This window comes from Macaca nemestrina, assembly GCF_043159975.1.
Source record: "Macaca nemestrina isolate mMacNem1 chromosome 4 unlocalized genomic scaffold, mMacNem.hap1 SUPER_4_unloc_10, whole genome shotgun sequence".
NCBI classification, from domain to species: Eukaryota; Metazoa; Chordata; class Mammalia; order Primates; family Cercopithecidae; genus Macaca; species Macaca nemestrina.
Window position 1 is genome coordinate 72,371 of NW_027257555.1, and position 71,131 is coordinate 143,501.

At 49.5% G+C, this 71,131-nt stretch overlaps 1 long non-coding RNA gene across 1 annotated transcript; it reads left to right on the forward strand.

The window, feature by feature from the left end:
* Positions 1–16,099: 16,099 nt before the first annotated feature.
* Positions 16,100–43,403, forward strand: LOC139361035 (uncharacterized). The gene is made up of 3 exons (XR_011618612.1): positions 16,100–16,697; positions 41,509–41,758; positions 43,126–43,403. It is a non-coding gene; the product is annotated as an uncharacterized lncRNA (long non-coding RNA).
* Positions 43,404–71,131: the final 27,728 nt, after the last annotated feature.

The following is a 71,131-nucleotide window of genomic DNA, read 5'->3' on the forward strand; positions in this document are numbered from 1 at the left end:
TGTGTCACCGTCATGGGTCTTCATGTTGCCCCGACGGGAAACGGCGGGGGTGGAGGGCTACACAGAGGCTGCGGCCCTGATAATGAAGGGCTTGTTGCCTCTTGGGACAGTGAGTTCAAACTCTTTGTAATTGTCAGCACAAAGAGTGACCCGCTGAGGACACGGCTGTAATACAGGGTGGCATGGTTGATTGTCATAGCTGATATCAGGTACCTGCCTCTAAAATGACGGTACCCGTAGTGTGGCTCCAGGAGGGCAGCTCCTGCCAAACACACGTGCTCCTGGGCCCTTGCAGACAAGGTCGTGTTGCCAGCCAGGCCTGCAGCTGTGAGTGCAGAGGAGTCTACAGGGCACCGAGTGCCTCCCTCGTTTGCTTGTGGGGCCCAGCCCTCCGTCCCTCCCGGTCCCCAGTGCGGCTTCTCCCAGGATTCTCCCAGCCCTGTGGACACCTCCGTCTTCACAGCTTCTGTAGTTTTCTCGTGGGCGCCCCAGGTGGGCGCCTGGGCAGGGTTCGTGTGTTAGTTGAGTTCTCTCTAGCCAACCCTGGCTCATGGCTCAGCAGGTCCCTTCAAATGAGTCAGGCAGCTGTGTGCCCGCATGTTCAGGATACTTGTCAGGGGCCTTCCTCAGAGCAAGACCGACGCTCACCTCATCCTTGGGACTTTGGAGCCCGCCCTGGAGAGACTCTAGCCAGTCCAAAGGGGCCGTCCGGGTCCCGCAGGCTGGTGGGAGTGACTTCTGAGCCACTCGAGACCCCACTTTGTGTTCCTACACACCACAAAGCCACTTAAAGTGCCATGTTCTGGTGCCGTGTGCCTCTCCAGTGTGCCACACAAGCCCGGACGGGGATCTGAGCGGGCGCTGCCTTCCTCAGGCTATGCTTGAGTTTTGGGGCAACTGGAGCACTCGTGGCTGTGATGATCACCGCTGTCTGGGCTCCCCTAGAAGGTCTCACCCGCAGCCTGAGGGCCACTTCGGCAGCCACCGAGGAGCCGCCAGGTGCGGCGTTGGTCCCACTCAGTTCTTTTCGACTTTGGTGACAAGAGGAGACAGCAAAACTTCAGCTGGGAGCCCCAGGCCTTCTCTGCTTGGGGCCCTGGGACTGAGATAGCACAGATCCTGCCATCCACGTGCTGGGGGCCCCGCCGTGCGGCTCCCTCCTCTGATCAGGGGCCACGCCCTTGGGCTGGGCAGCTCCGGGTTCTCGCACTCAGGGGCCCAGGGAGAGTCCTGGATGCAGAGAGAAGGAGAAGGGTGGCGGTTTGAGCCCAACTGTGTTGGCTTCATCTTCTGCCTCCTGTCCCTAAATACATTTGCAAAGTTTTCCAGATGAAAACTCAGAAGGGATTTTTAATGACTGGAATCTGTGAATTCCATGGGAGCCAAGTGTGTCCACCTCTTTCACCCACCTCATTTCTCCCCGTTGGGGCTGATTTTGGCAGCGTTCAGAGGGGCATGGACTCAAGTGGTGGTGGCCAGCCCTCGGCCCTGTGTCCCTCTCCTCCTCCCCTCAGCGCCACAGCATTTCGGTGTCATCCCCTTCCCTGCGCGCGTCCTCATGAAAACCAAGTGCGGCTGGAGGGAGATGCCTGTGCCCACTCCCGTGACCTTCCCGGCCAGCCTGGCTGCAGCAGCCTCTCAGCAGGCATCTTTCTGGTGCTGCCTCCGTGCCCCTCCCATCACTTGACGCTCGTGCTCCTGAATCTTCACGCGTGTACTCTGTGCATCCACCTCACGGGCTCCCTGGGAACGGAGACCGTGTCTCACACCGGTCAGAATGCTCTTCTCTGTCCACTGAATAGTCCAACACAGAATCATTCCTCTGTGATTATTTATGCCTTGTTATGTAGAACTGGAATAAAGAAAAAGTGAATTTAGACATTACAGCCATCAGGTTGAAGCTAGGTAATTGCATTAGGGAATTAAATGAGAGCATTTGAGCTTCTTGAGTTCTAATTCCACATCTTCATATCCCCGTCACCCCATACCCAGTGTCTAACACAGCCTTTGGTCTAGGAGTTTCTTGATAAATGCTTACTGAATTGAACTGGACTGAGCTTAACATTTCCACGTCATAATTCCTAGTCAATATCGGGTATTTAGTCAAATAGAGTCAAGTAGAGAGAGGCATTGGCCCATCTGGAAAAAGGGCAAGGCATGGTGCTTTAGGCCCAGGTCCCCAATATCAACTATGAAAATAAAACGTTGTCATCTCCAATTGCAGCCCTGTCCTCAGCTCGTCACTGTTTATGCTAACAATTATAAACAGCTTGAACTTGCTGTCCTGAGAAGCAACACATCCTCCATTCTCTCTGCAGTGCAGCTGCCTTGGTGGATGGAACATGCCCCTCCTCCCTCCCTCCCCCTCCTCTCTCCTTCTCCCCCCTCTCTCCCTCTCTCCCCCCTCCTCTCTCCCTCTCTCGCCCCTCGTCTCTCCCTCCCTCCCCCCTCCTCTCTCCCTCTCTCCCCCCTCTTGTCTCCCTCCCTCTCCCCTCCTCTCTCCCTCACTCCCCCCTCCTTCTTCCTGTCTTCTCTCACCTTTCTCCTCCCACCTTCTCTCCTGGGCTAGGGGCAGAAGAGAAGAGACCTCCGGAATCTTCTGCTTCATTCAAGCAGCTTGGGGGCAGCATCAAGTGCTACAATTTGGCTGCCCCAGCAGGTGCCTCAGGGCAGCCTTTCTAATGGGAATCCTGGAATCATGTCTTTCCTTAATGTGTCCTAAAGGCTGGAGGACATGAAGTGAAACAATGCTCCATGCTCAGTCCTGTGATTTTGTGTATTTATTGGACTTAATTTGAAATTAAAATAAATAATACCCAAGGTAGAGCATGAAAAAAAAGAAAAAACAGGCTATGGTGTTTGAAAAACAAACAAAACCGTTTGGTTTGTTGGTTTGTTCTTAGACCTTCAGAGGCTCCTAGGTCACACGTTTCAGTTTCTCAGCGAGTGACATTCTCGTGTCAGCCTCTTGTTTGATGATGTCAGCCACAGCAGAAAGAAGCACTCCGTAGGCCCCGTGCTCAGCACATTGGCGTGAGCTTCTGCCGTCTTCTGTTCATGCTCATCACAGCTCTGTGCAGTGGGCGTCCTCCTGATCCATGTGGGAGAATGGAGGATGGAGGCGGAAGGGTGAGTGACGGCAGGATCACATGAGGGGTCTCTCCCGAGGTAGGGAGGGGAACGGGCCCAGGACCTCGGTGCCCATCGCGTCCTTCCTCCTCCTCCTCTGCCTCTCTGTGACTGTTTGACTCAGGCTGCAGGGACAGACATGAGTATGTGCAGAGCGTGTGTGCACCCCTGGGGGTGTGTGCTCATATTGGCAGAGAGGGATGTGAGCGTGTACAGAGCGTGTGTGCACACCTTGGGGATGTGTGCTGGCATTGGCAGGGACAGATGTGAGTGCATACAGAATATGTGCTGGCATTGGTGGGACAGATGTGTACAGAGCATGTGTGCACACCTCGGGGTTGTGTGTTGGTGTTGGCACGGACAGATGTGAGCATGTACAGAGCGTGTGTGCACACCTGGGGCTGTGTGCTGGTGTTGGTATGGGCAGACGTGAGCGTGTACAGAGCGTGTGTGCACAACTAGGGGTGCGTGCTTATGTTGTTTTGTAAGCGGCAAATACGTGGCCCGTTGCCTCGGGCGGCCCTGTGCCCGTGCTGAGTCCGTCAGTGGCCCTCGGTTTGGGGTCTCCATCTCCCCAGACAGCACTCGAATGGCTTGAGGTTTCAGATTCTTCCTCTCCGGGTACTTGGACCTCCTCAGGACCAAACATCAGAACCAGCCAACTGCAAACTACAAGAACGTTCAAATGCATCTTCAGTAGGAAAAAAAGGCAATTGGAATAATTTCCCAACATGACCCCGTGGGTAAGCCGTTAGATACTCCAGCCAACAGATTGAGTCACTTTAAAATTTACACCAATTAAAATAGTTGTGAGAGTTACAGAGCTTTACCGCTAAACCTTGAAATAATTGAAGCATTCTGCTCCACTTGCTTACAAACGGTTTGGGGATAACTTTCAGTCCAAAGCAGCAACCTTCTAAATCCAGCTTAGATGCGAGGCTCCCACTGACACAGGAAGAGACAGTGACCCTTGATTATTCTCCTGTGTTCAGATACTTTGTCATTTTTTTTTGTATCCTGATCAGCACTTCTGCTTTTCCAATTCAAACTAAAGGGAGTTTAGTTCTGTTTTGGAGAAGCTGTGGTTAGTGGTTTCTTTTCATGGTTTACTTAATCTCTTAAGTCTGGCACTTACATTTACCCAAATGGACTTTTCTTTAGTACGACGGTGCCATAGCCCAGGGCTTCTCCCTCCATATCTGCTCCCCAAGAGGCCCCCTAGGAATGGGCGCTGGAGATCCAGCCCCTCTCCGTGTGCCCTTTTCTTTGAGTCCAATGTAGGTTTGGCTCAGAGAAGAAAACAGGCCTCCAGGTTAGGTGCCTCTGACTGCTTGCTTGTGAAATGTTTAATGAGAAGGCGTCTTCCAAACTAATTTTACACATTAATAGTTGTAGCTTAAAGTATCACTGCAGTCATAAGAACAAGAAACACTCCCATAAAGTAGATAAGCAGAAAAAAGCCGTAAAAGTTTAATAAAGCGCAAATAAAATGGTGTTGTAAGAATGTACAGTGGGAAATGTTCTCAGTCCAGCCAGATCGGCTGTGGCATCCTCCTGTAAATACATTCAGCCATGTGTGGCCCTGATCGCAATCACTACTGTGAATTGTGATCCAGAATGTTCTTGGGGGCCGATACCTGGACTGTGCCAGCAGCTGAGTCTCATTGGAGGTCACGGCGGTGATGTGCTTAGAGGGGCCATCTGGGCTGAGGGGTGGTCACCCGTTCACTCACCACGTGCAGCCGTTATTCTTGTGATGGAGTTGCACAGGGCCCGGCTTGTCCACCTTGGCTACTTAAAGTACCGGGAACCCAACCGCTGGTGAGTGCGTCCCGACATGGGAGCTGTCTTTTTTATCCAGGGTCCTCTGGTGCTGCAGACCCTGAGTCCACGGGGAGGCACCGGAGGGCTCTACTGGGCCATGGAGGTCCCCGAGCAGGTGGTCACTCATTGTGAAGTGGTCCATGGCCTGTGAGGTTATTCCCGGGGTCTGTGTGAGCGAGGTTAACCAGTTCACAGCTGGGCACTTACCCCTTACGCAGGTGACACTACTTAAAGTGGAATCTCTATTAGCTCGCACGGGCGTGTGTGAGGAGCTGGGAGGGTGCGGAGGCTTGGCCCTAGCACTGGAGCCCGGGCTCCTGACATTCTGCGTCTTCCTGCTGAGGGGCCGTCAGGGCTGCTGTGGGTCCTGAAGACAGTAGGTGCCATATGGACCAGGGGATGCGGAAGCCTCTAGAGGCTGCGGGAGGCGAGGAGACGGTCGCTTCCCCAGAGCCAGCCCTGTCGACACCTCGACGTTAGCTGGTGGGACCTGTTTTGGACTCCAGCTTTCAGAAATGGGAGAAAATAAGTCAGTGTTCAGGGCGCTAACTTTGGGGTGATTTAGTGGAGAAATAGAAAACCAGCCCACGAAGGTGCGCGCATTGAAATGTGCTCTGTCCAGGTGTTCACAGTGGCGTGAGGGGGATGGCATCAGGGTTCGGGGAACTGTGCAGCTTTACTGAAGGAAGGGGGCTCGCCACGCCTTTCCTCATGTAACTGAAGGTATGTATGCCTGCCACACCGCCCAGGAGACAGGGACTAGAAATCTGACTTTATTTCTTATGGGAACCACGGTGAGGGCCGAGACGAGCTTCCTACAGCCTGACCTGGGAAGAGGAATCGCAAGTAGTTTGTGGTTTTCTACACAGACCTGTCCTTTCAGGTTTTGTTAAGTTCTGGAAAAAGGGAGAAGCCAGGCACACCTCGGCGACGGACAGTGTTTCTGGAGGTGGTGCGGCTTCAGCCTTAATGTGGCCGTGTGGTTGGGAGGCTCAGAAACTGCCCTCCAAGAGCACTCATCTGTTCCTTATTGCACTAATACCTCATTTACAGAAATTACAGAGCAGTGCGGGAGGCCTCTGGTCTGGATGGGTTTGTGTGGACCGAGGTCACGGGGTGTTGTCCCAAGTGCTTATCCTGATCTGGCAGAGGCTCTGTTCCCAAGTAATTATTCCACAGTTTCAGAGCCTATATCTGAGTGATAGTCTTTTAACTTTGTTGCATAAAAGTAAACAAAGTATGTCTTGAGGGTCTAAAAATTCATGTAGTAATCATGGCTGTAAACTCATACATGGGGCTTTTGGGATGGAGTGAAAACCACCGTCACCTGGCGTGGACGCTGCGTGGTATTTTTAGTGTGGTGGCCTGCTCGTGCCTTGAACTCTATCTGCAGTGTGAGCAACAGCTGTGTATTTGAGAAATGTGGGCAGGTCAGCTTGCTCCTCCAGGGGCCTGCGGGCGTCCGGGTGAGGGGCCTGGGATGCGGCCATGTCAGTGGGAAGGAGCTTGGTTGTGTCAGCAGATATGTCTGCCTCTACAGGCCTGCAAGCCAACCAGAATCCAGTTTTCCTTTGGCCATCTAATGCCAGAAAAAAATCTGTTTCTTAGAGACTTTCATAATTTATATTAATGAACCGTTTGACCATACATAAAATGTTATAAATGTATGAGGCTTTACAACTTGGCAGATGTGTAACTCACATGTTATGATTGAATCCAACTGTTGAAGATGGATTCTGTTGAAGATGTGCAAACCAAATGCCAGTAGCATTTTGAAAGAGTATTTTGGAATTTTAAACACAGAGTGGGACAGTGCTGGGTCTCTGGGATGCTGGTGAGGTGGACGTGACCTCAAGCTCTTGGAGCTTGCAAGCAGGATTCCTAAATTGTCACACTTGCAGTGCTGGAAGTCAAAGTGGACTTCTGTAAATGAGGTATTAGTGCAATAAGGAACCGATGAGTGCCCTTGGAGGGCAGTTTCTGAGCCTCCCAGACACCGCCGGAGGAAGTGGGGGAGGGGGGCAGTAACCCACCAGAACCTGGACGGTGGAGCAGGGTTTGCTGGTGGCCCTGCGTGGCTGGTCATTACGTGCAATAAGGAACAGGTGAGCGCCCTTGAGGGCGGTTTCTCCCTGCTTCGGAACTGCAAGTGGAAGATGCCTCAAAGTGGGGGGAGGTTGGTGGTGGTCGGTTATCCAGTGGGGCCGGATTTGCTGGTGGCCGCTGCGTGGCAGGTCACGGGGTGGAGCGATAGGTGAGTGAAGTGGGAATAGAGGATGCACCCTCCACAGCTACTGCTGGGAGTTGGCTCTGGTAGCAGAGGGGGCATAGAGGGATTCCCACCAAGGGCAACACGGCTGGGGTCCCACGTGTGCTGGACGCTGATGTGTGGCTATGTGATCTCAGTCTCCACAGCCATCCTGGGAAGTGGGTTCAGTTACCTTCCCATCTCACATTTGAGAAATCTCGGGCTCACATCACAGCTGGGTGGGTTGGAACTAATGTCTCAGGCAGGACGTTGGCCCCAGACCCCAGCTCTTACCACCACCCCCCGCCATTTTCAGTCCACCAAGCTTGTAGAGAGGGGTGTGTGGTGGTGGGGGGCGGCTGAGAAACCAACACAGTAGAAGGGGGGAAGGAAATAAACCAGGCAGGAGACACAGGCAGTACTTGGGAGGTCTACACGGGGTCTGGGTGTGGGGGGCACCTCTGGGCCTGTGAATCCCGTTCAGTGCTCCCGGCTTACCCAACCTTGGCCCTCAGCCACATGCTGTGCGTTTTAGGTGAAATCTCAGTCCCTCGCATGGTGCGAGCATCTTTTCTCCATGGCTTTGCCTCTCCTTAAATCACAGAGTCTCAGTGGGGATGGCGGGGTGGTTGGTGGTCCATGGAATTTGCCCTCCACTTTCCCATCCTTGTCCTGTCCTGTCTGGCCTGTTACCTGAATCTGTGTCTCTTCAGAGCCTGCAAATGAGTGGAGGCCACAGCAGCCCCTCGCTGACCGGCCTCTCAAACTTTTTTATTCATCAGAATCGTGTTAAATGCTGATTCCTAGGCACCCCATTAGACTCTCTATGCCTGCCTGGCATGGGTACTTTGAGGACGGTACAGAGGGTTGCTGGGCTATTCCAGGAGGGAATTTGCATTTGTAGAATGTCCACTGTGGTCTTTCCACCACTCTACTTTCCATGCACACGTGACATTAAACCTGGAAGACCTCTGGGTGCTGTGCTGGTGAGGAAGCCCCGGCTGGACGAGGGGCTGTTGGGGATCGGACTTGATTCCTGGGCTGGGGGCTGTGGGCTTATTCTCTTCAGTGGGCCTGCTGATGGGATGCCCTGAGAAGTTCTGCTGTGCACTCAGGGGAAGGTGCAGAGACCGGCTCAGGAAAGACAGACCATGGATTTAAAAATTCCTACTGGAAAATCTTTTATGAGCAAAGAAATTTGCATCTAACTGAAGACAATCATTGCTTGAATAATTGGTTTGTTTACAAAATTGGTCCTATGAACAGATTAAAGTTTTCATTCATGCCTTGTCTATAACGTAAATAGGAGCTGTTACCGCAACCTAAATTAGCCTTAAATTTTGTATCAGATTGCAGTCCAGATTACAAACTGCTGCTTGATAATCTAATTGATAAAACGGAGGAATTTAGTGCTTGGAACCCAGCGTGAAGAGAACAGAATTGCTTTGGCTTCTCAAAAGCGTGTGACTGAGGGGTGACCTGGGGTGAAGAGAAGTGGCTGGAGTCATTATACTCGAGGAGATGATCTGCTGGAGCCTCTCTCAGCTGTCTTCTGGATAAAACAAAAGGGCAAAAAATGGAAAAATTCAGCACTGAGTTCTTCTATGCCCTGAGCTTCTCATACGGTCATTAATGTGACCGGGCTGTATCTGTGAAGCCTCCATACAGGCACAAAGGAATTAGGCTAGAGTAAGGTGGCCGGCGACCTCTGGCGTCTGGACCGCGTGTCATTTCCTAAAGCCCTTTTGGGTGAAATGACAATCGCAATGTCTGTTCGGAGAAGTGTAATCTCACGTATGAGATACAGATTTTAAATGATGCAGATTTTAAACACCAAAAGTCAGGAAGCTTGGTGGGAGTGGCTGTCTTCCAAGTGGTTTTCTGTGCTGCCATGGACGAGGCGTGGATGTGTCATCTGTTGGTGAGATCCACTGGTGAAAGGGCTAAGCAAACCCTGGAGCTGGGGCGGTGTGAAGCTACATCTCTTCCGGCATCCCAAGTAAATACATTTTGTAAATCTTGTGAATTTGACCCTGACCCTAACCCTGAGTGTTGAAGTCTGGTGCAGTGTCTTGAGCCCTCTTCTGCACTGAGGGTGAGTGACTGTAAGTGAGTGATTCCTCAGTGATGAAAGTTCAAATTTGGCTTCCCTGAGGAAGCCAGACCTCAGTCACCCGTATCTCCATTGTAAGCACTGCGGCCTCTAGGCGGGTGGCTGGAAGTTTCCAGGCCCGCCTTGGAGACACAGCCGTGCGGTGCTTGATGATTTGATAACATCGGCCACCTTCTGTCTAATCACGGTACAAATGATTCTCCTACAAGGAAACGGATCTGGTTTCTTCCCTGATCGTTGGAAGAAGCAGCCCACCTAGGAACTGCACCGTCCTCTGCACTTTCACAGCGAAGCCTGTGTCTGTCTCCCAGGAGTGTCATGTGTGTTGTGGGAATCGCGGGAATTGCCTCTTTAATTCTTCCTGCTTTTGAGGGCTCGGGCAGCTCTGCCTGTTTCACCCGGGACAAGCAGGGGGTGGTCTCTGGCTGCTGTGGGACTAGGGCTTGTGTTTCACCTGGGATGAGCAGCGGGTGGTCTCTGGCTGCTGTGGGACAAGGGCTTGGGGTGCATCATCACATCCGGTGACCTGTCCAGGTGGGCATCATTGTCTTTTGCCTGTTGGCTGAGGCAGCTGTGATGCCATGGGGGTCATGCTTGTGTCACGGCCAACCCAGTTCTTCCTGTGCACCCCTCTCCTGCTGGAGTGCCTTTCCTTATGATGACGTGTTGAATTAGGGCGGAGAATGCAGAGAGGCTCTGGGCATCTCCTTCCCATTCTTATTCCCTGGAGCTGTGATGCCCGACAAGGGAGCCCATAGCCAGAGGCTCCTTTAAATTGAATTAGAATAAAGATTTGATTACATAGCCAAACACATTTGAAAAGAACTTCACAGATTAAATTCCGGATTCAGCCCTTCAGGCCCAGTGGCCACGTTTCGGGGCTCAGCAGCTGTAGGTGGCTGTTGTCCTTGTGTGTTGGCTGAGCAGATTGAGACGTTTCCAGTTCAGCTGGCAGTTCTCTTGAATGGCTCTGCCTGTGGTGAGGGCACCTTGGCTGGAGAGCCTCGTGGGGATCCTTTAGGCCTCTGGCTACAGCCAGGCTGCACGGTTCCTGTGCCTCGGGTCCTCTGGAGGCCCAGATGGATCCCACCACAGAGCCAGCACTGCTAGACTTGGGTACTGTGTGCACACAGCAGAGGGGCACATCTGGGCCTTGCAGGGGCTAGGGTGACTGGCCTCCTTGGCCAGGATCCCGTCTCCAAGTTTTCAGAGGAAATGCATCCACCGTCCACACCGTGCACTAGAGGAAAACTGCAGGCTTCTCTGTGGATGGTGAATTGAGATCATGCAGAGTGACTAGGTTTGGGCTCCTGACCAGCGTGAAACTTGATACCTTTAGGTGGAACCTGACATGCCTCCATATGTACATGGCAAAGAGAATGCAGCGTTGTCAGCTTGAATCCAGATGTGCTCCCGTTTTGAGGTGGAAGGTTCTGGGAGTATTGGCCGTTGGTGATTGTCCTGCCATGGAGGACTTTGAATGCAGACACTGGTTTAGGATAACCCTGGTTTCCTGGTCCTGTATGTGGGCATCGCTGAGTCTCCCGGGCTGGAGGAAAGCAGGGCAGATGGGAGGGTGACAAGAGGTCAGGTGTTTCCAGCTCTGGGGAGTGGTGCCATCAGACGGCTGAGATCAGGTGGCCGGGGAACAAAGCAGGGGTGCATGGAAATGTCATGTTTCCTGGGGCATGGGGAGGACCTGTTGAACTCTATTCCTGGGCAACAGTTCTTCCATTCTCAGGAATCTGTGCCATTGTAATTGAGTAGCAAATTCTAGAATTGCTCTAATTACTTACTGTTAAGTCCCCATCCAAATTACCATGAATTAGCAACAGTGATAACAGTTTGCCTGGTCAAGCCTTGCTAAGAAAAACCAGTGGAACTAGTTTTAGTTGCCTCGAGTTCCCTCCAAATCGGATTCTTTAGCGGCTTATGTCCCCACAAGGCACATTCCAGGCATTCACATCTCAGCTCAGATGCAGGCGTGCATATTATAGAAAATCGCACTGCGCTGTGATTGGCTTGAGCTGACATTCTCTAGGTGAGAGGCGGAGGCCGCGTACCTGTGAGGGACTGTCTGAGTGTCCTCTCATTGACTTGGAGCAGGTGCACATCTGTTCTTCAAAAATTCTAATGGGATGAAATTAGAAATATGAATTTTTAAAATTCACGTGTTACGAACTCTGTTCAGTGATTTCCTCTGAAATGAGAGACTATTTGCAGACGAGGCATTCAGACTGCAGCTCTCCTTAGAACCGTCCTAGACCTCGATGCCGTCCTTTGGCCTCTTCCTGGGTGTGGGGTGTTCTGCTTGAAGCAAAACCACGTGGTCTGTGCATCACTACTGCAACCAGCTCAACGTACACACCCACTGGGAGGGGGGCCGGATCACTTAACATTTTAAATGCATTTAACATTAAACCAGCAAGTCAGCCAGTGCTTTCTGTAACCAAGCTGCCTGGCTCATGGGAACCTGACACTTGACTTTTCGGAAGAGAATACTTGCTTCTGTGGAGTGTCAATATTTGTCTCATTTCTTGAGACTCTGTTCAAAGTGATGAACGTGTGTAAATTAGGACCTTTTTGTGTAAATTGGGCCACAGAGCTCTCTAAGCACAGTCAGGGGAGTAAACGGCTTTGAAAGATGCCGCCTGATGTGAGCCGTGACCAGGCACTTTGGAACCTGGGATCCCATCTCCAGTCTTTCAAAGGACATAGAGGAATATAAAATGCAGATGGGAGAGTTCATATTTTGGGCATCTCTGTTCTTTTGAAATCAAAGTGCAAAGAAAAAGTTTTGCCTTGAGGTCTTACCCCATACTTGTTTTTCTCCTGAGGTTTTAGCATTTTCTTAACTGCTTTTTTCTCCCCTGATCCTTGGGGAACTTCTATCTTCATATCTTCTTAAAAGATATGGTTAAATTCAACACTGAAATTTAAAAACATGCATTCATATTATTTTTCTTCAAACTGATGTATCTGACATTGGTGAAGAACTAACTGGGCGTATTGGTGTATTTTTATTTTTTTGAGACAGTTTTGTTGTGTTGCCCAGGCTGGAATGCAGTGGCACGATCTTGGCTCACTGCAGCCTCACCTCCTGGTTCATGCCATTCTCCTGCCTCAGCCTCCTGAGTAGCTGGGATTATAAGTGCCTGCCACCATGGCTGGTTCATTTTTGTATTAGTAGAGATGGGGTTTCAACATGTTGGCCAGGCTGGTCTTGAACTCCTGATCTCATTTGATTCGCTCACCTTGGCCTCCCAAAGTGCTGGGATTACAGTCATGAGCCACCACACTCGGCCTGGGATATTCTTGATTGTAACTGTAATAGATCCCTTTAATAAAAACAAAACAGAACAACAACAACAACAACAAAAACAGCTGTCTGAAAAGTCCCAAAATTAAAGAGCTCACTTGGACAGGGATTTGGACACCAGTTGAATGGCCCAGCACAAACCATAGTTACATGGGCCACTCGGCCTGTTAGAGCCTTAGGGTATTTGAAGTCATGTGGATATTTGCATTTCTGCTTCTGGATATCGTGTCAGTATGAATTCGGCTAGTGTTTGAGGGCCAGACTCAGATCCGGGAAAGCAAGAGCCCCTGCCCTCACGGCACTTCTCTTCCGTGTGTGTGTTAGGAAAATAGAAAGCATAAGATTTTTTTTCAATGAGCTGGGAAGATGGAAAAATAAGCTTAAGATGTTTACTTGTTTAGAAGAAGGGAAGTGCAAGGAATACTCAGCTTTGCTGCTGCTGAAGGAGGCCCCTGGCGGAGGATGTTTCAGAGGTGGGGTTTGTCTGAGAAAGGTGGTAAGAGGCAAATAGGATGCCCCATCTGGTTAGCCAGAGATGGGGAAAGTCCGTATCCCCAAAACAGCCTCAGCATTCTGGCAAAGGCTTTGGAAAACAAGTTAGTGTGTGGGACCTTGTTGGCTGCTGGGTAGAAGGAAAACACTGCTGGTCCTGAGGACTGTACTGTTCTTACACTGCTATAAAGAATTACCTGAGGCTGGGTAATAAGGAAAAAAAAAAAAGGTTTAATCAGCATACGGTTCTGTGGGCTGTACAGGTTTCTACATCTGGGGAAACTTAGAGTGGAAGGGGAAGGGGAGGTAGGCATGTCTTCACATGGCTGGAAGGGGAGAGAGAGTGAAGGGGAAGGTGCCATGCACCTCCAAACAACCAGATCTCAGAACTATCATGAGGACAGCACTTGGGGGATTGTGCTAAACCATTAGAAACCACCCCCATGAGTCAGTCACCTCCCACCAGGGCTCACTTCCAACGAAGGTTTCGAGTTCAGCATGAGATTTGGGTGGGGACACACAGCCACACCATGTCAGGCTTCCCATTCTTCTCCTGCACATGCTTCGCAAATGGTTCTGTCATTGGTTTTTGTTTTTGTTGATACATAATATGTGTACATGTTTTCAGAGTGCATGTGATATCTTGATTCATCCCTGTATTGATGAAATCTGTGTACTTGGGATGTCTTTCACTTTAAATATTTTCTTTTCCTTATGCTGTTAATGTTCAAGATATTCTCTCCTAGCTGTTTTGAAATACACAGCAGATGACCCACTGCCATCCCCCTGCTGATTTATCAATGGTAGGGCTTGTGCTGCCATTAGGCTGTGTGTTTCTGCCCGTTACGAGCCTCTGCCCATCCTGCTTATGAGTGGGCTCTGCTGGGCCGTGTTGACCACCTACTCTTGGCCTCCATGAGATCTGCTCTCAGCTCCTGCTTATGAGTGAGAACATGCTCCATTTCTTTGCTTGGCTCGTTTGCTTAACGTAATGTCCTCCAGCTCCATCCATCCTGTCGCGGATGACAGGGATCTCAGCTGTGTGGTGGAGTATTGCTCCTGTGTATGTTCGGGCCACGTTCCCTTCATCCCCTGTTGACGGGCTCTCAGGTGATTCCAGACCTTGGCTGCTGTGGATGGTGCTGCATTGAAGCTGAGAGCATTCACTGGCTTTATACTCTGGGAACGTGAGCCACTTTGATGTTCTCAAGCAGCCATTCCCCAAAGTCCTCCGTGGAATGCCGCATTCCTTTGTGCCCATGGCTTCCACTAGGATGAAGAGCTGGGAAGGGGCTTTGAGTGAACCCTTGGGTTTCTGTCTTTAATTGGTACCCAGCTGCACTGACCAAATGGGGGTCCCAGTGACCCTGGACACTACCTCACATAAGGTGCAAAGATGCAGTTAGGTTCTTTTTTTAACTTAAAAAAAAAAAAAAAAAACCCTTTTGACCTGGTTAAGCTATAGCATTATCAGTTAGTGTTTTTCATATTGGAAAGGTGTATATTTTATTTTCTAAGAAGGAAAAGAAATCCTGTTAAATACTCTAACCACAGATTAAATCATGTCAAGGAAAGAGGTACTATTTTGGGGGAAAATTATCCCTTCATGTCAATGATCAAGGAGATGACTTACATTGTTTAATTGAGTTAATTATGAAATCTTAAATGGTTTTGAGAAGATGAGCTGTGGATACTGCAAGACATGAGACTGATGCTGATTTAATGTTAGTCAGCCCTGACAGAATGTGGCTAATATTTAAAGCTTTCTCCAGTATTGCTTGATAGATTGTAAGTTAATGTAAAGATCTGTTTGATGCTTTTATTTTACAAAATATTAGTGAGAAAAACAGCCAAGGAACCACCTTCAACCAATTTCTTCCTAATTTCTATCACTAGAAAAATTTGTCCTGTTAATTCCAGAATTTACTTTTGGGAAGTTCCTGTAAGGAGAGCAGAGGTATTGGTGGTTGAATGGTGACTTGAATTTAGGTGAAGATCATTAAATATTTCATAGTCATGTTTGTCTTGGTGGTTTTAGCAATTTTATATTAAATTTAGAACTGTGAGTCAAACCAAATGTGTTCTTTCGCTTTTGTGATACTCCTTTGTATGACTATACTGGTAAAGAATGATAAAATGTGTATCGGGTATTTTTTCTGTGTAGATATTAGGATTTTGAGGGGAACAAATTAATCATTCTTCTAATAGACATTGTGCTGTGTGTTGGGTCCTTTGTATTTTAGTTGAATCACTCTAATGAGGACCCTTGAAAGTCTGTTTCTATACAAGATCTTTTATATGCTGACTTGTGTTATGCAAAATCCTTCATCCTCAAAGAAGACTAAGCAATGGGTTGGAGGAGAGGTTTAATCCCCCATTAGGTCTATTCCAAATGCCCAGAATTGAATGCAAGTACGAATTATGTTTTTGAAGTGGTGTGTGTGTGTGGGGGGGGGGGTGGACTCCTTTTTAGGTCATGGGAGGGAGGTAAAGCAAAGATCAGATTTGCTGATAAACATTTGTGCATATGCTAGTGGAGAAGTCAAATGACTTGACTGCACCTGCATACTCTGATTTTGGTTTTGTTAGTGTCCGTAGCTACAAGCCTCACCCGCCTCTGGGACTCACCCTGAGGGGCTGTGGTGAGGGTGATTACAGAGTCGTGTGTCTTAGCGAATGGCACAAACGGTCTTGTGGGCCTACTTTGGCTTTGTTTGAATCTGTAGATTGTTAAACTAAGTTTAATATTTTGAGGATTATAAATTGTGATTCTTGTCTAAGAAGAGGTTTCTGTTGTCTCTGAAGACAGGAGCCACAATACAGATGGTCCCTGGCTCACAATGGTTACATCTGTGATTTTTTTTTTCAACCTTGTGATGGTGTGAACTAGTCACACTCAGTGCATTGTTCGGCCCGAGATGGGCTGCCTCTGGATGAACCCATTGTAAGTTGAAACTGTGATGTCAAATGCACTTTCTATTTAGGATATTTTCAGCTTACGCTGGGTTTATTGGAACAGTTTCATCCCATGGTAAGTCAGGGAGCATATATGCTCATAAAAGTAGAGAGGATCTCATAGATACCATGAGATATAATGTCTCTGATGTTATAAAGATACGATGAAAACAATCAAGTGGGACTTGGAAGCCTTGGAGGGACTCACAAGGGCGGCTCCTGGAATGCAAACGTGAGCACCACTGGCTTCTGGATGTGACATCTGTGCCTTCTGCTTAGCCCAGTGGGTTATTGGCTGCTCCCGAGGGCAGAGAGGTCCAGCGTTCCTGTGTTTAGGTGTTTGAGCTGCCTTAAGAGGCTAGGTCAATTCTCACTGGTGTCTTCAGGGCTTTAGGTCTTCTGAACAAGCAGGAGGAAGGACGACTTTGTAGAGCTTTGGAAATCTCAACGGACTTCAGGGCCATCCCCCTTGGTAGGAGAGAGCCCCACTGGAGGCGAGCAGGGTGCCATGCTTGCCTGTGCTGGGCCCAGACGTGTACGGACGTTGTGAGGGCCACAGGACACAGATCGGTCTTGGTGCACAACTGGTGTCAATGGCCACGCAGCATTTCTGCCAGGTACATGAGTGCGGGGACTTGGGTTTTGGGGTGTGCGTCCTGGTTGCCTAGTTGCTTGGAAGACCCCTATTCAGACCCCAGCCTGAGTCGCCGTGACAGGCCTCCCGCTTCACACACCACACGGAAGCCGTGGCGTCGGTCACTGATGCCCACCAGCTGTCAGATGTGCGTGTGTATCTTCCCTGGTCTCGTGATGGGTCTTGTTTTGAGGTTATAGTAAACGTTCAGAGAGGTTTTGGATTTTTTTATGTTGTTTGCAAGGAGGCAGCAGGGAGTGCTTGAGCAGTGAGATCTCCTTCCCAACCAATGCAATTTCAGATCACAGCAGGTAATTAGGGCAGCGGAGCTGTGGGATCACCTACCCAATCAATGAGAATTCAGATCACAGCAGGTAATTAGGGCAGCGGGGTGGGTGGGAGAACCCTGAACTGTGGCTGTTTCTGGTGTCTTGCCCTGCGGACAGCGCATGCTGGGGCCTCCGTGGTCCTCTGTGGGGTGGGTGGAGCACATGAGCTGGGTGCTGCTGGGCTGTGGCTGGCTCCCCAGCCCGGGGTTTATGCAGGACTCGTTCTTAAGACAACTTGGCACCCAGAAAGCAGCATGAGGAGAACGGGTTTATGCGTTTCTGGATCCTTGGTGCTTCCCAGTCTCAGACGCTGTGCAGGCTCTGAGGGGTGTCGCCGGGAAAACTTGAACAGTCGGCCCCCGGGGTGGAGTGGGGCTGCAGCGGGTCTTGCAGAAACTGGAAGTGGGGGTGAGTGTCTCGCAAGCGGGACCTTTCAAATGGGCCCAGTAGGCTGCATCTGTGGAAATGGTGCCACCTAACGCAGGGCTGTGGTCAGCAGGGCCTGAAAGGCTACAGCGGGCTCTGTTTCTGCTGTCTTGAGAGAGTCTCTGCACGGTTTTCCTTGGTCTTTGTCTATTTGGAGGACGCTTCCCCCTTTCTTGGGCTTACCAAGCCTTCTGAGCTGCCTTGTGGAGTATGACAAAGCCCTGAGAAGGTATTTTTGTCGCATAATTATGTTATCCTGGTGGCTGGATAAATGACCTGCAAATGTGGGTGACTCAGTAGCTCTGAGGGTGCTCAATATCCAAGACAGGTGGGAAGAAAATGTTCAGGCAGGTGTCAGAGAATCTGTTCTCTACTTCACACTGGGGCCCTGGTTTGCTGAGCGTCTTCACACTCGATCCAAAATGGGGATAATGAAGTCTCACGGATTTGGCGTCAACTGAGAGCTGCCTCCAGCACAGTCTTGTGTGAGTTACAGTTTATAGGTTTGGTGCAAAGGGCGGGCCTCAGTTGATCTTATTTGTGGTGGTGCTTATGGTGGCTTTTCCGTAAGGAATTTAGACTTTATTAGCTTTGGCAAGGGAATCCTGAGTGATAAATTGGAAGAATGCTTCAAAAAATTCTGGAACCTGCAGTGAGTTTGGAATCTGTATGAAATTGAGGTTTGGATTCTCACGATTTCCTAATGCTACCCCGAAACCCAGTAGTTGAGACAGTCGTAGAGCTTCAGTTGTGCTGCCCCGGTTCCCCATTTTAAAAGGAACACGTTGCTTTCATCTAGAATGTTCTGAGCTCTGAGTGTTGCCGGCGGAGTTTCCAGCTCTCTGCATCAGAGGGGAAGCCAGGACTGCGCTCACGGTGTCGCGGCAGCTGGGAGCTGAACCTGGACCTCAGGCACGTGTGATGCTGACGATTTTCTGTAAACTCCAAGGGTGCAGTGGTCTCCTTGGCACTTTACAGTCTTCTGAAGCTTTTGATGTGTCTGTACTTTATAGATTTTTCAGAAGTAGACGGCCTTTTCCCACACCCTTGGGCTGAGTTTTGTCAGAGGCTGGTGTGTGGGAAGCACCACACCCACATTCTGACAGGGAAGACTCTGGTGTCCAACTGAGGTCAGAGTGGAAATTTGTTTTTCCTTCCCTCCAGTCTGGTCCAGCTGCTCCCTGCTTGGCCAGAAGAAAATCATTCTTATCCAAGTCGTAGGCAAACCCCCGAAGTCAAACATTTGTCTTTTTTCTTTAATATATCCATTTAGTTTTTATGGGATGATAGATGGCGAAGTGTTTTTTAGGGGAAAATTAATTTCTTTATTTACAGAGAACTTTTTGGACAAAAACTGTAATCAAGAAGCTATTTTGTAATAAGATCTAGTTAAATACTACAGTTGAAAGCTCCTTATATTTGATCTTAAACTTGGGTCTGGTATGCATGTCCACATGCTCATGCTCATGACGCCAGGCTCAGCTGTGAACTACAGGCATGGTACACACTTTCTGGTTGCTTTTTTGAAAGTCTTACTGCTTGGCCTCTCTGACTCAAATGTTGAGTTAGGTTGATTCTGTTCAGAATGTTCATCCCTCCATCTAGGGTCCAGTCATCTTTCAGGGAGGAACCATCTTCCTCATCTTTGTCCCCTACAGTATTGTATATTTAATAGTTAAATATTTATAGGTTACATGGGTGACTGATCTGTTCATTAGGAGGAAAACAATGCCCATTTTTACATCATTATAATGGACTTGTTAAATGATTGTTAGTATAATGAAGTTTCCATGGCAAAAGAGGCTTTGCAGATGTGACTGTAACGGACAGTGAGATGGGGGAGGACCCTGGGTTGTCCAGGTGGGGTCTAGCGTCCTCACATGTGCATTGATGAGAGGGAGTACGAGGGTCTGCCTCAGAGGAGGACACCTGAGGATGAGATAGAGGCCAGAGGGCTGTGGGGCTGAGGGCGGGGGTGGGGTAGGGGCCGGAGGGGCATGGGCCAAGGGTGGGGCAGTGGCTGGAGGGGTGCAGGGCTGAGGCCGGGGCAGTGGTCAGAGGGGTGTGGGGCTGTGAGCCAAGCTGCATGGTGGCCTCTATGAATTGGGAGACTCCAAGCAGGAACACAACCTACTGACCCCTTGACTTCAGCCCTGGGACTCCTGACTTCCAGGGCTGAGAGGAGATTTGCATTTGTGGTAATTTGTTGCAGCAGCCATAGGAAGTTAATGCATTGTATCTGTTCTTCACCTCCAAACCTTTGAAAAGTAACCCTGTTGTATCGGCCTTTTGTGTGCCCTAAATTCTAATGAGATGGTTTGTAGGAAATAACGGACACAAACGGTGGCAGAACACAAAGTTGGACAGAAGCAGTGTCTTCTGTGGTTCTGTAGTTTGGGTCTGTGAAGTTAGATTTCGGTCAGAGAGTGTGTGGTCTTGTTCAGCGTATACCTGGAGTACTTGTTCAGAGCTCCTGGGGGAGTGGTCTTTAACACTGTTAGCATTAAAACTTCAAGCACATCAGGGCCAGAGTTCCTGAGTCAGTGTTAGGTGACCTTTGAATAAGTTGGCATGTAGAATCCGCCCACTTTACTAGCATGAAGCAGCAATTTTTTTTTTTTTTTTTTTTTTTTTTGAGATCGAGTCTCGTTCTGTCACCCAGACTGGAGTACAGTGGCTTGGCCTCGGCTCACTGCAACCTCCGCCGCCTGTACTCAAGTGATTCTCCTGCTTCAACCTCCAAATTGCATGATTTATTTTCCTGTTTTATATACTTAGTATATGACAACTCTGCAAACTTTATCAATACAAATGACATGCCAGAACTTATGAGAATCCAGCATTTTCCCATGCAAATTAGTAGTGATGTGGAATTCCTGGCCTGGTTTGGTATTATAAGACGTAGGGGCGGATTCTTTGCCTAATTTCTGTGGAAGTAACAATTGTTAATCACCCAGCAATCTTACCTCCCCCAACAGCTCAGGTGAGGGGGTTACCCCCGCTGTCATGATGAGAGGCAGGAGACTGAGGCTTAGATGAGCAGGTGACACATTACTGTCTAGTTCCACCCACCCCATAGTTTCCTGCCATGGCTCAGCTATCTTCCTACGAGAAAGGACAGACACCCTGGTGCTGGGTAGAATTCCTTGTGAACCCCTTTGCATCCTCCAGGGAGTTCTTGCTTTACGGTGGTGGCTCATGGGAAGGCCTCTGGCCCAGTGAGAAAGTGACTCATGTTGTAACATTACTGTCTCTCTGTCCGGCTGCTGTCGATTGGGTGATTTGTAAACAGACATTTATTGCTCACTGCTCTGGAGGCTGGAAAGTCCAAGATCAAGGCAGTGAAGGTCAAGGCACCTGCACATCTGGTGTCCCAGGGCCTGTGGCATACAGACAGCAGCATCTCACAGGGTCTTGCGTGGCAGCAGGCGTCTCGTTGGGACTCACATGGTGGAGGAGCACTAGGGCTCCTCCACCTCCCAACAAGGACACCAACCCCAGTCCTGAGAGCAGGACCTCCCAAAGGTCCCACCTCTTAATGTATCCCATCGGAGATGGTTTCAGCATGAGGTTTTGGGGACATTCAGGCCAAAGCCATTACTCTGCCACGGTGTTAGAGCTGCATGGCATCATTACTGCAGCAGAGCCACAGCCTTCTCATGTGTATTTGCTGCAGGAGGAAGACGCAGGTGCCTGTGCAAGTTGGGGTTCAGTGCAAGAAGTCGAGACCCTCTGGGAATCTTAGCAGGAGGAACTTAAGGCTTTGAGAACTGACACCTTAGGACTGTAGTTTTCTTCAGACTGTAAAAACCTTGGTGTGTGATAATACTGAACATTTCCTGAGCCCTGTGATCCTGTAAAACAGTGGTGGTTAAGACATTCCCCCTCCCCACAACTGCGCCCCCACTTCTACTGCAAGAAGCCCCTTCCCATGTGGCTTAGGCTGACTTGCGGATGACCATTTACCGAGGACAAGGCCAGACACAGGCCTTCAAACCCCCATCTCTGCCTTATAAGTGATTAGCTAAAGTGCCTGTTCGCACTAATCAATCACCTTCCACCTTGAAATGGTTCTTCGTGGTGCAGTTGCGCCTAGGGGGGTGGACTTGTCTTTGACTGTTGCCTTCCACAGAGGACGGTTAGGGTGGGCAGGAAAGAATTCTCTGCTACAGGTCTGCTTTCCAGGCTGTTTCCAGAAGTGGGAATTCTTGTGCCCTGGAGTCTGGGAATGGATTTCTAGTGTCCCAGCTTCAGGTGGAGTTGAACTTGAGTGAGGCAACCCACCACACCCATCTGGAGCCAGGAACTAGAGCCATTTTTAAAGTGGCAGTTTCTCCATAAGATTACCCAAAAAATGCGCTCAGCACGTTTCTTTCTTTCTCATATGCATTTGGCCATCTAAAATGGGAATGGTGGTTTTTTGAAGTATGGATGTAGTTTTAAATTTTGAGTATTGTAAACCTTAATGTAGCTTCTTAAAATGTTTGCCTGATTATCTGGAGATTTACTAAACCTTTGGAGAGGTAATAATGAGTTGATCTATATGACTTTGCTTTCTATGATGCAATGAAAGTACTCTAATGAACACCTCTGCAGTTGGGTCAGCAGGCGATTGACCAAAAGAAATTCTGCTTTTTGGGTTTCTTTAACCAAACAAGGGAGTAGAGTGTAGGCTGAAGTGGCAAATTCATTTCAGAGCACGCCAGAGCCCTCAGTGATTGAGCAGCCTTCTCAGGTGAACGTGTAATGTGCCGTGAGTCTTGGCAAGCCTGGCTACTGATGTGTGCACGTGACACCACAGAGCCACACCTAGGAAGATGTGGTTTCTGTAACAAGCTTTGGAAAACCAAAGTTCAACTTATTTATCCAACTTTGTTATGGAAAAAGCTTAGATCAGATGGCCAAAGACCTGATTGTTTCATGGTTGAGACATGGTTATAAAATTGCCCTTACTTGGTGCCAATCAGTATTGGTGCACAGTGATACTCCTCCAACCTCACTGAATAGTTTGGAGACTGATATGAGACTGAAAATCTCCTTAAGGTGAAAAGGGCTCTGGGGCACCCGGGAATATCCGCACACCCGTGGCCATTCCCCTATAAGGTGGAAAGGACGGCTGGGTCACGCGGGAGAATCCGCACACCCGTGGCCGTCCTCTTTAAGACGGAAAGGGCTGCTGGGGTGCCCCGCAATATCTGCACACCCGCGGCCATTGTGGCTGTCCCCCTTTCTGCTCAGTCACCTCTGTGTTCCCGCATTCAGGCTTTGGGACACTCATGAACAGCTCGTCCCCTGGGCTGGTGAGGAAGGAGTTGGAGGTTGTTCTGAGGCTCTGTCACTGTCATGAGCTGGGGAAGGCAGTGGCAGTGACCCTGGAGGAGTCTGGTCAGTGAGGGGTCCGGCAGGAAATGCTGAGGCTTGAGGTGGCTCTGCCAGTCGTAACCAAATGTCTTCCCTCTTATTTCCATGATTCCTTCTAGTTCTGCACCTTGCACTGCAGAGTCTCTGTGTGTCTATAAATATACATGAGTTACGATACAGGTGTCTCTTTCCCCTCTGTCTGGTGCTGGGCCCAGGGAGTGAAGTGCAAGACCCCCTTACTGCTGGATGCCCACCAGCACGAGGCACTGCCTGCCCTGCTAACGAATGCCTCCAGCGAGTCCTGGAAGCCTCCTTCTGAGCACCTGGCCTGTTGACGGTATATACGGGAGACAACTGAGCTCCCCTTGCCCCACCCTGAGCAGAGACTGGGGAGGCGGCAGTAGCACTGCCCCCATGGTGCATCCTTGGTGCATGGAGGAAAGTGTGTTCATGCTTAAAACACAGCCCATCCTCTCAAAAGCAGCGTGACAACCACATTTACTTCTGGAATCTTAAAAAAGGGCCCGTCTCTTTGAGAGAAGAACGTAGCATGTATGTGTGTACCTCCTTTTTTTTTTTTGAGACACTGTCCCTCTGTCACCCAGGCTGGAGTGCGGTGGTGCGATCTCACTGCAAGCTCCGCCTCCCGGGTTCATGCAATTCTCCAACCTCAGCCTTCCGAGTAGCTGGGACTACAGGCACCCACCACCACGCCTGGCTAATTGTTTGTATTTTTAGTAGAGACGGGGTTTCACCTTGTTAGCCAGGATGGTCTCGGTTTCCTGACCTCGTGATCTGCCCACCTCGGCCTCCCGAGTAGCTGGGACTACAGGCACCCGCCACCACACCTGGCTAATTGTTTGTATTTTCAGTAGAGACGGGGTTTCACCTTGTTAGCCAGGATGGTCTCGGTTTCCTGACCTCGTGATCTGCCCACCTCGGCCTCCCGGGTAGCTGGGACTACAGGCACCCGCCACCACGCCTGGCTAATTGTTTGTATTTTTAGTAGAGACGGGGTTTCACCGTGTTAGCCAGGATGGTCTCGGTTTCCTGACCTCGTGATCTGCCCACCTCGGCCTCCCAAAGTGCTGGGATTATAGGTGTGAGCCACCACGCCGGGCCGCATGTGTGTACCTCTTTACAAGTCTTGCCCGACCTTTGCATTTAAAAATTATTGAAAAACTTAAGGATGTAACTGACAAGAACTTTATATGTTTCTCCAAGTAAAAATTTGGAAAAGTTAAGTGAACCCATAGTGTGTTTTATTTCTATGAGTCCCACACCTGGATTTTTAAATGTGGGCAAAACATCTGTATGTTCTTCAGCCTGATTTCCTTGGAATCTTGAATGAAACGTGCTGAAGTTGCCATGCGGATTTTGTTATGTGGCGGTGACAAGTGGGGCTGGTCATTAAACAACTGGAGGGATCCCTGTCCTTTCTGTGCTCCTGTTGGACAGTAGGCACCTGCTTGGGTGTTTTCTGTGTGTGTGGACAAGATGAGGACAGAATTTCCAGATTCACACGGTGGTATCTTCTCCCTTTTCTGTTAAAAGGTGTCTTCTGCTGCTTCTACATAGACCAAGTGTTTCTTTCTCTTGCCTGTCTACATAAACGCTGTTTAACAAAAACTGTATTGTAGACATGTGAAGCTGAATTCCACTTGATAAAGCAGATAGAGATGACTGAGTATACTGCTTTGTGGAAGGAAGGTTTAAAATGATTTTTAGCTTTTTCCCTGAAATAGGGAATAATTTTAACTTTTTCCCTGAGATAGGGAATAATGAAATGGGAAAATAATTAAATTTTCCCTTTTAATTTTTAGATTATATTTTATTATTAGATTATTCATGTATTGCAAGGGAAAAAGGAACTAGATCACCCCATGTACCCAAATGAAAATTTAAAGGGTATGGGCGAGTTCATTTGAACTCCTTTAATTTGTTTTTGTTTGTTTGTTTTTGACAGTCTCACTCTGTTTCTCAGGCTGGGTGCAGTAGTACAATGACAGCTCACTGCAACCCCAACCTTCTAGGCTCAAGTGATTCTCCTGCCTCAGCCACCCCAACTGCTGGGATTTACAGGCGTTAACCACCACACACAGCTTATCACCTCTTGGAGACTAGCTTTGAGTTTGGGCATTCACTGAACTACATTTTGGTTAATTCTCAAAGTTTGTCACTGTTTATCTTTAATTTCCTAAAAATCTACATGTATTGTAAAATGCGTTATATGTCCTTAGCATTCACGGATTCCCTGTTAGTGGGGCAGAGACGCAGAAGGGCAGAAGGCGTTCGGACATCATCAGGGTTGCAGTTGAGTGCTTGCCCCGAACACATTGGAGCTCTGGGCTCTGTGGCCCCACGGGGGTCCTCTGTCCACTGAGGGGGCCGGGTTACCTGGAAGGTCCCTCCAGCCTCTGCAATGTTGCCCTTTTCAGGTTAACATCTCATCGTTGTCCTGGACAGCACTGCCTTTCGTTCACTGACCCACGAGTGAACAGCTGGTCAGTGGCCAGTGCTGCTTCCTTCAGCTGGGAGATGGTGATGTGATAACACTACCGTGGAATTTGGTTCTTGGTGTATTAAGGGTTCAGTTGTACGTTTATTTTTTAATCTGCACCTCTGAATTGGTCTTTTGATTGCAAAGAGATTGCTTGTTGGATTTGTTTCTGAATATTTCGTGGATAACAGGAGAATCTTGCTTATCTGTGTGTTCATTTAATGTGTTTTTGCCAGGCATTTAAATGGGTGCGTTAGCCCTTAGCCCACTTTCTGTGTGTGGTGGAGTCATTGAAATCATTTATGTGAAGTCTCTTCTATTAAGGCCAGAGGACGTGGAGTGGTGTCTCCATAAACTAGGGGGAAATGGCATTGTTCTGCCCTCCTCCCTGGGAACGCTGGTGTTTCCAGGTCTCTGAACTTGGCTCCCACACTGGGAGAGTGGCTGTGGCTTCGGGAGCCCGTTTTGTGCGGGACTGACTCCTTCACTTGCTTTATTCCCCACCATCTTTGCTGCTTTATGACGCAGGGATGAGGGAGTTGGGCCCAGGGGCCTTGCCTGTGCCTGAAGGGCCCGATGCAGAAACTCCTCGTGGGAAGGATGTTCCTTGAGGGCAGCTTTTGGAGTCTTTTCCTACTTTTAACTGAGAAGCAGCTATTCACATGGTTCTATTCTGCTAATGTGTTTCAAAATAATTGGTGTAGAGTTGCGAAGATGTCCGAAACACCCATGATCCACTCCGGGCCAGTGACAGGCAGTGTGCTCAGATGCATTCAGACCACATTCAGATGCCAAAGATTCTTGCTTGGTTATTCTCAAACTTATGAGAATCTAAAACGTGAGCCACGGTATAGATTTTCTCTTGAGCCCCCATGACTTTGACTTGTATTTTGGGCATGAATGACTTCATCAAGGGGAAAGAATTTGAGGGAGGAGCCTCTGAGGCTAGCGGGGGCGGGGGGAAGAGGAGGGAAAAGGAGCTGTAGAGGGAAGAGCCAGGCTGGGGCTGGGGCATCTCCCCATGATGCTCCCCCACCCCTGGCGCGAGGCCCCAGGGACTGACTGATTTTCCCACAGGAAACGTGTATGATTGCGTGTCTGTTTTGTGGGCTGGCCATTTGGATTGGGGAAATGTCTGTGTTGTGATTCCTTATTGATTCGAAGGTTGAAAAGGTTTGTGCTCAATACAGGGGTCTCCTGGTGCGATGGGAAATGTGATCGCAGCCGCCTTCGGGGTGGGGAGAGCCCTTGAGGCTCTCAGTGGTGGCCGCTGTTGGCCTTCGCCTCCCTGGGTGAGTGCTGCTCCATATCCGGCTCTCCGACTCCTTGCCTGGCACCTTCCTCGTTGGAGGCCATGATCCATCAACTTTGTCCACGCGTGTCCTGCAAACTAGTGCTGACTGCAGGTTCAGGAGTGGTCAGAGGAGGCCAGAGGAGGCCCTCGTGATGCGAAGCTAAACGTTGAATGATGGCGCTGCTGAGTGCATGAGCCGCGTCAGCCCAAGAGTCTGGGTAGGAGAGAACGGCGGGGTGGAGGGAAGACTGGACAGATGGGTGCTTTCCTCGGCCCCTGGGAGCACGGTCAGCTCCATGCTCAGACCTCCTGGTTTCTCCCACATTGCCATAAATAGCAAGGGAAGGACTCGGGGCACCCAGGGACCTCAAGGGTATAAGCTGTGTCCTCGCGTGGCCCCAGCTGTGGCCAGTGATGTTATTTTCTTTAACCTCAGGCTTATTTTCTATAAAAACACAAAGGGACAGAAGTAGTTCAAGGGCCTCTAAAGACTTACGTAATTGTTAATAGGCCTACTTTTATGCTTTCTTATGTATTAAGAGCAAATCATGAAACAAACTCATTTCTGTTTGAAGAAATCTTTACTGTTCTCATTTTTGTGGCAAGCCACATTGATTCTTTGCTTAGTGAGCGTTAGTGCCCTCCTGCCCAGTGCGGTTGCCTGGCGTGTCCTCGCACACACCTCTGTCCTTTGGTCTCCGTTCACCTTTCCGCCTAGAATTGTAGGAGGGGCGCTGGGATCTTAGGGCTAGAAAGAAACTCTGAAGACCACTTATAGGGGCGGCTTTTAGTCAGGGCTCTCCAGAGAGACAGCCAGCTGGGTGTGCGTGTGTCTCCAGGGGGAGGCTTGCTGCAGGGGCTACAGAGTCCAAGAAGCCCCAGGACCCACAGCCTGCAAGCTAGAGTCCTGGGAGGGTGTGGCTTGAAGACTTGAGAAGCGGAGGGTGCAGATCCCACCCGGGTCTGAGGAGCTGAGACCCAGGAGCACGGGCAGCAGAAGACAGATGTCACCGGCCCGTCAGCCGCACAGGTGGAGTGAACCCAGTTTTCCCCGCCTTGCTGTTTTACTGGGGCCCTGGGTGGATAGGGTGGTGCCCCCCACACCGGCGAGGATGGGTCTCCACTCAGTGCAGAGGCAAACAAGCATCTCACACAGAAATAATGCAGAACCAGCCATCTGGGCACCCCAGGCACGCTCAGGTTGATGCACAAAACCAACGCTGCGCGTGGCCCTGACGTCTGCGTGTTCGCATCACTCCACGCACATTGCTCGGTCATCGTCTCGGTGAGTTTGTAAGCTCGTTGTGTGGTTCTGGGGCTCTTTGTCCCGGGTGGTGGTGGTGGTGATGACAGGCTCCCCACTGCCCCAGCTCAGGTATGGAAGGTGATGGCACCAACGGCTCCTTGTTTCTCAGACACTTGAGCGGGTGCTCTGTGCAGCCAGTTCCACCTGCAGCAGCATCTGTTCCCTATGCCGATTCCATTCGGAGTGTGTGCCTCCCTTCTGTCGAGGGTGCAGCCTTCTTTCAGGGAAGAACTGTGTCCTGCTCGCCTGTATCTCCTGTGGTGTATCTCATGGCTGAATAAGTAGCTATAGTATACCTCGGTGGCTGAATGATAGGTTCATTGGAAGGAAAACTTGATACTTTTTTTTTTCTTTTTGGGATGGAGTTTCACACTCAACGCCCAGGCTGAAGTGCAATGGCACGATCTTGGCTCATTGCAAACTCTCCCTCCCGGGTTCGTGATTCTCCTCCCTCAGCCTCCCAAGTAACTGGGGCTACCGGCGTCTGCCACCATGCCTGGCTAATTTTCGTATTTTCGTTAGAGACGGGGTTTCACCATGTTGGCCAGGCTAGTCTTAAACTCTTGACCTCAGGTGATGCACCCACCTCGGCCACCCAAAGTTCTGGGATTACAGCCATGAGCTACCACACCCAAGAACTTAATACCATTTTTTTTAAAATCATAATGGGCTTGTTAAATGCTTACGTTAGTGTTTATTTTTAAAAATGTTATCTGTGACCTTTCAGCTTTTCATAGCACTTCTCGTGTGAATATTTTAAAAAGGCCCTTTAGTCATGGGGGAGAAGCAGTTATCCCTTTCAGCAGAGGGAGATGGAGGAACAGGCCCTCGTGGGTCTGAGCACAGAAAGTCACCCCAACCTTGGTGCTTGCTTAGGTGTGTTCTGTGTTCACCGTAGCGCATCCAGTCTCATTGTCAGCTTAAAAATAAGCTTTTTCCTCTTTCTAATCAGAACAGTTAGTTTGTTAGCCATCACGTTAAGGTATCGAGAATGATGGCTTTCAGGCCTCAGATATGACACAAGTAGTAAATGCAGCTGACCCTGAACAACATAGGTTTTGAGCTTCGAAGGATCACTTGTGTTAAGTATTTTCCAACCAAACCCTTACTGAAAAAACTTGGCTTTGTGGAGGGCCGACGTTTCCTACATGCGCTTCCATAGGGTGGCCGCGGGGTCCTGTGGATACGTAGATTTGGGTAAACTCGGGGGGTGTTCTGGAATCCATGTCCCTGTGTATACAGAGGGACAACTGCAGCTTTTTAAAAGTTTGTGTCCTGCCTTGTCCTGAAAAGGCTCCAAGGTGGATGCAAAATTGTTTCATTTTTTTGGTTTTCTTGGTGGGATATTGATGTTTATTCTTCAGTGTCTAAAATCCTGAGTGAACAGAGTTAGTGCTTCAGGAACAAAGCCAGTCTGGAAACACATATTGAGATATCCACCTTTCCTTCATGGTTTCACAAAAGGCCATGATCATATTTTATTCGGTTGAACTGTAGGAAACTGCCAATATTTGCTGTTTTTGGCGTACAAAATGGCAAGTTCGTACGATATTAAAAACAAAGGCTTCCTGGATGGGGAAAATAGGAATCGGTAAGAACCTGAAGTTGTCTGTCATGGCCTCTGAGTCACAGGTAAATAAACCTGCGTGAGGGGAAGTTGGCTGTGCAGTATTTTCCTTCTGTTTTGAGACTGTCAGAAAAAGGCCAGTTCCATTGCGTTGGGTCCCTTTGCCTCACCTTTGCTGCAGAGGGGACTTGCCATTATTCCTCTTGTTTCCAGTGCCCAGGAGGCTGATGCCACATAGAAGACCTGCAGGTCGGTGGATGTGAAACAGCCAACGGACACGCTGTGCACCTTGGGACGCATCTGAGAAGTGCGTGCTTGCAGCAGGTCTGAGGTTGAGGGGCGTGTTCCATCTCCTCTCCCTTCTCTGGCTTTGCAGGCCTTTGAAGTTGGTCCTGGAAAGTGAAATTTAGTTAATGCTGATTTAAGCTCCAGGTCAAAGCTGGGGGGCCGAAGAGACCTGCCCTTCACTAGGGGTGTGAAGCATTGGGCCCTCCCATCAGGAGGCAGCAGGGACTCGAGAAAGTCCCACATACCCTCCGGTTCCCTTATGTTGAAATTTTTTGTCCTCGGTCATGCCGGGTCATTTTGGGAGGTAAATGGGGGGTTCACATAGGGGTGTGCAGTATTCTTAGGTGTCAGGTGCGAGAGTTGAATTTGTAGAAGCTGTGCAGATAGGAAAGGGCCTGGCCGGGAGTGCTGTTTACAAGGAGCCGATTTAACGCGAGGTCTGTGCTCTGCCTGGCTCCGTGTCTGACCGGTGTCTCCCAGTCTGCAACAGGACGTTCACGTGACTTGGCGCCATCGTCCCACTCTGTGTAGACGTCTGAGGATCTGTGCGCGGCTGCTCTGTGAGCATGAGTTGTGATAATGAACTGAGAAACAGTGAACAAACCCTGAATTGGTCAGCACTGGTTCCACGGCCACTTCTGCCGTGGTTGGAGTCATTCATAATAAAGTGTGCTGGACTCCTATGCAGAGCTCTGAATTTCAGAGGCCCTTTAACTCGGCAGCTAACCAGCTGCTTCCTTCAGAAGACATTTGAGTCCCCTTTACCTGCCAGGGTGACCCTGGGAGTTTGAAGATGAGTGACACAAGCCCTCCGTGTCTTGTGGATTTTACTGTTCAGAGGGGAGACAGATGTGGATGGTGAAGGAGGCCCTATCAGAGGTCAGGGCATGTCAGTTTTATTTCTTCAGCACTTGCTGTGTTCAGGTGGTGCCCCGGGCCACGTGCAGAGCATCTGGGGACCCTGCCCATGGCATCCCAGGCACAGCTAGCATCTGGGCCATCTTCATACTTGGTCTGAGTTTTGGGGAAGTACCGAGAATGGCTTCTGCCTTTGCTGGAGAGAGTTGGAAGTCAAGGCAGCCCTCCACAAGATGATGATTGCCAGCTGATTCCTCAAGAAAGAGAGGTGGTCCCCATATGGGCAGAGCAGGGCAGCATGCGCAGACCTGGGTGTGGGGTCTGGGGCATGTGCATCTGAGTGGGGTCTGCTGGGAGACAGCAAGGGTGAGGTGTGAAGGCAGTTGGAATTTACAGGATAAATTATCACTAAGGCGATGCTGGGAAAACATAAAATTGGGACTCTCTGGGGTAAACGTGGACTTAGGGTGACCCTGGGCGTGGGTGTTTTCAGGCTCTGAAGGCAGAGATTTAGGAAATTGGGGCAGAGATTTAGGAAATTGGGGCAGAGCTGAGCCCCAGACGAGGATGAAGACCACCCTTGGGATGTTGAATGAGACAGGGGTGGAAACCCAGTGAATGTCGTAGGGTCAGTCCAGCAGGAAGGCAGCAGAGGAGACCGCTGTCCTCAAAGGCCTCGTGGGGCCTGCCTCTCAAAGTGCTGGGATTACAGGCATGAGCCACTGCTCCCTGCCGACACTTTTAAAATTTCTAAGCTACTCTCTCTCGTACCCACTCCCGTATTTTTTTTTTTAAGACCAGGTTTATGGCTATGTTTTTTCCAAGGAAATCAAACAGTTATCTGTTTGAAGTACAAATAACACCGTGTTTAAAAACCGAAAATGCCAATTTGCATAGAAGTTTCCAAATACCCAGTTGGTTTGAGCCTTGCATTGCAGTGTCACTACCTGCTCTTAAATTTCTCCACGACGTATAGTGAGGCAGGGACGGCTCGTACGTCTTCAGGTTTCGATTCTACTCACTTGGGCTATATTTTCATTTATTTTGGCACACCTGTGGGTGTGGCAAGCAATGCCAGGGTATTTATTTTGAAGCTTGTCCAATAACAGTTGGGAAGATTTTCACATTTTTAGAATTTTCATAGTAATAGTTATAATTTACAAAGAATTTAAAATTGTGTAGTCATTATTTTGCTTTTTTCTAGATGTGCCCAGAAACAGGGTTGCTAACTCTCATTCTACATCACAGGATTCAGAACAGTACCCTTTTGGAGCAGATGCCTGTAATCGAGGAATTCCACCTAGTCGCTTCACTTTAAACGTGTTTAAAAGGTTTTCTTCATCCTGGTTGGAACCTGTGGCTATACTTTGTTTTCACTGCTGAGGAATATTCCATGATGGAAACCGTAATTCGTCTGTTTTTCATATCGGTGGACATTTGGATTATTTTGGGAGGGTGTGTGTGTCTATTCAGCCTTCATTGTTTCAGAATTTTTTGTAGAAGATAATGTAACAGGGTAACATCCTCTGCTATGGAGCCAACACGAACCCTGATTACAGCCACACAGACTCTCACACAGACTCTCAGGCCTTGTTACCAATGCACAGAACCATTTTCTTAAGTCGAAACACAGTAGCAGAACCTGAAGCCATGTGAACGGGTCCTCTGATCTTACACATGGAATTCACTTTTTATTACTATGTCTGCTAATTAGGAAGCATATCAATTATACAGAAAACTGAGAATGTAAAATTATATATTTATAACAGAAAAAAATTTAATACCCCAGAACACATGGCTATGTTTTTCCCTCATGCCCCACCACTGTTTTCTTTGCTTGAAATGGGAAATGACACTTGAATGCGGTTTTCTAGAGACTGTTAGACTGGCATAGTTCTTCAGAGACAGAGGATTTAAAGCACATGGAGAATTTCTGTTTGTGGAATGTGATTTCCCGGTCACCTCATTCAGGCTGCCGCCGCCTTCCCCTCTGGCCGCCTGCACCGTGGGACATCTGAGGAGGTCCCTGTTTCATCCTCTGGAAATTCTGAAAAGGAAGGAGAGGAGGGCGTGCAGGGTGTGGTACCTTTGTGTTGGTCCTTCGAGCTTTTATTTAGAGTCTGGGCTACCTTGGTGGTTCCTGCCTTTATGTCCCTAGCTTGTGGCTTCGTCCTTGTGTCTAACTCACAGGCAGACAGATGGAAAGGGAAGTTGTATTCAGCCAACAGCTTGATCTTATTCTGAAGGCTCAAATCAACTGGGTATTTGGAGACTTGTGTGCAAATTGGCATTTTTGGTTTTTAAACACAATGTCTTATTTGTACTTCAAATGGATAACTGATTCTCTTGGAAAAAATATAGCCATAAAGATGGTTCTTTAAAAAAAAAAAAAAGGAGTGGGTGTGAGAGAGTGGCTTAGAAATTACACCAGTAATGGTTGTGCGTGGTGGCTTAAGCCTGTAATTCCAGCATTTTGAGAGGAGGAGGCAGGTGGATCCCCTGAGGTTAGGAGTTCCAGACCAGCCTGGTCAACATGGTGAAACCACGTCTCTACTGAAAATATGAAAATTAGCCAGGCATGCATGGTGACAGGCACCTGTAATCCCAGCTACTTGGGAGGCTGAGGCAGGAGAATCACTTGTACCCAGGAGGCAGAGGTTGCAGTGAGCCGAGATTGCGCCACTGCACTCCACCCTGGGCGACGTTCAGAAACTCCATCTCAAAATAGAAAAAAAAAAACACCCCGGTAACGGAAACCTGACTGCGTCATCTGTGATGGAGATGGGGGATTATTTGATTTTTAGTGACAGGATGAACTGGATATGTTTGCAGTATTGATCTTGACAAGGGAAATGGTGAGAACCAAATGTGCGGCCCAGCTTGGGCCTTGCCGTTGGCAGAAGACCCTGGCGGGCAACAGATTGGAGACTCGGAGACCCAGGGGAGAATTCTCACGCTGTGACGCTGGTGCAGTGTGTGCTTCTGGACTCCTGCTGGAGGGAGCGACCCCTTTGCCTTGCAGGCTTTGGTGCAATGGAGACCTTAGGACCTGCCCCTCCTGGCACACCTGTGGGTGTGGCGAGCAGTGCCAGGGCTGAGGCACATTTAGTGAGCCAGGAATGTGGGTTGGGAGAGGCTGCACATGCCGGCAGGCATCTGCTCCAGCAGCCGAGGGTTTCCGCAAGGGGGCAGGGCATTGGTTTTCCTCCTTGAATTTGGGTGGAGAGGGTGTCCTGGGGTGCTGTGTCTGCACTTGTGTTGCTCTGAGGTCAAGTTGTGGCCTCGAGTCCCTGTCCCTCTGCCAAAGTGAGGGTTTGTCCCTTTTCACGTCAGATTTCCCTTGGGTCTGGGTCTCTAGGAGTGGGGCGCATTCCAAGGGGGCGTGAGCACGGTGGACGCGCGTGGGCCTCTTCCTTTCCCCCCAGCTCCTGGGCTGTGTGTGAAGAGCTGCCCAGCGGAATCGCTCTCCTGCCTGGTGTTTCATTCACCAGAAATCGTTCTCACTGTGGACTCTTGAGTCAAATGTAATCCAGGAATGGAACGTGCTGTTGCTGGATGCCACACACAGCTTCAGGAGCTTAGTTGAGGATTATATGATCTTACCCCACACCTTAAAAGTAAAGACTATAGTTGTCAGGCCTCTGAGCCCAAGCCAAGCCATCGCGTCCCCTGTGACTTGTACATATATATGCCCAGATGGCCTGAAGTAACTGAAGAATCACAAAAGTGCAAATGCCCTGCCTGGACTTAACTGATAACATTCTACCAGAAATAAGTGAAAATGGCCGGTCCTTGCTTAAGCGATGGTTTTTTTTGTTTGTTTGTTTGTTTGTTTTGTTTTTTTTTGTGAAATTCCTTTTCCTGGCTCATCCTGGTTCAAAAAGCTCTCCCACTGAGCTCCTTGTGACCTCCACTCCTGCCTGCCAGAGAACAACCCCCCTTTGACTGTAATTTTCCTTTACCTATCCAAATCCTATAAAACGGCCCCACACTTACCTCCCTTCGCTGACTCTTTTCAGACTCAGCGCGCCTGCACCCAGGTGAAATAAATAGCCATGTTGTGCTCACAAAGCCTGTTTGGTGGTCTCTTCACACGGATGTGCATGACAATAGTTAAGGGGATACTGAAGTCTTTGGCAGCTCCAAGAACTTTTTCAGTTTGTGTCAGGACATTTTAGGCAGAAGGAAAAGCTTGCTCAGAGAATCTTACAGAAATGTTTGGTGCAGCGCCATTAACTCGTGGAATAAATGTGTAACTTTCCGTGGCGGCCCTCTGGAAAGAGATGCACTTTGAGTGCACCCTGGTCTGCTCGCTACAAGAATCGGCCGTGTCACCCCGCTTTCTGTGGGTCTGCAGGTGTGCGTGGTTCATTGCTCTGCACTGTGGCCATGGAAGGGAAGATGATCTGGAACGCTGGCGACAGTTACCAGTGTGTGTTGATGTGTGCTGCTTTCTACAGGGGAGAACATTTCTGTTTAATAAACATCTCATCACGATGATGACTGCAAGATATTTGGGCCTCATTCAAGAGTGTTTCTGGGTTCCTTCTGTTTTTAATCTGCTTTCTAGCACTAGGCAAGTGAAGACATGGAAAGTAAAAACCCATCGAACTTGTAGAGACATGGTGTTGTGTAGGAGCAGACTGTAGCCTCTGGCTCTGTTTAAAGATTGTAGTAAACCTCTTACCTGGGATGGCCAGGGTGTAAATTATCTTGTTTAATCGAAATGTGAATGAGTCAAAGCTGGCGCCTGCATTGTTGATGAAATACCAGATTTTAAGGGAACATGTCAATGTACCATAAGATGCCAGCAAAGTTCCTCGATGAGGTTCGGCGCGGGCTTGGAGGAGCTGGGCCTTAGGTCACCAGGGTCGTCTCTGGGAGCAGATGCTCAGTGTGGGCATTAGTCACTTAGCCTTTCCAGAGCCGAGGAACAGCTCGCTGTGGTGGTTTTGGAACCTGTATTTTGAGTCAGTTTGTCCCACTTGACTCGAAGTTGCTGCTCAATTTCAGACCTTTGCCTCCACCGTGCGCTCGTTTTCTTGTCCCCTGATAACTGCCTCGGTTGCCTCAGCCTGACATTCGAGCCTCGTCGTTCATGGACACAGGCTCCGTGGTGGGGCAAAGGCCGCGACTCCGGCTTGCACAGTTCCGTGCCTCTCACCATGGTTTATCATATCACTCCTGGGACCTCCTGTTTAGAGGAAGAGTGTCCCTTTCCTGCAGGCCCTGTGTGGTGTGGAAACCACCCCTACCTACCTTTCTCCTCTTTGAACTGTACCGTGAAGCTATTTCTGTTCTAGTCAACCGTCAGAATTTAAGGAACAGTGATTTATGTAACTTATCACACGCTTCTCAGCAGTTCTTTATGAATTTCATTCTATTGTGAAATTATTGCAGTTTTCACGGCTATGCTGGTCTCACGTTGTGGCCCTTGGTAACTACCTTGAAATGAATTGCCTTCTCCATTGTGTGTTAAGGTTGTGTCTGGGAGCTGTTGAGGCCTCACCTCTGCTTGGGGAGGTGGCTTTGCTCTCCTGACAAGAGGAAGAATCTTATTTAGAGCATTTCTAATGTGGTTTTTGTTTCCAGACAGAATTACATTTTTCACAGAGACGGCCACTAAAGTCATAAATTATGCTCAGGATGGACACACGGGTCAGCTGACAGAGTGGAGTCCAGAACAGACCCAAAGATGCAAAAGCAGTTCAGTAGAATTTGAGTCTTTTCAACAAATGGTGCTGGAATTATGGGAGAGCTGTATGCAAAAGAGTGAAAACAGGGAGAAATTCCTGTATGAAAATTAAGGTGGACCATAGCCCTGAATGTAAAATACCAAACTACAAAACCTGTAGAAGTAATGGAAATTGTCAAGACCTAGGGTGAGAGCTCTTAGCCATGATACCATGATCCATAATCAAGGAAGAAAACAAGTAAGTAAGACTCATCAAAATTAAACTTCTAATATAAAAGACACCCCTAGGGAATTGAAGAGACACATTTTCGATAGATGGGGAGAAGATGTCTATGAACCATGCAGCCGGCAAAGGACTCATATCCAGAATGCACAGGACTCCCACGGCTCATGACAGAGAACAAACCACCTGACTTAAAAGCGGGAAGAGACCTGAACAGATGCTTCACTGAGAAGGATGGGAGGATGGCCTGAAAGCATCTGAAATGACCTTCAGCGTGACTGGTTGCACCGAGATGTGCACCAAAGCCGCAGCGAATTTGTTCACACCCCTTCTGGAGCGCCTGACTAAGGTCTTCCGACAGCCCAGGTGCTGGTGAGGACAGGCAGTCGAGACTCCTGTGCGATGCTGGGGTTCAGCAGGGTGCAGACAACTTGGCGGTTTCGTATAAAACTGAACTCACACAAACGTGGGGCCCGGTGACCCCACTCCTGGGTATTTACCCTAGAGAAACAGAAGCTGATGTTTAAGAAAAATTGTGCCCAGATGTTAATAGCGCTGTCTATAGTTGCCCAAAACAGGTTACAATGTGCTACAGCCATACGTGGAATAATAAACATCCAGCAACCCTGAGGCCTGGCTGTTGATCACAGGACACCCTGGGTGCACCTCCAAGCACGATGCCCAGGAAATCGTGATTTTGCGAGTGTTTTGCCACAACACTCGCAAAAGACAGACTCGGAGGATGGGAGAACACAGAGACGGTGGTTGCTGGGAATGGGACGGTATGCTTATGAGGCCCCGTGAGTGGGTTTGGGGCTGCTGGACTGTTCTGCTTGTGTGATGATGATTATGGGAATATTTGTGCCGAAATTCACAGAACTGAACACTGTCTGCTTTACAGTAATTTTTAAAAAGCGGTAATATGCTCATTTTCAGTACTGTTTTTAATGGAAGATGGAGTTTGCAGACAATTCGTTAGGGCAAGCCTGTCTCAGGAGTTTGTAGACGATTCGTTAGGGGCCTGTCTCAGGGCCCTTGGGTTGGGTTGGGTTGGGTTGGGTTGGGTTGGGTTGGGATGGGTTGGGTTGGGTTGGGTTGGAAAAGCCTTCCCTGTTGCAGGCAGTAGCATGGGGCATGGAAAGGATATCGCCAAGGAAACACGGAGAATCCTTTGAGGAAGCATGTGTATTTCTAACTTGCTATAAGATAGAATTGGAATTTGTAATGGTTTTGTTTTCTAGAGTCTTGGTAGAATAGGGAAGACAGTGTAATAAAAGCTAATTTTGAAATGAAGAATTTTAAAGATTTTCAACAGAAATAGCTCTAGGAAGTCACCCTGGAAATGTTTTTAAAGATGTTCAGTAGCAATAGCTCTAGGAAGAGTCACTCTGGAGTTGCTTCTTGAGCATTGGTTTTCTGGCTGTATCTTCCGACTTTCATTTTTAAGTTTTGCTGTGAGTTGGGGATGTGTGGGAATAACCATCCCCAGGTGTTGGGTAGGAGTGGCCCTGCAGGAGGGTGCATGTGCCCCAAGGCCTGGGGCACTGTTTCAACCTAGCATGGAACATAGGAACTCTTGTCAGTGGCTGGAGTAAGAGTACCAGCCTGGAAGGCTGGGGGAGCCCCGGGGTGATCTGGGCACTGTCCTCCCTGCCTGCAGGATGGCAGCTGGAGGAGCTTGAAGGCTGCCTGCCTCATGGCTGTCAGCGCAGCAGCCCTTCCTGGCCCTGGAGCAAGCTTTTGGTCCATGAGTCTCTGCACAGGGACTTGCCTCCTGGGACCTCCGCCACTGTCTTGAGGGCCCTGGTGCCACTTTCCCGGTGGGACCCAAGCCTCAGGCAGCTGCGACCCCAGATTCGGTTGCTTTCCCTGCCATCTCATTCCAGCACGAGTGCTCACCCCACTCAATGCAGAGCCTCAGGTTCCCTCAAGATCCCCAGAGATGGAATCTCCCAATTTAACAAGATAGTTGGTGACAAGATTTGAGCGGCACTGATTTAACTCAGCTCCCAGAGTTTAAGTTCTCAAGACACAGTCTTGCTCCTTCCCTGGCCTCATCCTGTGTAGCTGGTGTGGATGCGGGGTTTCTGGAGGGTGGGGCTGAGGCAGGTCAGCAGCAGGGGGATGGCTCATTATCGATCCCTCAATGCCTTGAGGATAACTAGGATTAATGACCTTTATAGGGTTGTAGGTTTGGGGTATATACATATACATGTGTGTGTGTGTATATATATATATATATATATATATATATACATACATACATACATACATATATAACGAGTTGGATTTCACGTGGGGCAACCTACAGCAGTGTGGCCTCACCAGGTGCCCAGCAAGACACCTGCTGACACTGTTACTGTGTGTGTTCCCGTCATCCCACGAGGTGGACACGGTTATCACCACATTTTTCTGACATGAAACTTGGAGAGGAGAGGGTTTAGGAAACTCCTGAAGCCACATTGTCAGCGGGACCGGGTGGTCTGGCCTTAGATCCTGCACTGTTTGCCCCTCGCCACGCTGTCAGCAGACCTGGGTGGTCTGGCCTTAGAGCTCACGCTGATCGCCCCTCCCTGCCACGTTGTGGGATTTTTCCTGCTTCTGGGCAGCATTTGATAGCTTGTGAAACAAGACCAAGACTTGCCATGAGTGGATATGCCATTATCTGAGATCCAGAACGTTTCTGGACCTGGCATTGCCAACGTCACGTAAGGGGAGGTAAAAACATTTTCTTTGTGGTCATTGGGGCTCCTGAAACGGTGTTTTTCCCAGTGAAAATTGACTCATAAAAATCTGTTAACTCAATACTATGTGAACAGGAAGAGGTGTGTTGGGCTCTAGTTAAATGTCTCAGAGCCACAGAAGTAAATGAGGGCACCTTCCAAGCACAGCCTCCCGGAGGGGAGGCCAAGGACGTTTGCCTGGAGGGTTTGCCATGAAGCAGGACTCGGGCAGGGCTGGTCTGTCTGGAAAGGCCTCTGCCATGATGTAAGTTAGTTGAAGTAGTTGAGGGGTGGTGGCGTGAGGTCGGTGGTCCCCAAGGAAGCCCCTAGCAAGGCCGGTTTCCGTGGGATGGAAAACTGCCGTTCAGTGGCTGTACTCCTGGCTTCACTGGTCTGATGTACAATCCTGCACTTGGGTACTTGGATCCCAGCCAGGTCAGATGGTTGTATCGTGGAGCAGTGTTTGTGTCAGTAGAGAGCAGAGTGGTGGTTCCCAGAGGCTGGGAAAGGACAGAGGTGAGGCCCCTGAAGGATGTTGGTCTTCCTGGTTTAGGGGTTTTGGGCTCAGCCACCTTCCTGTGTCCGTGTAAATAATACCCAGGATCATTTTCGCTTGCCCCACTTTAGTTAAGCATTGGAGCTTCAGGATGTGCGTGCCCACGTCACTTGGGCCGTGATCCTGGAGTTGGGTGAGACTGATTCCCGGGTTTATAGAATTACTCTGGGATTATTAAAAACAGAAGCACTTGAGGCATTCATAATGCTATTTCCTGAACATAATTTATGTTCAGTTCTTCAGAAACATTTCTCTGAGGAAGCATCTATAATTTTTGTTTTCTGCCACTCAGTGCTAGAAAGAATTGTGCAACACTCAAGTGAGTGGCATTATTCCCCTCCCTCCACCATGCAAGCAAGATTAAAGGTACCTCTGGCCCCCCTCAGTCTTCTCACCTGCAGGGCGCCTGGCGTGGCAGTGTGCTGCCTTCCGTCTTCTTTTTGGGGAGAATTAGTCATGTTTGTGTGTACTGCTCAGCTCAGCCTGGTGCGGTTGTGTGGGTGAGGAGCTTGGTTGCTAGGTGACCCTCCCAGGCCTGCCTCCCACCTCCCTAGGCCTTGTTCTAAACTGACAGATAACCAGTGTGTTTTGGAAGAGGACAGCAGCAGGGCAGGAGAAAGTTTATTCAGACTTTCTCCTTGCCCTGGTGTTTGAGCCCTCATCCAGCCTGGGCCCTTCTACGGAGCTGCCTTTGTGTGTTGCAAACCACTCCCTCCCAATAACCATGCTTTCAGAGGTTTGGAAATGTGAATTAACTCATCTTCAATTTAAAGCGTACTATTAAATTTTCATGTTGAAACTGATGTGTTTTATGGCCTTTATTTGATTTCTCTTGATTTTTTTTCCCCATATGAGACATTGCATCTTAAGGGAGACAGGCTGGTGTTGGCCCCCTTTCCTAAGGATGGAAGTGAATTCTGAAAGCCCTTTATGTAGGCAGCGAAATAATCAGGGAACCTTTATTGTAGCTCTGCCTGTCCATGTAAAGCGAGCACGACTCATAAGCAGGAAAAAGTGCAGCCCGGGGGCAAGGTGAGCCCTAATGCTGCCTGTGCCTCGCCTCCCTGCCATGAGGAACGGAAGTGCAAGCGCAGGTGGTTGAGTCAGCCTCCAAGCCCAGCCTGCGCCCCCCTCACATCCCTCTGCATCTGCAGGGGCACAGGCCATGCTGCCACCCCTCGCTCAGTGCCAGGGCTGATGCATCAGGAACAGGGGGTGCTGTCCGCCCCTTGCTCGGTGCCAGGGATGATCTGTCAGGATCCCTTGTGCTCATCTGGTCCTCACGTCTTCATCACCAGCCTCCTGCTGGTAACGGGCTTGTTATTACCTTGGTATGTGTTGTGGGGCAGTGCTCAGTCCTCCGAGGGAGGGAATCGGCCCTTAGCCAATTCACATTCAACAGGACCGGGGAATGGGTTCTTGTTCCATGTCCTGGATCCCAAGAAGCCCTTGTCCTGGACCCTGTAATGCCCGGGGTCTTCCTGAGAAACGCTGGTGCCACTGGAGCACAGCCCGGCCCCCTCCAGTTTCTCTGCTTTGTAACTGCACTTGTGTTTAGCAGGTCTTCCAGGACTTAGACGCTGCTTGGTGTGAGCCAGGTTTTGTGTGGAAAGAGGACAGGTCCGAGTCGACAACCAACCAGCCCAGAACCATCTTTTATGCTTCCAGATTCTGTGGCCAAAAACTTACCCGTGGACATTGAGGGTGATGCATTTCTGCTCCAAGACGTCTGTGGACTCAGCTGGAGGGATGGAAAGGATGTGGAGCCTCTTCACTCCTGGCCTGGCCTTGGACCTGCTGTGCAGCCTCTCAGTGGCACCAGGGCCCCCTTGTGTCACAGCAGTCTTGGGTTCGTGGCACTGCCTCAGGATGTCCCAGGCTTCATGATGTCCAGGCTCCCCTGGCATGGCGACCTCAGGTGGGTGGCACTGCTCTGACGGACGTCCCAGGCTTCATGATGGTAGGGCCTCCTTGCGCCATGGCGGCCTCAGGATGGTGGCACTGCCCCAGGGTGTCCTAGGCTCCAAGGCCAGTGTTCCATCCAGCGAAGGGAAGTTGTACTGTAAGGTCTAGTCTCGGAAGGTTTCTGGGGTCCTATCCTTCAGAGTGGTCCTACACTCACCACAAATCAAGCCAGGGGAGGCCCTGCCAGAATTTGCAGCTGTGTTTCAGGTGGTTCCACAAGGCCTCTTTTATTTTGGCCTAGTCAGGTATATAATTCTTTTTCTCTTTGGTTTTATTGAGACAGGCAAAAAAAACCTTTTTGTTGCCCAGGCAGTGGTGTGAGCACAGCTTACTACAGCCTCAACCTCCCAGGCTCAAGTGATCTTCCTGCCTCAGTCTCCTGAGTAGCCAGGACCCACAGGCACATGTCCCACATGTCCCCATGCCTGACTTATTTTTGTATTTTTCGTAGAGATGGAAGTTTGCAATGTTGCCCAGGCTGGACTCGAACTCCTGGACTTAAGCAGTCCAGCTGCCTCAGCCTCCCAAAGTACTGAGATCACAGGCATGAGCCACCGTGCCTGGCCAAGTGTGTTTCTAATTTCAAAATTAAGAGGACCCCCAGCCAGTTAATTACGTCTCTTTTGGAGCATGCTGCTTATAGTACATCAGGAAAAATCCTCCAGAACTTGGAAAGGGGGCTGGACAGACACTGCCCTTTGAGGTTGTCTGATAAACCCCTGGGGTCTTTAACCATCTGGAGGGATGTACCATGTCAGACGCACTGTTGTCGACCGGCTGAAGCCCAGGTTTCATGAGGTTTTGTGTCGGCTTGTAGTACTTTCTCTGGCAGAGATGCGAGTGACTTCTGCTCACTGAGAGGCTCAACTCAGAGACTTCATGGCCTGAGGGACGGCAGGCTGTTTGAGCTGATCGAGCAATCTCGCGCTACCCTTATTTTCTGAAACGCCTATGAGTGACTTCTCACATGGTCTTTGAAGCGGCTTCATGCCCGTGCTCCTTGGTAATGATCGAATGCTTTTTTTGACCCCTCGTCCCCTTTCTTTGGGATGTTCCAGTCTCAGTTCTCATGTGTTCTGCTTCTACGGTAATTTCTGAAGCTGCTGAATGTAGAAAGCACTGAGGAGGCTGTGCTCCCACCCCTGTGAGTCTTCCAGGCATCATCCTCTCCCCTTGGCGAGGCGGCGTCCATGGCACACCGAGGAGGCTGTGCTCCTGTCCCCCGTGAGCTTTCCAGGCGTCCTCCTCTCCCCTCCAAGGGGGACAGGAGGAACCTTTCAAACCCTTCTTAAACTTCTTTTCATGTCTTTGTTTTAACAGATTTCTTTGTATCTTCTCCCTTATCCAGAAGTGAGGGTGAACGCTGAGTTATTCACGGGAGTCAAGAAACCACACGCAGCCCAAAGTGACGTTGGTTTCCCTGAAATGATTTGTGTGTGTTCACCTTAAAATGAAACTCAGTAAAACAGGTGTGTTTTGAGAAATAACTTTAAATTACCCAGGTAAAAATGTGACAGTTAAATTTCATCGTCTGTGCGGGTGTCCACAGCCCCCTTCTGTGATTGCGTGTGAGTTTGTGACTTGTGGTTATCTTTGAAGAAAGAAAATCTGTCGCTGAGGACTTTAGAGGGTGTGCTGGGATTGTGTAGGGTGGACATCGGGGGCTTCAGTGTGTGGCTTCCTTGAAGAGTTTCAAATTAAGGCTGAGAGTCTCTACTCCATAATGCTCCAAAACCTGAAACATTCCGAACTTCCTCATGACACTCGAAGGAAATGCTCTTCGGAGCACTTTGGATTTCAGGCTGGGGATGCTCAACTGGAAAGTGAAACATTGCAAGACCCTTCTGGCCCCGGGAGCTTGGATAAGGTCATGAAGGGGGCCTGTGCCGGGTGTCCCTGGAGTGTGAGGCAGCCTGGGCTCGCTGAACTGGTTTTTGTAGGAGCCACAGAAGGGAAAGAGCGTCAAAGTGGCCACGTCTGGCTCCTGAGAAGGCTGGACCAGAAGGAGGTGGGCACAGAGGGCAGCAGTTGTGTCCCCAGGGTCCTGGTCTCCTGTCCCTGGTGGAGTTGAGAGACTTCTCTAGTTGTGGCCTCTCCCCTGTCAGCAGCCACTGAGGCCTGAAGGGAGAGGAGGGGGCTGAGGAGAGGAGGAAGGATAGGCCTGCTTCTGGAGAGGGCCAACATCGGCCTGTGCTAGCCTCGTTTGTTACTCCTGCGTCCAGGGTGCACGGCCGTGTCTCGTGGTGTAGCGGTTCCCGGAATGCACAGCGTTCTTGTCTGCAGTAACAGCTTTGTCTCCGACCCTTGGAGGCAAGTTACCTTTTTCCCCAGTGAAAAGAGGTAGAAAATCTTATAGAAATGCATGTGCTCTAATGTCTATTTTCTGATAACACATGGTCGCTTAGGCTAAATCTTTGGGAGGTCAAGGCAGGAGGATCACTTGAGGCCAAGAGGTTCAATACCAGCCTGGACAACATAGCAAGACCCCATCTGTATAACAGAAAAATTAGCTGAGTGTGGTGGTGCGTGCCTGTGGTCCCTGCTACTCTGGAGGCTGAGGTGGGAAGATCACTTAAGGTTACAGTGAGCTGCGATTGCTCCACTATACTCCAATCTTGGTGACAGAGCCAAGACCCTGTCTCAGAAAGAAAAGTTAAAAAAAAAAAATCCAGAAATGTCATTGTCTTTTTAAATCATCCGAAAAGAAAAATCGTTTTTTTCTAAGAATGTAAAGGGAAACTGATACGATTCTTTCCTTGCATTGTTTCTCCTTTTCAAATATTTACAGTAGTCCGTCCACATCGTCTCTCATCTCATTACAAAGCAGCAGGTGTCTTCGAGGTTAGTGGTGTTTCTCTGTGTCACACCTTGGAGAACAGCCAGCATGAAACCTCTTACCACAATCGTGCACATCGTTTGTAGTCCCAATTAAAATCCTCTCCAGAGATGCCTGTGCTGCTTATTATAGCAGAACTTTGGTTGTGCTGAAACGTGCATTCAGCTAATGGTTTTAAGTTCATATCTGAGATGATGTTGTATAATTCATGAAGCATGTGGGATCAGTAATGATTGAAGATAATTCTGGCTGATGTCATTTAGAGGATATTTTTCACTTCAAGTTAAAGTTTCCTTCGCGATAGTCATTTTGGGATTCATTTAACTATGTGCTTTATTTCATAGCTCAAATTTTCATTTGTCATTTCATAACATAGGATTTTGAAAGCAGATTTGGCAAAATATTTCTAACAAAATGTTTGCTTATGACGTCCTAAGGAACAGCAGTCAGAATTGCTGGTAACTGTGGTACATTTTAAGGCTGATGATAGAAGTCACTTGAACGGGAAGGGGTGCTTTGTGAGGCAGATGGGGTTTGAACCCCGACCCTCCTGATACACCAGTCCTAACCCTGGCCTTCTCTCCTCTCCACTGGGAGATGAGAAGGTGCCAGCATCCACCTCACAGGCCGTCCTGAGAACCTGGGACTAAGGGCTTGTGTTCCTCTTGCAGGTGGTGCAGATGTGGGGGCTTGAGGATATACACACTGCAGGCTGCCAGTGTCGGGGTAATCCAGTTTTAGTCATAAAGGTGGGATTTGCTTTGCTCCCCTGCTGACCAGGTGCGGTGCCGCTGTTGTAGCAGGTGTGTGGATCCTCTTGGGTGGTCCTCAGGTGGAGAAGGAGTCACTGATTCGTATTCCCAGTGTTAGATGTGAGGGGACGATGGACCTCATGTGTTCAGAGGGGAGGAGTAAAAAGCTTCCCTTGTAATTTCAGGACTGTCTATCCCAGGAATGCCAAACCACTGGCTTTCACCTTACGCTGTCGTAGGTGACACAGTACGGAAATGAGGACTCCTATTTCGCATACCTGAGCCAGTACCCGTCTCCCTCCAGGGCCGTGGCCGAGCCCTCTTGATTTCTCTGGGTTGCCAGCCTTGGGGATCTGTAAGCCCAGTGATGTCTCCGGTCTCGGCCCCCGCTCCCCGTGGGGACAGGAGGTGGCTTCAGGAGGCTGGTGATGAATGCCTGAATGAAGCCGACTTGTGACTGCAGTTCTGTCTAAGGGCCTCCCCGGGTGTTAGATGTCAGTAAATGACACCTGTGTGTGGATCTCATGTGCTGAGAGAAACAGTGGGGGAAACCAAAGCTTGTGGAGTCTGCAGGTTCTGGACTTGGGGGCGTGTGCACCTGTGTACTTGGTGAGGGGTGCGATGTCTGGAATGAGTGTGCACGTGTGTCACGTTTGTGCATGTGTGGTGAGTGTATTTAGCAGGTGTGGGTGGAGTGAGCATGTTCATGTGTGTCATATGTATTTGAGGATGTGTGTGGAGTGTGTACATGCATCACATTTGGTGAGGGTATTTGAGGGTGTGTATGGAGTGCATACATGCATTTGCGTGTATAGTATTGGGTGAAGGGGTGGCATGTGTGGAGTAAGCATGCACACGCGTGTGCTGTGTGTGGGTTTCTACGTGGTCCTCCCCTGAGCCTGCTCCTGGGCCCTGCTGTCCTGGCAGTTTTACAGTTTGGTGTGTCTTTGATTCCGGAAGATTCTGGAACCAAATTTTGAAGCTGTGATCACAAACTTGCAGCCCTGGAGGACGCTGGCCCATGGAGCTGGCACGAGGATCTCTGTGCTGGCCTCTCCCTGGGCTCTGTCCACAGAAGAGCATGTCCGACGATTGAGCTGTGCGGGTCTGTGGCTCCCCAGCCTCCAGTCAGCCCTCGGTTCTGCCCTGCCTCTGTTTTTCTTGCTGAGGGGCTCCGGGAAGTGGTGCCTGGGATGGCATTTTCACCCTGGGGTTGCTTTTCCAGCTGCCCAGGTGCTGGCTGTCTGAGGCCTGCTGTCATCCTGGGTGGACGGGGCTGTTGCGGGGGCATTCCTGAGCACCTGCGGGAAGGCAGGGTTAGGAAGTGCCAGAGGTGAGTGGCTTCCTCCCACACTTGATTTTCTGGAAAGTTCTGGGTCTCATATTTTTCCCTAAGGGAAGTTAGGAACTGAGTTTCTCTTTAGGGGAACGTCTTTGCAGCGTCTGTTGTTTGAATGTTCTCCAGGTGTGGAATACTCGGGGCCGTGTGTGTTTGGGAACATCCGTGTCCTGAGTGAATTCAGTAGGGAATGGAGAGAGGCCTCCTGTCAGCTTGGCCTCTGTTTCCTGCTTGTTGAGAGTTGACAGCTGCTGGTATCCCAGGGAGAGTAAAACACTGGGCAGTGTGGGATGGAAACGTTTGCTCTGACAAGGTCAGTGGGAAAACATCTAAACAAACGTCGCTGTTCTCCAGGCTTCTAGGGGTCGAGCTTGTTTTGTGGTGTTGAGGGAAAGCTACGCTTGTTCCTGTTCCTCACCATTTGAATGGTGTCCAGGGCTCGTTCCTCTGGAGAGGTGATGCACGTGAGTGGGGGTCAAGTCACAGGCTCCGAGGTTATTTGGAATCTGTCAACTGATTTCCTGAACACACAGGTGCTTGGTAAAGATATTCCTGATTAGCTAAAACATTTCAACAGGACGTGATAGCTGGTGGTTGTTTAAAGACTATCACAATTTTCCTGTTACTTTTTAAATGCCTGTTGAATCAGGGGGGATTCCCATACTTTTCTTTTCCTGTCTGCATACTTGATATTTTGTTTATTGTTTTTTATGTGGGTGTGCAGTTAACAGGATTTGGAAGCAGTCTCAGCCCTGGGGAGACTTCAGAGCCACCTCAGTCAGTGCTGAAGGGAGGCAGGGATTTGGGGGCTACCTCCTCCATAGGACGGACACCAAGGGCCAGAGGTCAGCAATCTCAGTGAGGTCACAAAGACGGGCACACCCAGCACCCTGGCCCATGTGCCTCTCCTTCACGTTTGTCTCTGCTCAAACTGCTCTCCTGGGTCATCACGGGTGATCTCTAGGCGCGTGCTTGCTTCTTGCAGAAGTGGTGTCTGGCTGTGGTCAGTGTGGGCCCTCAGGACTTCCATGTTTTTGGCTCACATCAATATTGGGCAGTGGTGTATGTTTGTTTTGGAGTGGTAGATCGGGTGGATTTTGGCTTTACCAACTCATTTAATACCTGTTCTCCTAGGTATAATACCTGTTCATAAGCCGCATGTTTTCCTAGGTGCTGGGGCCCTATCATAAGCCGCGTGTTCTCCTAGGCGCTGAGACCCTATCATAAGCTGTGTGTTCTCCTAGGCGCTGGGACCCTATCGTAAACTGTATTTGAGGGATCTCGGAGGTGCTCCTTATGAGGATCCGATGCCTGACCTGAGGTGGAAGAGTTGCAATTCAAAACCAACCCCCCAAAAAATTGTCTTCCATGAAACCCATCCCTGGTGCCAGAAAGGCTGGGGGACAGCTGGCCTAACGAGGGCTAAGATGTCAGTAGATTTTTGGACTCGGGCCTCAGTTGAAGAGGATTAGATTTTGAAAGGTGGGGATTGAAGGCTTCTAAAGGGCAGGTTTTCATCTCCAGTGGGGCCTCGGCAGAACTGGCTAGAACTGACCCAGAAGCTGACAACTAGTCAGGCTGGCTCACTACCTGTGTCCTGTGTGTGCAGCCTTGCTGTTTATTCAATTGTCTCTTGGGGTTGTGGATTCCATCCACAGCCTCAGAGTAGTGGAACCCATTACTTCAAGGCTGATCTTATTTAACTTTATCAAAAAGACATGAAAACCATTTAGTATAAATCTTCCAGATACCTGTATCCTTTCTTTTCCCAGAGGCTTTTAAGTATTGCAACTTAAAAATCTTCAAAAATAACTTTAAAGGAAAACTTCTAAGTACATTTTTGATGAGCACCCTTGACAGCTTTAATATGTGAAGTAAATTCCCTTGACTTTCGTATTCCTAGAAACTCGTTCATGTTTGCAGAAGACTTTGTATTTTGTCAACAGTGGCCACTGTTCGGTGACCATCATACCTGCCGTGGTCTCATTTAGAAAGTTGGATGTGGATGTATTAGCTTTTCAGACACAAAAACACATGGGCTGTTTGTTTTTGGTTTTGAATTTTTTGGGTTTTTTTTTTCCCCCAGCTGAATTCAAGAAAGGGAAACAAGCAGACAGAGTAAGTACCAGAAAGCGTCTAAGTGGTTGGGTGGGGGATCCTACTATGGTGTTGGGTTGTGTTCTGCCAGATATCACTCCTCAAAAAGCTGACCCTGAAAGGGCTGGCATTGCCCTCACCCTGGGACATTTGTCTGTCTCACCAGAAAATGAAGAATCTGCCAGAGTACTGTGAGTCAAATTCAGTCAGAACTCGATTAAATAAGAGGCTTTGTCTCAAAGGCCAAAACATGAGGACACATTTTTAATTTTTTTTTTTTTTTTTTCGAGACGAAGTCTCGCTCTCTTGCCCAGGCTGGAGTGCAGTGGCGTGATCTCGGCTCACTGCAAACTCTGCCTCCCTGCTTCACTCCATTCTCCTGCCTCAGCCTTCCGAGTAGCTGGGACTACAGGTGCCCGCTACCAAGCCTGGCTAATTTTTGTATTTTTGGTAGAGACGGAGGTTTCACCGTGTTAACCAGGGTGGTCTCGATCGCCTGACCTTGTGATCCACCTGCCACCTCCTCCCAAAGTGCTGGATTACAAACGTGAGCCGCCACACCCGGCCGAAAATATGTTGCTTTACTGCCTCAGTCCTCAGTTGGGTAGTCTGTTCTTTGTTGTTGAAAGGCGCGCTCTGCGAGATGGGAATCTTCCGGTTGCTTACTTAGGGAATCCTGCCGGCTGTCATTTACTGGAGAGCGCAGTTTCCTGGCTGCCCTGGTCTTTGAGGGGACAGAGACTGAGGGGTCATTTTCCCACCTGGACCAACGTGTTTATTAAACCTGGCTTGTGGATCATTTGGATCTTTTTATGAAGGAAAAGCCACATCTGTGACTTTCAGATGAGTGGAAGTCGTGTTAAAATATATATATATAAAATATATATATATGTGCTACTATGGAGAAGTTTTGTCTTTGTGACCTGTGAATACAGTCATGGGAGAGCAGAATGTTCACGGTGTAGGTGCTTACAGTGTGCATGCAGAGTCACATTCTTCACTAGTATTACGTTAAAAAGTGACAAATAAGAGAAAAATATTTTTCCTCATTACAACCTCGGTAAGAAGCTGGCAGTACTCTTGTTTTTGGAGGGGTGTGAAGGGAATATTGAGAAAGTATCATCAACGTTAGACTCGCCCACTCTGCAAATCCTATGCCAGCTCGAGTGAGGACCCCGTGATGGAAAGATGCACCCCTCTGCCCGGAAGGAGTTGAATCTTTGTGGCGCTCAGGATGCCTGGTTCATCTCTATACAAAGGCAGAGTGTGAAACGCTGTGGAGGCTGAGAGAAGAGATGTGGTTAGCAAGTATGAGTGAGAAGTTTGGGGCTTGTTAGCACCTGGCGTGTGTGCAGCAAGCTTTGCTATCTGCACACGTGTGATCCTTGGAACACTGGTGTGTGGAGCCGTGAGGCTGTCGAGGGCCCCAGCTCCCGGCAGGGTGAGGAGTTCCCTGTTACCACCAGGAGAACCGTGATTGAAGGCTGTCACTCAATCCCAAGTCCCGGAGGGGACTTCTTTCAGAGAGGAAAACACCCCTGGAGCCTCGGGCAGAATTCAGTGATTTTTCATATAATGTTGCTTAGATTTCGCAAACATGAAACCAAGAACATATTTCAGAATGCTTATGGTCCTTTTGTAACCATGGAAACAAAGTAATTTGCAGTCGATGGACAGTTTGCGGAAGCTGAACTACCTACCTCATGAGCACGGCGCTCTCCCTACCGCCCTCGGCCTTGCTCCGGTTTGCTGGGAAGGTTTTGCAGAGCCTCTTGGCTGGGATACTTCTCCCATGTCCCATGTTGCTACCCCTGGTCACAGCCATACTGCTGGGCACCTGCGCCGTGAGGACACTGAGTGGACACGGAGCCGCGGGGCAGCAGTTGGTCATGAGGCGGCATCCACATGGTCCAAAACAGGTTTCTGTTCATTAAGAATGATCGTTGCAATAAAAACAGAGTGAAAGAAAACCCTCTACTGACCTGAGAATGCGTCAGCTCAGTTGGGTGGGGAAGTGCAGTGAGGAAGGTGAAGACTGAAAGGAAATGAAGGAGGGAGAGGAAAGGAGAGAAGGGAAGTGAAAGGGGGAGGGAGGATGGGAGTGAAGAGGGAGATGGAGGAGGAAGAAGAGAGAGGGCGGTGGGCAGGAGCCTGGCAAATGAGTCCCAGAGCCGGTTCCTGACCGTCGTGGGTGCGTCAGAGCTGATCTTCCAGGGGAGGTGGCCTGGGAGGGCTGACCCTTAGGAAGTGAGGGCCGGGGGGAGCTGATTTTTTGGCCCTCAGCGGGGCTGTTGCTGACCTGAGATGCAGTCGATGGTTTTCCCGAAGAGGTCGTCTGCACAGCCACCGTTTGCTGCCAGGTTGGAGAGAGAAGTGCTCCCCATGGGTTCTTTCTATTTTGTGGATTTTTCCCAGTTTAGCTGAGCAGCCTGTCAGTGGAAATGTCAGGGATTACTAACATGTCTCCATTCTACAGAGCAGTCAGCCAGCTTCCGATCCTGTAGTTGTTGGGGGCACCACTCCCGTCGTGTCAGTGCTGGCCCAGCATGGAAGCTGCGGCCGGAGGCACTGGGAAACCTGCGTGGCTCTTGCTGCCGGGGTTCTGATGGGAGTCGTGCGCTGGAAGAGAGACGTCCTTTAGGCAGAGCCTGGTGAGGAGGGGGTGCTGCTGTTGCAGCAGTACATGGAATTTCAAATGACAAATGAAACAAGCTTTTAATTATGACCAGAGCTCTGGGCCCTGCTTTTCTTCAAATGGAAATGTTGTGCTGAAATGAATTTGCTGTTAATTGGTTGCCTCATGCAAGACGGAATGCTGGGAGCAAAGTAGAATGTGGACTTATCGACAGAGCTTCCTCCTCTCAGACTGTAATCAGTTGGATGGTGCTACACAGGAATACGTGAGAATTCGTGTGAGAAAGGCGATGGGTGCAGACCTGTGTGACCGGCAGGTGTGGGGAGAGGTTTGAGAGAAGCTTTTGGCTGAAGTGGTGTCAGGTGCAGGTGCTGAAGTGTGATGTCTGGCTGGATGGAAGAGCACATGCCTCTGGGCTGTGGGAAACAGAGGAGGAGGTGGGCAGACGTGAGTCATGTCTTAGGAATGGTAGCAATTCAGGCAGACCCAGGATCAGGCTCCCACGGGGGAGGAGTGGACATCAGGACCCAGGGAGCGTGGGATGGTGGTCACGCCCGGGCCTCTGTGGAGCTCGCTGCTGTGTCAGCAGGGCCTTGTGCTTGCCCTCCTTAAAGCTTTCCCGATCCATAAAATGGGCATGACAAAATCCACCTTGTGACACTGAAGCTTAAATGAGATGATCTACATGGTGTCTTCCTTCCCTTCCTGACACATCATAGACTCACAGCTATGGTAGCAGAGACAGACTGGATGGAATGCTGGAGCCCCTTTGTGCCTGGTGAAGCTACATGGATTTGTGCAGTGCTGGCGACTGTCTCTGAAAGCTTTTGGTCATAGCAGTGGCAACCTCGAGTGGCTCTTGGCATACTTGAGTCTGTGGAGTGCAAGGTTGACTGGAGCTCCGAGGCCATTGATACTATCCAGGGATGAGCTGATGGGGCCTTAAAACATAGGGGAAGGCCGAGAGGACTTGGCTGCCAGAAGCATGCCAGAAGCATTGCAGATTTCTGGCTTCGAGAACTTGCTGACTTATGGATATAGGAAGGTAAACCCAGATGGCTCCAAAATTTTAAGTCCAGAAGAAAGGTGGGAGGGTACAATTGCTGATTAGGTCATGATCGCCCTGTCCCTTTCTTTCTGGCCATCGTTTCTCCTCCCTTCCCCTGCCTTTGTGAGCTGGAGGGCCTGAGCCTGCACAGAGGTCTATTTCATGGTAACGATGACCTGCAGTAAGAAATCTCTCCACTTTATTTTGCAGCAGTAGTTAAATAAATTTAAGGAGTGACGGTGTAGTGGTATTTGTTTTTGCTTTTTTTTTTTTAAGTATCATTTAACTGAAAGTTATTCTCAATTTCACTGATCACTTTGAGAGGCTGAAACATGCTTTGATTTGTTATTTTGTGTTTGAGCTAGTTTATTTTCTCACAGGAATGCCAATTGTTCTGTTGTCACACATCATTAAGTATCTCAAATTGTGTTACTATAATACTTAGCTGAATTATCTCCCTTATTTTGGCTTTTAATAAACTAAAATCTGTGTGAAACACACAGGATGGTGCATCTCCGTTGAGGGTTGTTCAGAAGTGTGACTTTTCCTGGCATGCTTGAGAATCAGTGACATTATTTTATAGAAACACTTTGCAACTGACACCAAAGCTAGAAGCTCCTGTAAAGGGCAGGGTAGGTGACGTGTTATGCTTTATGGGTCACAGAAGTCTCTACATATATTTCTTTTGTTAAAACTTCAAAGTGTAAAAATCACTTCTGGTTCCCTGGCCAAGGCTCGGTCGGGGATCATGGTTTGCAGACCCTTGACATCACCTTAGCTGAAAGCTGGTCTCCCATGCGATTAGCAGGGGCCCACCTCATTGCTTCAGCCAGAAAGATGCTGCCCTCATGCTGGAATTTACTTCAAACAAACTTGAAAGCTCTGGCACCGCTGCTTATTTCCATACTGTTGCAGGCTATCTAAAATATGGAGGATGCCTTGGTGTTTTGATTTTGTTACTCCTCTTGAATGGCTCTGAGATGGCTCATCGCGAGTTAGACATTTGCAGAAATGATCAGGCAGAGCTGCAGTCATCTTGCAGATCAAGTGAAGTTTTTTCTGAAAGCTTGTTACAGGCTTAAATTTCTGACCCCTTTCCATCCACTGCTCTTGTATGATTGGCTTCTTTTTGCACCCATTTGGATCTGTGAAGCGTCTCCCCACCGTGGTAGAACTTTAGCTCTGATTTCATGTATGAGTCAGTATCCTCACTCCTCTTCTGCGAGGAGAAAGCGCTGCAGGTCCTGCATGGTTTCCGTCCCCTCCCTGCACGCGGATGGATTGGGAGGTATTTGTGGTGTGTGAACTTGCTACCCCCAGAGGCTCCTTGTTCACTCCCCTGGACCGCACTCCCTACTGCCATGGACTGCACTCCTCCCTTGTGGTTCATTCCCCGGACCGCATTCCTCCCTCCTCCTTCCTGGCTCACTCCCCTGGACCACACTCCTCCCTCCTGGTTCACTCCCTGGGCCGAACTCCACCCTCCTCCCTCCTGTTTCACTCTCCTGTGTGCCCACACCTCCCTCCTGGTTCACTGCCCTGGGCCCCCACGCCTCCCTCCTGGTTCACTGCCCTGGGCCCCCACACCTCCCTCCTGGTTCAGTGCCCTGGGCCCCCACACCTCCCTCCTGGTTCACTGCCCTAGGCCCCCACACCTCCCTCCTGGTTCACTGCCCTGGGCCCCCACACCTCCCTCCTGGTTCACTGCCCTGGGCCCCCACGCCTCCCTCATAGTTCACTCCCCAGGACCCCCACTCCTCCCTACTCCCCTGGGCCGCATTCCTCCCTCCTGGTTCACTCCCCTGGGTCCCCACTCCTCCCTCTTGGGGGCGTGGTAGTTTCTGTTGTGCTTGTGCCAGCACGGTAAGGCTGAGTGGCAGCTCCAGGGCTGTGGCTGGTCACGCAGCTGTGGCATTAGTGCAGAGAACTGCGGGGATGCAGCTGCCCTTGCTGTGATGCTTCGAGTGTCATAGTCGATATGGGAAACTGTGTGGGATGTGGATGTCCCAGGAAGGGACAGGAGCCTCCCCGCAGCCTCTGTCAAACACTTCTCAGCCAGGCGTGGTGGCTCACGCCGGTAATCCCAGCGCTTTTGGAGGCCGGGGCGGGCGGATCACCTGAGGTCAGGAGTTGGAGACCAGTTTGGCCAATGTGGTAACTTTTGACGTATTAAGAATTAAGGAAAATGACTCACACTCGTTTGCCTTGCTTTTTAATTGAAGATTGGTGTAGCCCAGTAGTGTGAACTTGTTAAGCAACCATTCTTACCGAAAGACTAATCTTTAAACGTCTCTTCCTCTGGACACGTCTTTGGCTGCTGTAATCAAATGCAATGTAATCAGCACTGGTTAATGGCTTTCCTTGCTTGGCTAACAAATGCTCCTCAGAAACTTTGGTTTCTTGTTATTTTCATTTATAATTATGTTTTAAGCCTTCTAATTTTTCTAGCTTTCCTGCGAATTGGGAATAACTGTGATGGGTGCTTAGTTTGGGATGTTGACATACACTGTATGCCCAGCTATTATGCCATTGTGTGAACACTGATTTGTCACTTTCTCATGAAGACTGATTTCACCTAGTTTGGTAAATTCTATTAATTTTAAGGAAGGGGGTGGAATGCAACTGCTGTTAGGTGGCTTTTTTAAGGATCAAGGAAATGTTGCCATGATTATTACCATTACAGAAGGAACATAAAAACACGTGCTGCCTTCAGTCATGATGAATATGTAAGTCTGTGACTGCAGAAAACGGCAGCCCTAAATCTTAAAATCGTGTGGATGCACCAAGCCCATCTGCAGGGCACCGTGGAGCAGACTGCATTAGCCGAAGTTGGCCCACAAGTCCTGAGGGATGGTGTCTGAGTTATGATAAGGCTCTGACTTGGGATTAAACAGGCCTCCAGATACTGTGATATTCTAAACAAAGACACGATACTGCCCTGGGAGCCCAGTGGGCACCTGTAGGCAGTGTAGGTGAGAAAAGGCTCCAAGGAAGATTCCTGCAGCTCAGCTAGGAGGATTCTGTAAGGCAGTAGACCCATCAATGTTCAGAGTGTTGAGCTATATTCATTCCTTTTAAGCAGCCAGGCTTGTGCGTGTTTTTAGGGGCACTCACATGGCGCCCCTTCCGCCCTCACTGCTGGTTGTGCCTGTTTGATGTTCCGAATTTCTGTGTTAAGTGTGTCCACTCTCCAAATGTATCTCTGTCTCTAGAATATTTTAGAGTAGACCATTTATTGGTTAAACGCTTGTTTTTAGTGAGGAAGAAATCTTTAAAACTGGCCATACAGACCCTGCTTTAAATGTTGAACAATGGAGTGTGTAATGTTTAACACGTAGTGTTTAAAGTAGAAGACAGTTTAATTTAGAAATCCTGTTGGAATGCCAACTTAAATTACCACCATCCGTATGCATATGGAAAAGAATGAGAGTGAACGTGCAAAATTGGAATTTTGTCTATTTTGTAGAGATTCTGTAATGTATCAGGTAGAAGCCTCACTTCATGATTTAAATGCATGAAGCTGAAATTACAAAACTTGACGAAAACATGCCTTTGAATAGTGAGCCTTTATCCTCCTTGAAATAGTGATTCATTCACTAACACGTCCACCTGCAACTTTGTCAAACACATTTGTTGCCCTAGTTCTCAAGTGGGCTCAGTTTTCCAGACAGGCAGATTATTACTGTTTAAACTTTGTCCTGATGATGTTGGTGAACAGGGAAAATCCCTTGAGGTGGATCCTCTGTGTGTGTTACACATCAGACGCGGCCTGCCCAACCCCTCTGCCTGTAACTGGGAACCTTGACTGTCGGGATCATTGTAGAGAACCTTGAGGAAAGCAAAACAAGCCTCTGGAGTAGCAAAAGATGTAGCTGATTTCATGCAGTAAAACTTACACATTTTTCTTTAAAATGCATCCTTCGGAACATCAGCTTGCTGATTATCTTAGAATCGCTGTAGTCTGCTGACAGCAGTCGTGGGAACAGGTGCATGGCCCGGCTGATGCAGGATGGTCTCAGAGCGGAACCACACTGCTGACACCGAAGGAGGGGCTGGAGCCATCACGCTCGTGACTCGTGCAGATGACCTTGGCTGACCTCCAGAAGAGGAAGTGTCAGTATCCAAGGAGGAAAAAGTGTATTAATTTCATGAGTGTTTGCCTTCACAATGGCTAATACCCTGAGTTTGTGGCACCTGCTGTCTCCAGAATGAGGAGTCTTCCCTTCCTGGCAGACAAGCTCTAGATGGGAACAGGAGCTGTGGCTGCTGGATTGAAGAGGTTTCCTTCTTGGGGAGGTGGCCTTCGAGCCTGACTCGAAGGAAGCTGTGACTGGCGGGAAAGGGCATTGGAGACAGTGTATTTACCAGGAGGGTCAGTGACTGAGAACCATCCTGTTCCGAGTATTGCCATTCTGGTTCTAGAGTAAACTTGGGGAGAAGCAACAGCCAAAAGCCTCGAGGAATATTCTGTGATGTTGATGACATTTGGTAGATTTGTTGCTGAGACTGAAATGAGAAGCCCTGGAGGTGCAGGTCTATCAGGCCATGCGACGTGGGACAGCTTCTGCTTCAGGGATTGGAGTCCCCGTGCCAGAGGCTCAGTCCTGCAGAGACTTTTGCACAGTGGGCAACTGCTGCCTCCGGTTGATTGTGAGTCCCCCAGATGAATATCCATGAAAGGTACCGTGTCAGCAAAGACCCAAACTCTGTGAAGCATTTCGAGATTTATTCTGAGCCAAATGAGTTACCATGGCCCTTGATGCTGCCCTCAGGAGATCCTAAGAATGTATTCCCAAGGTGGTCAGATTCCAGCCTGGTTTTATAGCTTTTAGGGAGACATGAGACAATCAATCAAATAAATGTAAGATGTACATTGGTTTGGTCTGGAACGGTGGGACAACTGGAAGCAGGGGTGTCCAGGTCATAGGTAGATTCGAAAATTTCCTGATTGACAGTTGGTCGAGAGAGTTGTCAGATAAGGGGTTGTGGAGACCAAGGCTTTGTCATGTGGAGGGAATCCTCCAGGTAACTTCGGAGAGAATAGATTGTAAATGTTTCCCATCAGACTAAGAGTCTAAGTTCTGTCTAATTCCAGAAGGGAGGTGGGGTGATGAGGCAAGTCTGACCCCCCACCGATCATGGCCTGGACTAGTTTTTCAGATTAGCTATGGAATGCGCTTGTCAAAAGCAGGGGCTGTTCAGATGGCCAAAGGGGCTTCAAATTCTAATGTTTTTACAACCAGAAAGTGATTGTGTTTCTTCTGTGGATGAACAGCCAGTGTGGTAATTAATATTTTATTAGCAGATTAATTTGGAAGTCAATGTGTTTTCAAGTATGTTAATTATTAAGTCATCAACAAACAGAGAAGGGCTTGCTTTGAAACCAGCCTGAGACTCAAGAGGCTCATCAAAGAAAACGATGGACTTGGGAGAACTGATTCACGTGTTTACTGACCCAAGTTTCCGGCATTATGAGAAGTCTGTGCTGATACACTTGTGACTTGAGAACTTAAATCTTACTGGACTCTTAAGAGTGAGGCTTTTTTTTTTCTTTTCTTTTTAAACGGTCAGTGTTTCTGTCTCCTGTGTTTTGTCTTCCAGCCGCTGAGCACTTTAGCCTTGTGTTCATGTGGCCTTGTTCTCCGAATCACCCCCTTTGCTGCTCCTCTGTCCTGCCCGCCTTGATCGCGTCTTCCCCACCCCGTGGGTTTTATCCCGAGGACTGCTCTCCACTGTGTGGAGTGGAGGATCAGTGGACACTGGCTTTACCGACTCATTTTCTGTGTAGCTCCCAGTTTCTCAAAATCATAATTGTCTTGGATTTCCTGTGAAACTGGGAGTCAGGCCTTGGGCGCAGTGCTGGGTGGCCTTGGGCGCAGTACTGGGGCAGGAGGGAGAGATGAGAACAGGAGGGATGGGTTTGTCAGGGGAAGGATCCCCTTGCCGAATTCCTGTGTCTGTTTTAGGTTAAAGACGAATGTCCGGGTGGGTGGATGTCTCACCCGGTGTGGCTGGACCTCGCTGTGCTGAACACTGAGCAGGGGCCCCAGCAGCTGCCTCCTGCCAGGCCGGGGCAACAGGGCTGGGCTTTCGCCTCTGGGGTGGGTTGTGAGGGCTCGTGCCAAGGTGCAAGGGTCTGCACCACTGTGGTGTGACCTGAGGGGCATGTGGGAAGCTGGTCTGTGCTCCTTACCTGGGAGAAGCTGAGCTCACTTGGGCCAGAGCCTCTGGGGAGGTAGGAAGGCAGAGGCCTAGAATTCCTGTTTTCCCCAGACAGCAAGGAAGCTCAGTGTTGCACCTGCTCTGAGATGCTCTCAGCAGCCATATATAGTTGATTTTAACATGAGGGAAGGTGCCAATTAACCCGGCTCTGTGGAGAGCTTTGAGGAGTCCAGGCCCTGGGCCCCAGGCTTTTTAATATGTTCCTTCCTGAACAAAAAACAACAAAAGATCCCTGTGGCTGATGCCGACTGCGTGGGGTAGGACATGCCGAGCTTGTGTGGGGCTTGCCCCTGAGTTTCCTTGGTGCTCCTCCCAGCCCCCACGGACACCAGCCATTCCAGACCGAGGCTTGTCCTGTTTAGACCCTTGTTGGTGGGGTCTGTGGTCCTGGATCGAGGGCCCAAGCACTTCCTTCATCATTATAAATGATTCACCCGAGATATACGGCTGCCCCCAACATCTCACGAGCATGAGATACAGCCAGTGTCGCTTCCCCAAGCTCATAATTCTAGTGGAAAGGGGAAATTTTACTTTTAATGTGCTCGTGTGACTCAGATGCAAATATTCAATTCCCGTTAAACTTTCAAGACCTTGAGAACCTCAGATTCCTTGGAAGCCGTTCCTTGGCCCCACGACTAACTCCTGTGGAAGGAGGCTGGGGTGGTCCTCAGGGTCTGGGGTCCTGCTGCGTTCTCCAGGATTCCTTAGGTTTCATCATTAGTCACAGCTCTTCAGCAGGTGGAGCTGATTGACTCTGACATTTCCATTATGTTGTTCTTGTGTTGCCTCAGTTAACTTAGAATAATCAGTATTTACCAGAAATAATTGATGGCGAGATGAGAATTATTGGTGATTCCCGGACATAGGCAGCCTGTATAGATAAGCGTGTTACACAGTGTCTGATTTCTGAGATGTTCGTCCAAACCTGCTCAGCAACACACTTTCAGGGGTAGATTCCTGTGCAGGAGAAGCTGCTTTTCCCTGAGACACTGTGGTGGCCCCTGCACTGGCACGGCAGGGTGGTTGTGTGACTGGGCAGGGCTGGACGTGCTCCTGTCCACCCCTGCGCTGGGCGCCCGCCGCCGCGCCACATCTGTGTCGAGGGTGCCTACCTTTGTTCCCCCAGCTCGAACTCATAGAATTGTGTACTTTCCTTGACACATTCCTGCATAGAGATGATTAGATCTGGGGGCTGAATCTCAATCTGACATGCATGTAGGTAAATTATTCATGTGAATGACTTGGGTCCTCCACGTTCAGGGTCAGGAGGCGCGAGGTGGGTTTGGAGACAGCTGCCTGGCCTCAGGAAGTTTCTCTCAGAGTCTGTTTCTTTCTCTAGCAAAGTAAATGCTGCCTACCTCACGGGGCTTGACACACGCTCAGTACTCAGATGCTGTCTGGTCTTTATTATAGTTAGTATTTGGGGAACAGCGTGGCTGGTAAGAAAATGCGTTATCTTTACAATTTATAGAATGTCATACAAGGCAAGCGTGAAGCCGGGACTCTACCGTAATCTGAAGATGCTTGTGCTTACTCTTCTCCTTAAGCATTTTGTTGTAATTCTGGCGTGTGTCAGCCAAGTCGTATGACGGCACCGCATGCGTGATGCCAGCTCAGTTACCTTGGAACGGGGAGCCTGAGGCTGCCAGGGAGCATCCCTCCTGCCTCCAGCCCTCAGCAGTTTGTCTGTCTCTCTATCCTTCCCTCTGTCCCTCCCTATCCCCCACTCCTCCTCACCACTCCTGCTCCCCTCCCTACCCCCCTCACTTACTCTACAACTGAGGCCCAGACTTTGACAAATCACAGCTGGGCCTATTTATCGCTTGGTTGGGAAACCAGAGGGAAAGGGGCCCAATTACTACAAAAATAGAGAATTGAAATAGAATGTGAGCCACTTTTGCGTCTTGTTTTTTATTTTAATTTGAATATAAAAGCCAAGTGTCAACACAAAATCGGTGGTAACTGCGCCACACAGCTCTGAGTCTGCCTTGTCGGGGCTCCGTGGGTTCCCACGCCCTGGCCTTCTCCATGAGCGTCTGGACACGCCGTGGCTGCGAAAGGAGCATTCAGTTATAGTCCTTTGAATGTTCCAGAGTCATGTTTAATAAAAATCTTCACGTTTACCCACAGCCAAGTCTTGATTTAATAAGAGGTACTTCAGGTCTCTGGGTGGGCCTGAGCCTCTGTTTTCGAAGCAGCCGCACCATCCGAGGGGCAGGTCCATGTGGGCTGGCAGGCGGCCTGGTCCTTGGAGCACAGGGTGGACCTGACCCAGTCCTGGCAGTGCGGGGCCTTGCAGTTCTAGAATGTAGTGATGCAACCTGTGGCATAAATAAAAAGCCTCATGTGCCCCCATGAGAAGCTGGGACTTCCCCTCAGTACTGTGGTGTGCTGTTTGTGATCGTGTAGATGTAAAAGGGTGAGGGAGATGCCTAAAAACCAGGATTCCAAAGACAGCCCTACATGTCTGGTGCTTTCATGTGTGTATGCACCTGTTTGACGCGTGTACACCTTCACTCGTGCCCCTGTTTCATGCGTGTACACCTGTTCATGTGTGCATGCACCTGTTTCGCGTGTGTATGTGCCTGTGCATTCACCCTGTATTGCGTCATACGTTGTATTTTACAGATTTTTTTTCCAGTTTGTATCGTGAGCTTGTAACGACTTTGTGAAGAAAAGAGGGGGCCCTGGCAGCCTTTGACTTTGAGAAACGTGATGTCATGGGAACAGATGAGACAGCCCAGGTGAGGCCGGCAGAGGCCATCGTGGCCTGGGAGTCCGTGCACATCCACTGTCTGTCGCTGTGTGACAAGTGACCCCAAAACCTAGGGGCTTAAGGCAACGTATGTGTATGACTGTACAGCTTCTTCAGGTTGCAAATTCACGGCAGCCCTGCTGAGCGGCTCTGGCCCAGTCCCCCGGGTCACCATGAAGATGCTGTCCAGGGTTGCAGCCATCTGTAGGCTCAGCTGGACTGGAGGTTCTGCTCCAGGATGCTGAGCTGACGTGTCTGCGGGCAGAGGCCTGCTCCTCCACACCTGGCCCCTCCCTGGGGCTGCCAAGTGCATTCCTGCCCAGGGCCGCTCCTTTCCCCAGAGACGTGGGAGTGCTGGTCTTCTGACCAGCGTCAAGGTGGCCGAGTCAGGAGCAAAGACTTGTTTCCCCTACTCAGAGGCTACTCCTGCAGGGTTGGGCGACAGTGGAGGTCGTGCAGGAAGGTGTTCACTGAAGACCGTGCTCTGTGACTTGACGGGTGTTCCTCCCAGGAGGGTGAAATGGAGACTGGACGCTGGGAGCGGCGTCCTGCGCGACCCCGCATGTAGTGGGCTCACAGCAGAGCGAAGTCCTTCCTTTACAGATACTTTTCAGAGTCTGCCCGCCTTTAGATTCTCTGATTAACGTGTCTGAGGAGGGTCCCAGGAGTCTGCCACCTGCCAGGCCAAGGAGGTTCCCTGCATGTGGCTGGTCCCCTGACGCCCTGAGAAACGTGGCTCGAGAGGATCACCCGAGTTTCCTAAATGAGTCACCTGCCTTCTCTTCCCTTTGCTTTCATGCCTCCCCCAGGCTGGGTCAGTCCTGTCAGCTGCAGCGATACCTGCATGCTGGGGTTACAAGGAGATGGGGGTGTGTCTGGTCCCCCAGGGAGATTCGGTGACTGAGGATGCTGTCATAGCAGCCAATATGTCCTTTTTTTTTTCACTTTTAATGAAGTTCAGTTACTAGGTTTTCTGAGGCACAATGATGTCCTTGTGAACAATTGGTGATCAAGGAAGCAAACAAGTGTGGGAAAATGATCCTGCCCTGAAACCTAAAAAACGGCAAAACAGTAAAGAGCCCTGAAGAGCCCATGAACCTCCTCATGGGGCAGTGAGGAGACACCTCAGTAATGGCTTAAAAAAAAAATGAGACGATACTGAAGAAAAGGTAAACTAAATTTTGGGTCTCCTATGGGTAAAGAGATTGTGGTTTATATTTTATAGGCCTGTATTTTCATAATTATTTATTTTTCTTTGTTGCATTTAGAATTAGTTGCAATAAATGTGATTTTTTTTAAATTAAAAAATTGGGATATATGAAGTCTAATCCCTTTGTGATATTTCTGTACTGTGAGACTCCACATACAAAAGTGAAGCCCAGACTGTCTATCTCTAACGAACCAGAGAGAAGTGGTCATATCCTGCAGGCTGGTCTGGCCTCCAGGCGTCTGGCCATCCTCCCAATCTTGGGCACGCCTGCGTCACTGGTGCTTCCTGCCAGGCTGTGACTCTGCCCAGGTTTCAGGAGCACCTGGAACAGTTTTCCTGGGGATCCTGCTTTGTCCTGGTTCCTGGAAGCACAGGCTTTTGATGAAGGACTCTCCCCACCGCCAGGTCAATTGGTGATTGCCCCCCAGGCTGTATTTCTCGCATGAGGCGCAGAGAGTGTGGGCGTGGTGTCCCCGCCCTGGAGCCAGCTCTAGGACTGCACAGCGGCCTTGCCTCCACCCCTCATCTGGGAACAGGGCGGTGGGGAGGAGAAGGAACCAGGGTCTTGATCTTTCTGTGTCTCGAGAACATGGGAACACATCGTCCCATTGCCTTGCACCATTCACAGCCCAAGCTTGTGTGAAGTATTTATTTTATAACCTCCCCTGACAATGATGAATTTTATATAAGCAGCACATAAAGTGGTGATTTAATACCCTATCAAGCAAGATCTAAACAATAAGGAACAGATAAGTTACTTTATCCAGGGAACATTTGTCTACTGCAGGTGGAAATGAATCATGGCTTCCTCCTCGGCAGCTCCTGATAAGCCTGTGAGATTCTGTCCTGTTCGCAACTGTTAGTTTATAAGCTATACCTTTCCTTCTATGATGTTAGTTACAAGCTCTACCTTTCCTTCTGTGATGCTTATTTCTTGCCTGTTCGGCACTGTTACAGTTACAAGCTCTACCTTTTTTTCTTCGATGTGTATTTCTTGCCTGTTCACCACTGTTAGTTACAAGCTATACCTTTTCTTCTGTGATGTATATTTCTTGAAGGCATGGACTAAATCCTAATTCCACAGTATTCGATGCACATACTCAAGAGACACTTGTTTGAATGAATGGATTAATGGAAAAGAGAAGTGGTGACTTCCGTTTTAATTCATTATGCCAAACTTTGTTTACATACAAAATTTTATGGTCCTTTGGATAAACTGAGCTTCCATGCAGGGTGGTTAGAGATTGTGGGAGTGCAGCAAATGGCTCTGTGTCTCCAGGCTCACGAAGGGCTTGAGGGACTTCATGGCGGCACCCATGTTGAAAACTCAGTTCTGCAAATCCATTCGATGATCTGCCAGCACACACAGCCCTGCTTCCCAGCTGATTTCTGCACAGAGGCTTCTCCTGAACACCCCAGGTGAACGTAGGTTCAGCCAGAACTGCTGCACTTCCACAGCAAGCGAGGTGCTGCAGGGATGAGGGAGAAGGGCAGGACCCGGATCTTCCTGGGTCCCAGGGCCCGTGTGGGGACACTGCCTGGCCTGGCTCTTGTTGGGGAAGTCAGAGAAATGATGGCGTGGAGCCTCTGTTGGCAGGATCCGCTTGCTCAAACATGGATCCCAGGTCTGTGTGTGGGAGGCAAAATAGAAATTTATGTGGATATCATCAGTAACATAGCAAATGCGGGCTTCTTCCGTAGGGTGGCTGACCCTCTCGCTCATCTGCTGAGCAAAGGTGCGTCCCGGCCTCCTGGGCCTCCACAGTGAGCTTTTCCCAAGCTCTGTCCACTCTGTGGAGATGGCCGGAGCCAGGGCAGACATGCGGTGTTTGTAACTTTTTTTTTTTTTTTGAGATGGAGTATTGCTGTGTCACCCAGGCTGGAGTACAGTGGTGTGATCTTGGCTTAGTGCAAGCTCCGCCTCCCGGGTTCACGCCATTCTCCTGCCTCAGCCTCCCAAGTAGCTGGGACCACAGTCACCCACCGTCACGCCCAGCTAATTTTTTGCCTTTTTAGTAGAGACGGGACTTCACCGTGTTAGCCAGGATGGTCTCGATCTCCTTACCTCGTGATCCACCCGCCTCAGCCTCCCAAAGTGCTGGGATTACAGGCGCGAGCCACCGCACCCGGCCAGGTGTTTGTCAGTTTTTGAAAGCTGCATTTAAAGAATGAAATAGACCGAACAGAATTACTTACTTTTGAATATTTAATACTTAGTCTACAAGAACACTTAAATATAGTTAATGTATTCAAATAATAAGGAAGAACTTTCCAAAGCAAAAGTACAAACCTTTTACTTGGCAGGGATTTCACTCTGTTTCTAAAAAGCCAGCAAGCACTTTTCCTGAAATAGACTCGTCTGTTCCTCTACATAGACCCTACTAACATTTTAGCTGCATTTCTGCTGTATCTTCATGTGATAGATGATAGAAAATTCCTTGCTACTGGAACTTCACGATGCTTTCCTTTTAAACATCAGATAGAAAGTATGGATAGTAAATCTCAGATTAGTTGCCATTCTCGGTCTTGGTAGAGCTGCCACCAACAGCCTCTGTCAGTTACAACAGAGTGTGTCTCCCCAGCAACCAGGCTTAGATTGCAGACCGAGCCAGACTCACCCAGGATTGAGTGCAATGTCTTCCAAAGCTGTAGCCGCTGCTCTCAGAGGAGACTTGAGCCCTCCCTTTGATGCCTGCACATGGCTGTTCTCAGATCACAGCAGCTGCAGCAGCATCTCGGAGGATGCCGGCAGGGGTGTCCTGGGTATTGACACCACAGCAGTGGCCTGCAGTGTCGGAATGAAATGGGCCGTGACACTGAGCAGCCTAAAGGAGTCCACAGCCACTTTTCAAAGGTGCAGCGGCCCGAGGTGAACCCCAGAGCACTGAGGAGCCTGGAGTTGACCTGTCTCGACTCCATTGAGAGAACTGGCTCAATTCTGTACCTGTGCGGGCAAAAGATGACTGTTTGGGCTTGGCCCCTTCCCAGGCCAGGGCTAGGAAGGTTGTCTGCACAGCTAGTGGGAGCTTGACTCTGTTCACACTCGGGGCTGAGTCCCGCTCCTTTCTGTGAGCCCAGGGAAGATAGACATGCCGAGCTCTCCTGTAAGAGGCCCCTGATGAGTCAAAGCTGAGCGCCAGGATGGTCGGCCTTGTGTGCGGGGCAGGTTCGGAGTGGGCACGTGCTACGTGGGGGCCCGGCTGCTGTTGTCACTAATTGGGCTCAGCAGACGCTGCCGGTGGACATGGCTCCTGTGGTACTTGGTGATTTTCTTCTCACAGGAGGTACTTGATGGGTTTCCGTGCGGTGAAGGTGTCGGTGCTCTGACAGGCAGCCTGACTGGAGGAAGGCCCTGGTGGGGTTGTGCTCCGAGGCCTCGTTCCTCTTAAGGAACAGGAAGGGGGTTTGGGATCATGCTTCCGGCTGCGCTCGCTTGCTAGGTTCTTGGCCTCCACGGCCGGGAGGAGCTGAGCCCCGGCCTGAAACTTGGACCCGTTCCACAGCCTCCGTGGCGCTTGTGGTGGTATGCGGGATGTGGCCCTTGGAACTCCAAGCCCTACCCTGGTATGCCACCCGTTGGGGCGTCTCAGGCACCCGCTGTGTGCCAGAATCCGTGGTGGGGTGGGCGGTAGCAAGGGCTATGGGGTAGAGGGGACACGGTACGCGGATGATGCTGAGAAGCATCAGGGATGCACTTGAGGCAGTGACAGCAGAGCTGAGACCTGCAAGGAGGGGACTGGCTGTGGGTGTTGGGGCTCAGGGAGCTGCCTCTACCAGAGCCACAGTGCTCAGTGAGGGCAGAGCGGGGTACTGAGGCCTGGGGAAGCCGTGTGCACAGATCGCATCAGGTATGTAGGTCTGCCGGGCTGTGCTGCCCTTCTCAGTCCTGGCTGGGCCTGGGGTCCCGGAGGGATCTGAGGGTCCTGGCATCTCCCTCTTCTTGCTTCCCTGCTTCTTCCTGGTTAAGGGCTGCTTGTTTATTGCAATTCTGGCAGTTATTCTGAATATTAAGAGGAGTTTCACAAAATTGTAGGGGGAGAGGGACCAGGGATTCTTTTTTTTTTTTCTCCCCCTGATTTTACACGGAGGCTTCTGCTGTCCCTTAGTGTGGAGACAGAGTGCAGATGTTCTGTATTTTTGTCCAGGAAGAGAAGAGCTTCTGAGAAGTCACAGATCTGATCGTTGCAATAGCACTGACATTTTAAAATGGGAGAATGCTGACGTCTATAATAATCAGAGTGAAATTTCGGTAGCTTCAATATAAAGATGCTGAGATGATCTTAGAGCCACTTCGTCCATAGATCCTTCTACAGAGTGGAGTGTGACATCTCTACCAGCCTCTGATCAGTGGCCGCCTGTGGCTGACTGAATGCTTGAAGTGTAAATGAGAAACTGAATTTCTAATTTTTTTTAATTTTAGTCAAATTTAAATAGCTATATGGGCCGGGCACCATGGCTCATGCCTGTACTCCCAGCAGTTTCAGAGGTCGAGGTGGGTGGATCATGTGAGGTCAGGTGTTCGAGACCAGCCTGGCCAACAGAGTGAAATCCCATCTCTATTAAAAATACACAAAATTAGCCGGGCCTGGTGACAGGCGCCTGTATTCCCAGCTACTCGGGAGGCCGAGGCAGGAGAATCACTTGAACTCGAGAGGCAGAGGTTGCAGCGAGCCGAGATTGTGCCACTGCACTCCAGCCTGGGTGACAGAGGGGGACTCTTAAGGAAAAAAAAAAGATTTTAAAAACCCTACATGCCCCTAGTTGCTTCTGTAGGAGACGGCATGGTTCCAGAAGGTAGACTTAGTGTTGAGGACTCTGCAGCATCAGGCTTGAGACAGTCTCCCTTCCTAGCAGCGTGTGCCCCTGGGCTGCCCTTCTACCAGAAGGGATGGTGGCATCTCTGGGAGGTATCTGTGGACTCAGATCGGTGTGGATTAGTGACTTGTGTTACTCACAGATACTTAATTTTATGGGTAAATGAATACCTGGACTTGCTGCAACTTCAGGGCGAGATTCGGGAGTAGGGAGTGAAAAGTGACAAGGGGACCCAGGGCTTATTCTGCCGCCCCCAGGACCTGCTCGGGGCGTCTTCCCCTCTGAAGCTGCAGCGCCTGCCTGGGGCACCCCTCCTCTCTGAAGCCCCAGCACCTGGTCGGGGCATCTCTCCCCTCTGAAGCCCCAGCACCTGGTCGGGGCGCCCCTCTCCTCTGAAGCCCCAGCACCTGGTCAGGGAACCCCTCTCCTCTGAAGCCCCGAGACCCTCCTGGCCTGCGGTGCTGCTTCTCCAAATGCTGTCCTTGGCTGTTTTCCAGGAGTCACCGGCACCCGATCAGGCTGCGTGTGTCACTTCTTCATGGATCTGGGGTGTCGGTGAAGTCAGTGAAGCTCATTTGTCTCATCTTCCTCATGTGCCGTATCTCACCTGTTGTCTGTCCGAGTTCGTGTGTGTGCGTGTTGTGCGTTCTCAGGCTGTATTCGGTGCTTAGGTGACAAGAACGTCTTAGCGCAATGGACTGTGTGCTCCAAAGGACACTGTGTGTGAATCGAGACACGGTTTACTTGTGGGGTTTAAATTTCCTGGGTGTTGGAGGCAATTAGGGGGAAACAAGGTCTAAAAAAGCCCTTGGGGAGAAGGAAGGCAATAAAGATAAACGTAACTTTATACACACTTAGCAGTTGATTCAATTTGAAGGTGAATTTTGTATTTTGGGGACTCCTGAAGTTACTGTTTGTTGGGATTCCTTGATGAGCTTTTCTTGTTTTCTGTCAAGTAGAAAGTAAAATGCATCAGTTTTGTCTTTAATTTTGACTGACTAGAATCTAATTCCCTTTTTCTCCCATTCACGTTAGGGTGGGGATTGGACTACAAGAGCTATTGGATCTCTTTATTTCTGATCTTAAATGAATTTTTTTATTCACTTTTTTTTTTTTTTTTTTTTTTGGTGAGTTGCTATTTTTTCCTTCAATGTACTGTTCTTTGGTTTGGAAAATGTTATATTTGTACTGTGCTTAAATGTACACAGTGGTTCTAAATTGCTACTTTTCTTTAAAGTTAGATATAACATCATAATTAAAATGTCATCCATAAATCAGGCACAGTCTGAGGCCTGGAGACCCCTCTTGTCACTTCCTTCCAGCTGTGTCTCCTTGCCCGGCCACGTTGCCTCTGGCCACGTCTCCTCCTTCCCGGCCACATCACCTCTGGCCTCACTGCCTGACACCCTCCCTCCTGGTGACCTCCGAGGCTCCTGCTGACTGCCCTCCCGAGGGTCTGGTTGAGGTTCCTTCCCCGTTTTCTGCTCCTGAGTGGGTCTCAGGGCCTGGATGTTTCATAGGATGCAAGTTTCTTCCCTTCCAGCCGTGGGTCTCTGGGTGACAACTCCAGAGAGTGCACAAAGCTCTCCTTACCCACCTGGGGGCCCTGAACCCTGACCTCCAGGGCTTGTCTGCAGGGTGTGGGGCAGACTCATGCATGAATTGGACTAAAAAGGTGCTTCCAGGAATCCTTGTTTTAAGTGCACTGCAGCAGAGATGGGGAGAGGGGACCACCTGGTCTGGCAGTTAATTCCTCAGAAAAGTTAAGCATAGAATCACCGTACGACCCAGTAATTTCACTCCTAGGCATATGCCCAAGAAAATTGAAAGTGTTTTTACCAAAAAATCTTACGTAAGAGTCTTCATAGCGGCATTATTCCTAATAGTAGAAACAGCCCAGGTGTCTGTCAACAGATGAATGGATAAAGACAATGTATGCACAATGGAATCTCACTCAGCCGTAAAAAGGAACAAAAGAACGTGTGCTCCAACCCAAATGAGCCTTGGACGTGAAAGATGCCTGCGCCAAAGGTCACGCACTGTGAGATTCCACTCACCTTGGACGTGAAAGATGCCAGCACCGAAGGTCATGCCAAAGGTCACGCACTGTACGATTCTTCTCACAACAGGTGTCCAGAATGGGCAAATCCAGAGAAACGGAAGTCGGCTGGCGACTGCCACGGGCTGGCGGAAAGAAGGAGCAGGTGCTGACTCTTTAATGGGTTCAAGGTTTCCTTGGCCAGTAGTGAAAAATTCCCGGAATTACATAGTAGTGGTTGATTGTTGTACAGCTTTGAGAATATGCTAAAAAGACTGAATTGTATCCTTTAATATTGGGGCTTTTATGCTTTGTAAATTGCTTTTCAGCTTAACAAGGAACTCAAGAACTTCTTTGGTGTTGGTACTTAGAATGTGAAAGAGACAATACCCAAAACATGTTACTATGTAACTCATGTCCCCAGAGAGTTAAACTTCATTAAAGGATGTGTTTAAGCCTAGGAGACACAATGATCCTATACTATATGTTACAGCCCATCTTACTGATTTCTGTCTCACATAACAACCATATTCAGGGAAAACCGACATGTAAACGTGTGCTGAATGCTATATAGAGGCACATTCCTCTTACCCGGATGGTCTTTAGTGGTGCAGTAAGAGATACGGTCATAGAAACGTTAGTTTAATTTCCATGGCAACAGGAATTTGGCACATCTGATGAGTTAGATCTACCTGCACAGCTCCTAATAGGGTTGCCCATTTCTGTATGGTGTCTGTGTACGTTCTTGCTGTGGAAATAAGTGATAGTACCTGCATAAACACTTGCCTGGAAATGCGCATGAAGCTGGTGAAAGCAGAGGACAGGCGAGAGGGTAGCATGGCTCAGCCCTGGCAAAGGAGACAGTTATTCCGAATGCAGAAGATTCAGGAACACGATCCTTGGGAAGACTGTTGAATTCCGTGTATCTCACCACTGTCGGGTTGTATCTGTGCAGCCAGTTTACCGGAGCCGTCAGAACCGCATGTGTTGGTATCAGTGTCATCACTCAACGCTTCTGACTTTTCCTGGTGCTGAGGATGACTGCATGTGGTGGAATCAAAGTGCTCACTTAGCACAGATCATCAGATCCCAGTTCTTTTCTATCAAGGGGGGCAGGGTTAGGACCCCCCACTCCCTAATCGTACAAGAACTGGGATCCGATGATCTGTGCCGTCGAGAGAGGCAGGGTTACAACAGCCCACTCCCCAATCCCATTGTTGAAAATAATAGTTGGCTTGGGAGGGTTTTTACTCCTAAGGTTGAAGCCGTGCATTTCTGGAGTCTGGGCTGTCAGCCGTGGTGGCTGGGGAATGCTGGGGCTGTGGTCGCCCGGCCGCCAGCATCCCTGCTGGTGGGTCCTGCCTCTTTGACACCGTTCCTTTCTGAAGCTTGCTTTCCCCGGTCCTGGAAGTAGCAGCACTGGAGGAATGGCCTCCTTCCTACAGCGAAGCTGTGCCAGGAGAGGAGAAAACATAGAGCTCTGTTGAAGGATATGATGTTCGGGGCACCACACCATTCGTTCTGCTTCTCAGCGGTGCCTCCTGGTTGATGTTACCATCACCTGGCATTGCCCAGGAGG